This window comes from Rissa tridactyla, chromosome 4, assembly GCF_028500815.1.
Source record: "Rissa tridactyla isolate bRisTri1 chromosome 4, bRisTri1.patW.cur.20221130, whole genome shotgun sequence".
Classification (NCBI taxonomy): domain Eukaryota; kingdom Metazoa; phylum Chordata; class Aves; order Charadriiformes; family Laridae; genus Rissa; species Rissa tridactyla.
In genome coordinates, this window is record NC_071469.1 from 60,377,907 (window position 1) to 60,449,425 (window position 71,519).

The 71,519-nt window shown below is 47.8% G+C and overlaps 1 protein-coding gene across 1 annotated transcript; it reads left to right on the forward strand.

Moving 5' to 3' along the window:
• The first annotated feature begins 23,049 nt into the window (after positions 1-23,049).
• On the forward strand, positions 23,050-47,066 carry LBHD2 (LBH domain containing 2). Its single transcript, XM_054200967.1, has 5 exons — positions 23,050-23,210; positions 32,787-32,889; positions 37,450-37,540; positions 42,358-42,565; positions 43,712-47,066. The coding sequence occupies exons 3-5, from the start codon at positions 37,451-37,453 to the stop codon at positions 43,786-43,788; spliced, it is 375 nt and encodes a 124-aa protein (XP_054056942.1). The 5' UTR covers positions 23,050-23,210; positions 32,787-32,889; position 37,450; the 3' UTR covers positions 43,789-47,066.
• The last annotated feature ends 24,453 nt before the right edge of the window (positions 47,067-71,519 follow it).

Consider the following 71,519-nt stretch of genomic DNA (forward strand, 5'->3'; position numbering starts at 1 on the left):
TCTTTGGATCTGACACCTTAACACAAGAGAATAAGAAATTGTCCTGCGCTCGGCAGTTTAAGTTTGAGAAACAGAGGACAAAATGAAGGAGGGAAAGAAAGGCACGGGAAGGTTCAGTTACCTATGCGAGTTCATGCAGCAAAGCGGCAGACCCTAATTCACAGCCCTGCAGCTGCAGGCACGTCCCGAGCCTCACCCCAGCTCCGCGTCCCAGGTGCAGCTTTCGGTGGCATGACTTGTAACTCTTTGTTTGTGTCTTAGAATGAGTTACGGCTGGAATAAAGGATACAGCTGGGACCGAAACATGAAAACATAAGAGGGGAAAGAATACAAGGAAGGAGTGAAGGAGGGTGAGCACATTTTCAGGTGACTTAGGGTCACAGGGATGAAAGGAAGGGGTCAGGGGCAGAGGCAGACAGCAGTGCTGACAGTGCCCTGGCAGACAACAGCGTAGAAGATGTCGGGAGAGAAGGAAGAGGGGTGAAAGGGCTGGCAAGCAGGCTACTGAAAAAGACTGTGAGAGCAGGGATGAAGTGGGTCGAGAAGGGGCAGAGGAGCTGGCAGACAGGCAGGGAATGAGAAGCAAGGTGACAGCTCTCTGAAAAGGCTACAGGCTGAAGTCTCAGATGAAGATTTAAGCCAGGTTGTGAGCTAGACGGAGGATGCTACAGGGACCGGCAGTCCCAACCCCATGGGACAGAGGGAAGCAGCAGAGGAAGGAAATGCAGCGACACCAGCAGGGACACAGCTACTGCAGATTTTAGCTTGAGGGAGTGCAAGAAAGGGCAGAGGAGTGACAACGGAGGAGTCTTTTTGCTCGGGAGGAAGGACCTCTGTCCCTAAAACCGGTGGTAAGGCATGAAAGCAAGAGCATCAAACGAGCAGCTCCCCGTGGCTGGGGGCAGGAGCGTAGCAGTGAAGCCGAACACACCCTGGAAAACTCAAGTTATTGCGTTTCACCTTGCAACCAGAAGGATGCACCTGGCCGGGTACCGCGGCCCAAACCGCAGTTTCCCTTCCCACCCACCCCCGGAGCCCCCCGGGCCGAACGACGGCCGGGAGACGGGGAGGGCTCCCCGGGGCGGGGGGATCCCCGCCGGCGGCCGCGGGGCAGCCCAAGTTGTGCTTTTTTTGGGGAGGTCCACGAGAGGGAGCCAGGAGTAAAGGAAAGGCGGCTGCTGCCTCCGCCGCGGAGCCCCCGTCCCCCCGCCCGGCGGCTGCGGCTGCGGGCAGGCGTCGGGGGGTCCGCGGGAGGCACCCGGGGCGCCTCGTACCCCGCCGGCCCCACGCACATGGCGACCTGCACGGCCGGAGTTTGGCCCTTAAAGGGTTAATAACATATTTACACATCATTTGGCGCTTTAAGCGCCAGATAAAAGCGCCCGGTGACACCTCTGTGGGTACCCACGGAATAAATTCAGTGGGTAACCTTTGCTGCCAAGGGTAAACCTGATGTAAGTGGCAAAGGTGAAGGCCTTGCTGTGCTCGCCCTTCTTCCTCCTGCTGCGCTACTCCAGGTCTACGGAGAAATGGGACTTTGCCATCGCAAAGCGGTGCAGTCTCAGCTCCACTCCCAGCGCCGGGGCCAACGGGTTGGGGATGTCCCATGAGCAGCTCTTGAGCCAGCATCTTCCGCCCTGCCTGGCATGATGGAGGGAGGATGGGGAGGTGAGTGTGAGAAAACTCAGCATGGCAGGGGGTTTGGAACTAGGTGATCTTTTAAGGTCCCTTCCAACTCTAACCATTCTATGATTCTTTGGTATGGACGGAAGTTGCTTTCTCAGCACCCACTGAAGTCTTCACCTTTTCACTTTGCTGGGAACTAAATAGGGTTTGGACTTGCCCAGGGATGATCCTTTGAGCTCTAAGCTTGTGAGGAAGGTGAGCACATGGTTGTGCTTAAGCAGTTTTCTGAATCTGGGCTACCGAGCTCAGCATCTTGCAGGGGGAGAGCTGGACCCACAGGAGCTACATCCACTTATTTGGGGATCAGTCCTTGTATTGCCGAAGGCTGGGGGAGGTGTGGAGTTGGCTCAGAGAGCAGGGAGGTCATCGATACCTGTGTACATCCCTGTGAGGGCTAGAAAACACCGCCCATGCCACAGCAGGGAGGCAGCAGCTCAGCTGACCAGAGCGAAGGGAACTCTTGAGGCTGCGCTGGTAACCCGAGACATAGAAATTGCTGTTTTAAAACGTGGCTGCAAAGGAAAAATACAGCCCTTATTGAAAGGCAAATTAGTAGCAGGCTCTCTCCAGCAAGTGTTCAGGGAAAGCATACAGGGCCTGTGTCGTTATTACTCTCCTGAAGCTTCCTACCCCACTGTGAGAGGCACAGCCGGGGCTGGATAAATAATACATCATAATTTTCGAGTCCCAGAGAGGTGACTTGGAGGTAGTTCAAAAGTTCAATGAATTATCAGTTCCCCTCGGGTTCTTTATGTCTCTTGCAAAGGATGCCATCAATCTCGATAACTCACTAGCTACCAAAAATAATAATAAGTAAAAGATCATTATGTTGAAATATGTGTTGTAAAGCAGCATAGCAATTTGGAAGATTAATTCAGTCCAGAAGGGGCAATAGCTGCTGGCTAGAGATGGGCTGGACACCAATTACTGCTCTCACTCATTACTTCCATGGACAGGGATTGGGAAAACACCTGCAGTGCATGAATAATTCTCCTTGAGTTAATATGCTTTCATTCAGTGCTGATTAACTCTATTTATACCTCATCTATGGTGAAGAGAGCAATGTGATTCATTCCTTTATTTCCGTAACTCTCTGATAAACTGCATTTATTTGCCACCTCTGACCTCCTCACGTGCACGCTGCCTATTAATCCTTCTCAGCCTGGGCTGCTGCTGCCATCCCGGGCCCTTCAGTAGCCATCAAACAGCTGCTTCTCATTTTTCCCCCCTCGTTTAAAAGCACCTGCTAAAAAAAAAAAATGTGGGTCAAGGGAGAAAATAGGCTGGAAATTTCACTGTGATGATGGAGGAGAGAGGGTATATTTTGTGTACGTAATAATGCTCTGTAGGGTGAGGCCTCAAGGTACCACTGAAGAAATAATGATCAAATGTGATCTGTTTGGGGTATTCAGCCCCAGGTGACTGACAGCTGCAATGTATCCTGGCCATGCCTCAATACGTAAGGCATGACCAGCATGAAATCAAATGTTGCCATTGGTGTCACTAAGGAATGGCCTCTGTCATGGGATATTTCTTCCCCCCACTTTTATTTTTCAGGTTTATTTTAATTTTTATTTCTCTAACTCCTGGTCTGAGCCAGGACTACAGGGTTCATGATTTGGGGTTACTCTTCCAGCAGGCTGATTGAAACACGTTTTGGCCAAACACTGTCTCCTGAGGCTGGCGGGATGAAGTCTGCAAAGAGACCTTGAGTGTATGAAATGTTCCTGCTTCTCCCCCATCAGCACAGCACTACCCAAACCCAGCACTAGGACTTGTCTTAAGGAAAAATATCTGACTGCTTGCAAGAAGTGGAGATGCTCTTTTGCTCCTTCGCAAGTGGAGATGCACTGCACAGGGGAAACGCTGCCTGGTAAAATCCCTCATGTTTACAACAGGAGCACAGACATGTAATCTACCCAGTCTGCAAGCAAACTGGGGAAGTTGGACTTTGGTTGTCAGAGCCATTCTAGGAACGGCTTAGGTTTTGCTGAGCTGGTGGATGGTCTGCATTACCTTGTAAGCTTCATTCCAGCTCTCTGAGTCCAAGTATTGCAGTGCTCATGTTTCCAGTACAGCAGGCAAACATCTTAGAACTTTAAAATATTACCCTGAGATCATTTCAGATCATAGGGTTACAGAATCATGGGGCAATTTAGGTTGGAAGAAGGAACTGACAGAGATCATCTGGTTCAACCCTCCAGGCAAAGCAAGACTAACTTCAAGACTAAACCATGTTACCCAGGGCCTTTCCCAGTCGAGCTTTGAAAATCTCTAAGGATGGAGATTACACAACCTCTGTAGGCGACCTATTCCAGCGTTTGACCTCCCTTACTGTGAATTTTTTTTCCTTTACATGTAATATCTTATTTTTTATACCTCCTCTCATGCCGTCCCAGATCCAACGTTTAGGACCTGCGGCATTTCCCACAACCTAGGCAGGAAGAAGTTTGGCCTTTCTGCCCAGCCCTGCCCATGCTCTCCCTGCAGCATGAGCCTGTGCTTTCCTGGTGTGGGACAGGCTGCATTCCCTGGAGGGGCTGAAATACCTCCTCTAATACCTGATCCCCACCGCTGAGCTATGAATCTTTTTCCTCTGACTTTCTGAGGGCATGTTCCTCTTTTGCATTTTCCTTTGATCATTGTTTCAAAATCTTGAGGGGATTCAGCTGCCTGCTCTGTTTATCTTGCTACCCTTGCTTCTCATTCAAGGTCTTCGAACACCTTCCCTGGGAATGAGATAAAAGCTTACAATGAGACCCTGGCTCTTTTGTCTAATTCCTGGTCCGCCTGGATCTCCTCAATGGCTTTGTCAGGCTTAAATGTCATCATATGGTTCATGTAGATGCTTCAAGATAGCTCACTGTCCTCCCTCTCCCTGCGTTTCAAGCCACACTTTTATTTCCGGCATGTCCAAGGTCTTTCCTATGCTTGGAAGAGAGCTGTGCTCAGCAGCCCGCTCTGCTCTGGTGGCACTTCAGAGCCAGGTCATCCTGGCCAAGCCTTTGGTGAGGTATTTGTTAGTACATGGCCTCCTGTCACTGATGGCTGTGGTTCAGGTGGTGTCTCTGCCAGTGCTTTTTGTCATTGTCTGGTACCCATCAAATAACAACCAGAGGGTGGTGGAGGCTCATTGCACCTGGCACATGGGGGAGTTTGGGGGACATGAGGGTCAGAGATGGCAAGGGTGGATTAAATCCCCCCTTTGCCACCACCATGGCAGTGATGGGTGCTCAGCTGCAGGGCTTCTGTCTCCAGAACTAGCAGCTTTGCTCCCTCCCTGTAGGCTAGAAGAGAAGATCTCCCCGTACCGCTGCCCTCCCCAAATCTGAGAGGACCCCTGAGACGCCAGCTGGCCATTTGGGGAGAATGGGTTCAGGCTTCAGTCCCGCAGATTCGGATTGTTTTGCCACAACATACTGCCTTTACCTGCCTTGGAGGCTGAATATTGGAATCAGTCTCCCTTTGGCTTCTCTTGGCTAGTTTCAGTGTGACTGCTTCAATTTTGGCTCTCTTTCCTGAGACTTTTCTCACTTTCAAGCCATCGCAAAGCTCCCCAGAACCACCTCTGCCATGGCAGCAGGGAGGATTAGCTCCGACACCAACACTCCCTGCCATGGGCTCCCAGTGCTCCTTTCCCCACAGGCTCCCAACGCTTGCCCAGGCTGCCTGCTCTCCACGTGGTCCAGGCAAGGTCAGGACAGGTGAAGATCAAAGACATTTGATTACAACAGTTTGTGGTGGCCGAGACTGGGACCTGCCACTTACTCCAGCCCCAAACATCTCAGTGCCTCCTGCTAGTGTGAGACAGCCCCAAGTCAACCAAGGGCATATTGCATCTGGAGGTGTTTTCTGTCTCCAGAAGATCAGCAGGATGTAAAGGGCTTAAATAAGAAAGAGGAAGGCCCTTAAAATGAGCTATAAAAGCCCCGCTGTTGAGCTTTGGCATGGCAGAGGGGTGTTTCAGGTGTAGGTGAGGTTGGATAATCACCGGCAGCACACTGGGTGGCCGAGGGCACACCGACAGGCTGGCCAGGAAAGGCTTCATCAACCGACACTGAGATTTGCGCTTGGAAGAAATACCACGATTTGGAAAAATTCACATAATTTGCTTTTCCCAGGCACGCTGTTGAAGGAAAGTCATCAGTACTGAGAGACAGTTAGATCTGGGAGGCGGCACAACCATCCACAGAAGGACAGCCATTGGAGCCAGGCCGTAGGGGGATTAATTGCTGAGAGCTCAGAAAATAACCGTAAAGGGATAACACAGCTGCTGCCGTAGAAAGCAGAACTCTCGCCTTTCTGCACCGCCCCGCGCGCGGTGTCCCCCTCCCCTCCATCCCTCCCCGCTCCCCGTGCGTGCTGCCATAAGGCACATCCTGGAGCCGCGGTTAATGGAGAAGTGATTTGTCTCATAACTGCAGCTTTACATAGTGTGCTACTGTGGGCGTTACAAATTGCTAAGCGGATTTAAAGTGTTCTTTGAGTTGCGAACTGCAGTATTTCTCCACATAGTGATTATTATTCATCTTTTCCAAGACACCGTGGGCCTGATCCTGCAATCTGCGCTCCTATTAAAGTCAGTGCTGTGGGAGTACTGCCGGCGTACAGACGGCAGGAGTAAGACCCAATTAATTTAGCCGCAGGGAAGAACAGGGCAGCAAACAAGCTTTCTTCTTCCTTTTTTCTTTTTTCTTCCCCCTCGCCCCCCCCCCATGCAAGTTTGTGAATTTTCTTGTTCCGTGGGCACTTTCAGAGACACGTGTCCAGGTGCAGGCAGCTGGCCAATGCAGTACAGGTGTGCTTGCAAGCTTCCAGGCTCTCTGGGAACACATCCTCCCTTATTCTGCCTTTCTTTTTTCTTTCATTTTGGTCAGATGATCATTTTTTGCTGAGGGTGGTGAAACACTGGCCCAGGTTGCCCAGAGAGGTGGTAGATGCCCCATCCCTGGAAACATTCAAGGTCAGGTTGGAGACTCTGAGCAACCTGGTCTAGTTGAAGGTGTCCCTGCTCATTGTAGGGGAGGTTGGACTGGATGACCTTTAAAGGTCCCTTCCAACCCAAACCTATCCTATCCTATCCTATCCTATCCTATCCTATCCTATATCTTTCTCAATGGAAATGTCATCAAAACTGGTTCACAGCCATCAAAAGTTTTGCTTTGCTCCAGCTGATGTTGTCCAACACTGCCACATTTAGTTTAAAACAGGGACGCCTGTTGTGCGATAGAGCTGATAATTCTGGTTCTTCCTCCTGAGCTGTGAATGTGGTGGGAAGGGGCACAGGCACAGACTTAAAATGCTATGTTTGGAAAAGCAGGAGATTTAAAAATGTGGTGTGGGTGCATGCCTTGAGCCCTGACCCATACCAGCAGCCCTGCAGGGGCTTGTCTGCACCGAGTGCATCCCCTGTGGGATGCTGTAGAGAGAATTTATGGGTCTGATCCCCACCCAGCACCAGGATTTGTCTGTGGGCAATCTGGAAAAAGCCTTTGACCCTCATTCACTCTCTTCTTCTGAGGCAGACAGCTCAGACCTCTTCTGAAGGAGAAGGCAACTCTCCTTCATCAACCACCTCCCTCTGCTCTCCCTGCCTGGAGGTGGTGGCACCACGGTGGTGAGCTACTGCTGCACTTTGAGGACCATAAGACCCAGGATGGCTGCCATGGTGGCCCAGCCCAGGTGGCTGCTGCTGCAGGACACAGCAGCAGAGGGCGAGTCTGTGCCACCCGTTACCTCCATCCAAGGACAGAGACCTTGCACTGGGCTTGGCTGATGAGTGATGAGGCAACAGAGAGCCTCATGGCGTGAGGTGTTCATGGAAACGTGTGTTGCTAAGCAAAGAGGATATTGTGCTTTGTAGCAACTAGAGCATTTTTAGCTTGTGATATCGTATGCCTCCAGGAGAGTTGTAGCAGCTGAGTCTAGAAGTCACAAATACATAGTCTTGAGGCCAAGGATGAGCTGGAGTTATTCTCCAGGAAGAGGGTATTTGTGTGTCTGTGACACTGGGACACTTGGTGTCCTTAGCAAGGACTCCTCAAGTCCTGCTGGGCTTTGGACAAGAGCTTCCACCATGCTGGGAAACCTCTGCTTCCTTGCCCCAGACCCCAGCAGCACAGGGTGATGCCTGAGCAAAAGCCAACATCTCCCCATTACTTGCTTCTGAAACTTCTCTGGGATTTTTCCTGGCCTCACAGAAAGCCATGACAAATCTCCTGTCCCCTCCGAGGGAGGCCGTGACAGCCAGGAACATCCTAGGGAGTGAAAAACACTCTGTCAAAAACATAAGGAAAAGCAAGTGGGAAAAGGTCATGATTAGTTACTTTTCTGCCATGTGCATGTATAATAATGAACCTTGGGAGTGAGGCCATGTTAGTCCTAATTACTGCTCTTTAAATATTTATATAGCTTAATCTGTTCACCTTGCTCTTCGGCATGGTCCAACGTATCTGTAGGGCTGACCTTTCCAACTCAGCCCCATTTGTATACTTTACAGGCCTCTGGGTAGCTATTACTTTGCTTTATCTGAGAGGGAGAAAATGCATCACCCCAGAAGAGTAAACCCCAGGTAATAAAAGTACAATGTTAAATAAAACCAAGAGGATATAAACACAATCTCCTCTCTCAAAATCACATATCCAGCTCCTTAACCAATGCAAAACCAGGTGATTTCAGGAAAATCAGCCACCTGGTATGCCCTAAAGAATCGGCTGAGGCAACCACACTTATTTTCATGTGTAACCTCCAACAAATTGGAAATGGTATCTCCAGCAGTAAGGGACTAGTATGTTAACCCCCTCTTTCACCTCTCAATGCTTCATTACAACAGGTTTATTTAGATGCAATGGGAATTGCTGGAAGATAGAGGAGATGCTCATGGCTATGTGTGAAATCAGCTGTGCAGCCAACGCCTTCTTTATCCCTCTTCTTCAAGTCCTTCCTCAAATACCTTTCAAATGACTTTGGAATCCCAAGCTGATTTCCAAGAACTACTTGTGAACTAGAGTGAAAATCCAAAATAACGTTAGTTAATATCCTCCAACCTTGTATGAGCCCCACTGACCATTCCATACACTGACCATCTAAGGGGTCATGTAGAAACTGTCCTGCAATGAGTCTGTGAGGAATTTGGCGAACTATGGGCAGTCTATAAACACCACCACTGAAAACACAATCGATACGTACAGAAGACTTTGCAGGATTTTGGTCACCTTGGCAATTTGAAGAACCTCTAATGTAGCATACTTCATCCTGAGCACCCTTACGAAGCTATTATGCAAGCAAAACAATACATCTGTACCTCCAGGTGCTTCCATAAAACCTTCATTAAGGCGATGTTACCCCAGAGTAACGAAATTAGTTTGCATAAAAAGTGCCTGATGTCCTCATGCTGCTCACTTCTATACCAAATTTGCTGGCCAGTCTAGGTCTGATATAATAAATAAAATCAGGCCAGGGACCATTCTCTGACCCTGATGCCAACTGGCACAGATTAGCCACTTCCAGTCCATAACGCATGTGATTCTGGGTCTCATCTGGTCCCCACGTGCTGCTCCTGTGGCCCTAATACAGTATTATTCGTATTTTCTTTCTTTTCTTTTTTTTCCAATTCAAAGCATCTGAACTAGTGTTGCTGTTGAGGAGGGTGATATTTTATTACTATGAAAATGTGGATATGGACAAAGTGTGGTGCTGATGGAGGACCGTGTGGGGAGGACGGTGCTGAATCCGGTGCAGCCTGGCCCCCGCTGCCCATCTGGGAACAGTCCTGAGCGCATGCTGCCCTCCAGGCTGTGCCAGGGCACTGGCCGGCAGGGCACTGCCTGGCACCAGCCAGCGCCAGGCCAGAAGGCAAGACAACGATTAAACAGCATGGATGATGGCCGCACCTGGGGCCTTTCATTTGCCCATGCTGATGGACTCATAAGAAACCTCCATGAATAGGTGCTGGTTGACTTCCCAGTGAGGCCGTTTGGTCTCTAAGGCTCATGACGGCTCATTTCAAACTGTGGTTGGCTGGAAACTTTCCAGCAAATTTTCAGCCCAACAGCTGCTTTCTTCAAATCTTGTATGCTTCATGTAAAACATGTTAGGTTCAGCCGACCAAATCTGAGTCCAGGCTCTGGGGTGTCTTCCGCTGGATCCCTAACATCCCTGGGCTGGGGGTACTGCAAACTGTGGGGGCAGAAAGATGTATTTGGAAAGTCTCTTCCTGGGCTAAAAAGCCTTGAAGTTATGGGTCTTTGGCCCCAGTTTGCTGAAACTCTGGGTGGGGTGGGGGGAAGGCAAGAGAAATGTAATTTTTGGTGAATCAGAACTCCTGATCTTCAGCCAGCTCTGGTACCAACATTGCCACATCTGGTAGGTTTCCAAACATTACTCAACTGATACTGCTCCTTAACGGGACTGGCCTCCCTGGGACCCTTGTGTGCCCACCACAGCTCCAGCCATGTCGTGACTAGATGCCAGCTCTCCGGTGCTGTCGTGTCCCAGTGCCTGAGAGGAGGGTGTCCGTTCAGCAGCGCTGCACAGCTCCTCTATGGACCCTGGAGGGGCCTGATGAGGCTGTGTCTCCAGAGCTGCACGTTCGGTCTCCATCTGGAGAAGCTCCGTCAGGACGAGGAGAGGCACAGAGAAGGGTCAACCCTCCTGGAGCCAGCTCGGTGCTGCGGAAAGGCAAGACAACTGTGGCAGAAGTGTTTGCAGGCAGACAGTGATCTCACTCTTTGTTCATCTTGAGGAACTGGACTATATTTCTGCAGATAACATCCCTGATCTTACAGGTGTGCTGTACTGATTACACTGCCAGTGGTGGAATGGTCTGTTTTCCCAGAACCACCCTGTTGCTAGTGAGTAGCAAGACAAAAGTAACCCCTGGCGTCATTTTTGACCGGGGTCTGCCGAGGTGGACATTAACACAGGCAGGCAGTGATGGGCAAAGACCTAGCAGATTTGGGCAATGCACTCAAATGCCTTGAGAAGAGCTTCATTGAACACGCTGCAGAGACAACCTCCAGTACTAGGTATGTGTAAAAACACATAAATTATATAATATATATTTACAGAATATATAAAAACTCTGTTTTCCAGGTACTGTCCCTCTATTTGCTTAGCATTCAACCCTCTATCCCTCTGTGGGTGCACCACACAACCCAAAATGAAGTCATTGGAGACTTACAGGTTTTCTGCCGGCTGTGTGCACCCCGCAGCCGTTAGCCAGACTCGCCACCCTCTCATCCCATTCCTGCGGCACTGGCAGTTTGCTCAGCCCCCTACACAGCAGCTCGCACAATGCAGGGTTCAATGCACCAGCAGCACATTGGTTAAATAATTAAGCAGGCTGAAAACCCATTATGTGTATAATAGTAATACACTCCAGGCAGAAAATCTCTCTAGAAAAGGTTCTCCAGCTCACTATTTCACTCAGCTGATGAAGAAGGTGAGCTATCAGCGGTGAGCTCCTGTGACCGAGCTACCGAGGCTGACCGGCCGACACTGGATGGGGCTTTGAGCAGCCTGGGCTAGTGGGAGGTGTCCCTGGCCATGGCAAGGCATTGAAACTAGATGAGCTTTAAGGTCCCTTCCAACCCAAACTATTCTATAATTCTACAATTTCAGGGTGCTGTGAAGTGCTGGGAAGCTCAGTCAATTTGCAGTGCGGTTGTGCTGATCTGTAGGCCCTGTGGAAGGGAAATCAAAGCCCATATGACACAGCACACCCCTGCAAAACAAAGCTGCTCTCCTGGGAGAGACCTGACTCTCCCCTTCCACTCCTGCAACCGTGAGGAGAGCCAGCCTAGCAGACTCCGGCTCCTGGTGTGGTCCTGGCGTGACTATTGCCTCTTCAGATGAGACCTGTTTGGGGGGTGGGGGGTTTGTACCAGGGTGATGTCCTCCAGCTGCCCAGCGCTGCCCCATTTGCTCTAACGTCTGCCCTGGGTAAACATCTTTGCCGTAGGGGTCTGTCCCTGCAGAAGCAGCCGGGGAAGCAGCATCGCCTTCTCCTGAAGGGAACTGAAAAGTGGGAAGAAAGGAGGTGAATGGCATTCCTGAAATGTGGGAAAAGAAACATTTTATCATGGTTGCCATGGAAACTGGGAATGGACAATAAGCACTTAGGGGTTTTATCATTTCTCTTAGCACTTGTAGCACACAACCTGTGTGAAGAGGAGCATTATCATGCACCGGGAGGCTGACAGATATCTGAATGGGAAAAAATGTGTGAAGAATTTGTGCCAGGGCTGACTGAAGGCATCCCAGCAGAGGGGCTGCGGAGACAGCGGGGAAATGGCACTTCCTGAGGTGCTCCCAAAGAACAGGAACAGGGAACCCTGGAAGGAGGGATTGCATGGGCAATCGCAATCCAGAGACAAACATCTGGGGACACTGGGTTTGGCACAGAGAACCCATGCAATCCAGGAAACATACCATCCTGGGGCTCTCCTTACTGCCAGCCCCACTTTGGCACCTTTCTGTGGTCCTGTACACCCTTAATCCAAGCAGGCATCTCTTTCACAGCTGTTGTGTTTGTGTGTTTCCTCACCGCAGTCATTGGGTTTTTATTCAACACATCGTGTATTACTTTCCTCACTCAAATTCATTTTGATGCATTTGACTGGAAAAGGTCATGTAGATCCAGCTCAACCCTTAAATGACAGATCATGCCCACACACCATCAATACATCAAACAGAAAGACATTTCCTTGGTTACAGTGCATTCTTAGGCCAAAAATCACTCTCTGTCCTCAGCACACCAAACATCCATTATGTTGTGGTCATGACTATTTTGGTCATTTAATAGAGATGCTTTCCCCATCTGCCTAAAATACTAAATTTCTGCCTCCTGCTCCCACTCACATTCCTGCTCCAATATTTCCTTCAGGATGTCTCTCTTCTTACGGACATGCAAAAAAAAAATGCAAGCACTTATCATATGAGGCACACCATGATGAGAAACACCCACCCTTCTCATGAAGTACCGCCTCCCTCCTATCCATCTTCCTGAAGCACATGCCAGCCATCATCTGCAACCACTTCGCACAAAGCTAAACAATTCTTCCTTCATACCGAAACCACCAACAAAGAACTTCCTTGGCCAGGGAAACAGAGCATACACTGAATCCAGATGCCCGGAACAAGAAGAGGAACCATAATGTTCATATCGTCTCTAGAAGCAAATAGTCCCTCTGCATTCCAGCACCCAGACCCAATTTTTGCAATAACACAGCATCACAGAGCTTTCCACTTCACATTGCCATCAGTGAATATTTTATAGTCATCAGTCAGCCTCTGCAAACCCATGGAAAATACCTTTTCCTGCTGGCAAAGACTAGGCACGTGTGTCTATATCGTTTACAACCCTTTATAGGCAGCCCCAACTCTTACACATTTCCAGGCTTATGACATGACAGAGCAGAAACTTCCCCATTTCAACACCCTGAGACAACATTTGCTGTAGCTGATCTCCCAACCCCAGCTGGTGAGCTCCTGATCAGCAGTAAGATGCCACAGGTAAAGGTGGCAGGGTTGCCCAATTAGATGGGCACGCTTACGGCTGTGTTCTTCTCTTGTAGCTCTGGGCTTTGCTTGCGTCTCTAAATGGTCTTTGCCATCTGAAAGCTTTGCTACTGGCAGTGTCCATCCAGTTCTGCACCACAACCTGCGTCCCACCAGTCGTTGCTGCCTATATGAGCCCTGAAACAAAAGTTTCAAGTAAAACTACTTCACATAAGCGCTCCACAAAATTTGATCTCATCTTCTGACAGCATCATTTCCTGCAGCTGTTATCACCTCAGGATCAAACATCTTAGGAAACCCCAGATGCAAATTCTTCTGCTTGCCCAACTACAAATGCCTGTGCATAATCCCATCCATATTAATGAATCTCATAATCATAGCACTTAGCAGCGTGTCCTCCATCTGCTGCCCAATAGTAATTCGAAAATGATGCCAGGAACATTAATGGATGGCAGGAAAGGACGTGAATCACGGGAGTTTGGCAGTTTAGTACACTTTTACCCCTCCAGACCAGTATTCCTGTCGTTTCAGAAAGGCATCCCACAAGGTACTGCCAGTAAATCTGTAGAGCACGGAACAGAGCGAGGGACCGCTGGACCTCAGGACATCTCCCAAGTACTGAGCAAACAGTCTGTGCACAAGGATTGTCAAGAGAAGCATCTTAGACTGTCATAATGAGGAGGGTGGGCAAGAGAGTTTGATACAGTGTAAACAGTGTACATATGTATATATATAAAAAAAAATACTGTCCCTATATAAACATGGCCAAAGCTCTAAAAAAGCCAGTGTCTGTTCTAGTTGGTCCAAAGAAATCCTTTGAAATTTAGGGAAAGATGTGAATACTACAAAGGGAGAGAGCTGCAACCTATCTTCCCAATTGATAGCTGGGATTAAATCCAGAATAGTTGTTTCTCACAATTCAGCTATACGACTATATTGTGACAGGTTTACCATTACTCCTTCACGGTGGGGAGAAACATAGTTAAATTGGCTTCCTGTGAGAGTAAGGCCTCTCTCTCTGGCTATGTTAATATACGTGCTGGCATACAGCAAACGTGATTTGAAGGAAAGGTCTGCAGAGGATTAATGTTCCAGATAAACACTTGGGTTTTGCCTGACGCAGCACTAGGATGAATGGGCTGTTGATAGGTTGAATTTTTTCCTTGTTACCAAGCGGGTCTCCCAGTAGCACTTGCAAAGATAAGGGGATCAGATCTCCAAATTCAGGGCGAAAGCTGATCACTACATCATGATGGAAATTATTCTCTTGCTTTCAAGGTATCAGGTAGTGGCTGTTACTACAGGCTATTGTGTTCGTTTGGAGACATGTAAAATACCCTTTTTTCTTCATCCTTAATACCGAGACTGTTGCCGTCCCATTAATATTCCCTTCTTATCTTTTCTCGCTTTTCTTCATTTTATATGTAACTTTACACTTTGCTTTGCTTGACACTTTGCTGGGTAACCTATATCCCAAGAAGAAGAGAAATGACTGTGAGTCATATTTGTTTGGTAGCAGGTCTGGCAGCTGATCATCTTCCAAGTTGTCCACATAGGATATGGAGCTGGTTGCCACATAGCAATTTCTACCTTGTAAATCTGAGGTCTTCTCTTTTATCATGTTGCTTCACAACAGAGATAAGTGTGTCCTACAAACACGCTTTTGTTCATCTGAATCTTTTTGTGGATTAGCTTTGACTGTGTTCCTTCCTTTTTCGTGTTTGCTTTCCACAGTTATCCTAGGGAACACATTTTCTGGTAGGAATACTCACCAAGTGTGAATTTAGCGTGAAAACACATTTCAAACTCATAATAACAACCACTTACATCACAAAATAATTCCAGAAAGTTACACTCTCCCACTTGGGAACAGAAACATATCACATCATCAGAATATCAACATCTCCCAAGGAACTGGCCACAAATGAGACACAGAGCACAGATTATTCCAATAAATTATTTAGCAAATAAGTCTGAACAATAGGTCCATATGTAAATATTGTGGTCCTTTCTCAGATAATCTATGAAGAGGAATTATTTAGCTATGTGTCAGATGAATTATTCAGCCAAATACTTGGAAAACACGTGAGATGCAAAACATTTGCTCTTAAAGAAGTCCTCCTTTTAATCAATTAATCTTGTTAGCAAGTTGGCTTCTGACATAGGAGAAACAGAAAGAGAATGAAGCAGAACAGTTTCTTCCTGAAGAACATCGATTATCTGTCAGCAACATCCTTGTTTTAAATCTGGAGAAGTAGTCTTGGAATGCTAATAACTTTCTTAAATCTTTCTTTGAGTTTTTGAAGTTATGCCTAGGATCCAGATGCTACATCTCAAAGCTTCTGCAAAGATGTTCAAGGTCATAGTTAACATGTTTTTCAAAGAGACTCAAGAAATAAGCAAAAAAAAGTTCCTCAAGAACCTCTGTTCGTTTCCTCTGTTGGATCACGAACTATATTTCCCTCTTCTTGCACCTCTCCTGAGTTATATCACAGCACCCCACTAAGGAAAAGATTAATACATCTAGTGACTCTCTCTTTCAAAACCACATTGAAATGCTTCTCCAAGAAAAGCAGGCTGCATCCCCCTTGAGCAACGAAGTCTGCCATCTGGTAGGTTTGTTCTTTGTAGTCATTTAGAGGACATTAAATCTTCTTTTGTATGCAGTGAATTAGGTGGTGGAGGGGCTTAGCATTCTATTTAAGAAAAAAAAAAAAAAAAGGAGAAAAAACAGTTCAGAATGTCATTGTGTCCAGTGAAGAATATTAGAGAGGCATTAAGTAGAAAGACAAAAGACAAGCTAGCATCAGCTCCTTTGAAAGCTGTAAATCATTCTGTCTCCTCGGGTGGTTGGTTAACTTCATTGTTGGTTGGGTAATTATTGTCCTTCCTTAGAACCTAAGCTTCTAAACAGATTTTGAAACAAAATCATCCCAAATGAGCAGCCAGGAAGACCTAATGGTGTCAAGGGGGAATCATGGAAAAAGAATCATGGAAAAAATATCTTCAAACACAGCCTTTAAAGAAACCCATAACTTTCCATTTACATAGATAAATTGCTTATCTTTGGAAAATTACATCTTTTTCAAGCTGTCCTCTTTGGTCACTGAGGAGGTGTTGAAGGTAGCTGGTTCCTAAGGGAGAAAAAGCCTCCAGACAAGGTTTTTGTTTTACTTCAGGACTTTAAATGACCCTCTGTCCTGGAGAGTAATGGAGCAGGCTAATGCTTCCAAATCTGTTGTTCCAGCAGGTGCCAGGAGCGCTTGCCCGGGTGGAGTGCCCCTTCTGCGAAGTGGAGGCTGTTCGCAGACTCTTCCAGCTGGAGGGATCAGGTAAATCCAAGAGTGAAGAGTGAAGAGCTAGCAAATCTATGGGTGTGCTAGACATTCAGGAGACTTGTGCAAGGTCTGATGATCTAGAGCAAATGATATACAATGATCGATGGCATGCTATTGATTGAGTGCAAAGACATAGACCAGCAGCTTCCAAAACAGCCTTCACAACCCTAGAAGGTTTAAGCAGGGCCATAAACCTAAGTTAGATTCAGGTTAACTTTATTTTAATGCTGGTAACTGTGGTTGTTTTAAGCGTTCTGTCCGTAAGTGAGGATTCAAGAAAAAGAAAAACTGAGAACACTGAGCTAGGCAGTGTCACCACAAAATGCAGAAGAGTCTTGAAATTGAAACCCAGCGAAGAGTCCAGCACCACACAGAGCAGCTCTGAGCTAAGTTCTCGAGAAATGTGGGGAAAAGTGGTAGCAATCAGGAGTGCCATTTTGTGCCATCCTGTAGCGTCACACTACAAACTCATCCAGACTTGCAGGGACACGGCTGTCCCAGCCGCCTACCTGAGACTACATAGTCACCTCAGGGCTCATAGAATTCAGAAACTCTCTATGGGAATTCAACCGTTCTTGAGTCATGGCAAAGATACAAGAAGCCTTCAGAAAAATACTATACATCCATTTGAAGTGCTGACCCAGCACAGGGCAGCACCTACACCACAAACTAGAGGCATGTAAGTCAGCTGGAAGAACCAGATGCAAATTGGAGGAGCCCTCTGGCTCCCATCGCTACCTGTAGGGAAAAATAACCCTGTAACTAGCAGCAGCAGCAGATCTCCAAACCCTGTTCCTCTGGATTCGCAGACAGTCAGATTCCTACCAGACTCATGTGTCAGCAGGTCGTAAAAAGTTTTAAGTCGCCTTTTCTTTTTCTGGCGTTCTGGAAGAAGTTGTACTAACAATGAGCCACTGCTTGACAGCTCTGAATCCCAAGCTGTTGGGATACAGTGTGACTTCCAACATATTGCTTCCAGCCCCCACCACCCACGGGGAATGGCCTGGCAGGGGGAGCAGCACAGCCTGTTAGGAGGAGCCTCTAACAAAGAGATCCCTTATTCCCCGCTCTCAGCTAAAGGGCAGCACCCACATCAGTCAACGCAAGGAAACCAGTTCAGCTTCTTGCAGGTCAAGAGATCAGAAGAATGGTGATAACGTTATACGTTGGGTTTTTTTGGGTTTGTTTTTTTTTTTGTGTGTGTGCTGCGTGGCCCAAATTAAAGGATGCGCTATGAAAGATAACACATCCAGAAAGGATGGGGTTTTCTTTTACCTTGAACGGCAGCTTCAAACCCATGCAGAAAAGCTAACCCTAGAGGGCTGGAGAAGGAAGAAAAAAATTAAAACGCCACCAACTGCTGTCATTGGACCTGGCTTCGCTCCAAGGTCTGTCAGAGCTGAGATTGATTAGGATATATGGTATCCTGGAAACAGTCGGTACCTTCAGCTGGTTATAAAGCCATTTTAATTGTCTCGCTACCGCCATGGCAACCATACTCCCAACCACAGCCTCCAGGAGGGGAGACAGGCTGTTGGAGGACAGTCCTTTGCCTATAGACCACATCTGATGTGCTGCAGTGATTCAGACGGACAAAACCTTGCTCCAACGCCAGAAGGGACCAAATTTGCAGAAGGAAACGAAGCCAGTACTGTAATACGTAGTAACTCCTTATGATAGCCAACATAAAGCATAATCATTTAAATGAACCTTTGGTATCATACAGGGAGGCTCCCGTTATGGCATTCCCAGCAGGTCTTATCCCACGAACAGCCCCTGCAGAGTTGCACACCCACGTGCGGGGTGTGCAGGGCCACGTTCCCGCACAGCATCACGGGATGAAGATGTGTGGCCTCGAAAGTGTATCAGGGAGTGAAGCCTGAAGGGACGGGGAAAGGGTGTAGGTAGGAGCTCTGCAGCCAAGGAAAGACAAGTGTTTTAATAAAAAGTTACTCTCCTCCTTCCCGTAAATTTTTGGTATTTAATATCAGAAAGGTCTGTGTGATTCTTTATTATTTTCCCAGCCTGAAGCCCTGGCTTCTGAAGCCTCTGTGATTCTCATGCTCAGTGCATGTTAATACACCTTACCTTCTCCGGTTCACGCAGCACCACGGTGTGACCAGATTTTCTGACCCAAAAGCCCTTGTACCAGGCGGGAATTGCTGCTGCCTGATTTGTGTGAGCTGAGCCTGCCGTTGGCCAGCTCACCCATGCCTGCTTGGTCCAAGGAGCTGTGCTGCCCGGGTTTTCCTTCAGGATATGTTGCCATGGGATCGGGATCTTACATATAACCAGATACTTCACAAAAACACCTTTTAAAATAATCAAATATCTGGAAATGAATTGGAAACTCTTCTCTCCTCTGTCTCTGCAAGGACATTACTCAGTCAAATGCAACCAGAAAACTGAAGGACTGAGAATTTTCGATCAAGACTGGGGTGATTAATTGTCTTGGAGCACTCACAAGGTGACCCGCACAGCAAACAACAAGAGATGACATCTCAGGATTCACAACGAGAGGTGTGTCCAGGAGGGACAGCAATGGTCCACAGAGAGGACAGAGATGGGAGTAGAAAGGTCAAAATTACAACATTAAATTCACAAGGTAAATAATGCCTTAGCATCGTGCGTGCTTATCTGATTCCTTCACTTCGGCTGAGCCAGCATGGCTGTCCCTGCTTCTGACGTGCTTCTGAGAAACCCAAGGCACCACATGCAGCTGGTGTCGCCCATGGCCTCAGCACCGTCACGTCTCACTGAGACTCCTGACTATGGGTTTTCATCTTGATGTAGTGTGCAGGACGAGTGCCCTTGCCACACCAGGCTTACTCCAGATCTGCAAATGCAAACCCCCTTCTCTTGGAGCCAATAATTATTTCCACGGTATTTATTTAATAAAGGCACCTATCCAATACTTGGGGTCTCCTGGCATAATTAATCATGAAATTCAATTCAGTCTTTGCAGTGTTCAAATCAATTCCGCAGGAATAACACTGGCTGACCGGCACTTACCCTGTTCATTATCTAGAGAGCCTTTGCCATCCAGACTATTTTAGAAACTGCAGTGGGCTTTAAAACCCACCACTATGGGGCTTCCAGGAGCCCATCCACATCCTCTGCTTTCTCAACTGGTGTCTGATCAACTTGCTCACGGAGGGAAGTGAATTCCCCACTTGGGGCCTTAAAGGTTGCAAACACAACCCCAAAGCCCTCCTGGAGAGCACCAGGCAGATGCTGGTTGCTTCATCTGAATGTTTTCACTAGCTGCCATGGACACATCTTGAGCTGACAGAGGCATGGACCATATCACAAGCGTTCGTGTGAGAAAAGAAGGGTCACATTTCCTCACCAGGTACATGGGAAACACCCAGTGGAGGTATTGCTACAAGAGGACCATCAAACAGCGTTTTGGGATTTCTCATGATTCAAAGGGACCTCAACCATCCCCTCTGGTTGTCTGCATCGTTTCTCATTACCCCTGCTGCTCTATCTGTGTAGTGTCCCAGCCAGCTGCTCTTAAATCAGTCTCAGCTAGCAGTTGCCCATTGCTGAGCGACATCCAAAGAAGGGAAGAGAGCCCTCAACCAGTGTCCAAGGCACATCTGCCACCTGGGACTACACAGATCCTGTGGTGGAGACAGAAACTTGTTCTTTCCTTCCTTGTGGCCACAAACCCAAAACAGTTGTTTCCACAAAACTCAAAATAGCTGTGAAAATTCTTTTTTTCTGTCAGCAGTCGCCCCCTGTCCCTGCTCCCCACCTTGCCTTCCGCAGCTCCTGGTGAAGCAACTCAGGAGAAAGTGCAGGCAGGACCCTGCTCACGGGGAGTGGAGAACAGAAGTGGAAGCAGAGCGGAAAGGTCCCTCAGTGGCACCACACTGTCCCCAAGGACCCTGCAAGATTCTGGTGCCATTAGATATGGAGGGCAGCGGCGGCAGCAGCAGCAGCAGCAGCTGTTTCTCTGTTTCACCCAGGGGACGAGCTTGCCCAGACCATGGCTGGGTCCTGCCACATCCCAGCCATCACCTGCACTGCACAAGTGCCCGAAAGGCTACTCAAGCTCTCTAATCACCCTGGGGTTCTAGTCACGGGGACACCTTCTTCCTAAAGATTTCCAGCAATTCCCAACGTTACTGAGAAGTTGGTTTTAACAGCCACCCTATAAATCTCCCCTTACAGCCGTTCCTTTCTCAGACAAGAATAACTCACTATTACGAGGCTGAGAAGAAAACTACCAGACACAAACTGCCAGCCTGCTGCCACGGCAGAGTTCATTCCCGCAACACCGTGCCTTTATACGCTGAACGTGTACATGGCATATACATAGGAAGGACATGGACCTGTTGGTGAGGGTCCAGAGGAGGGCCACGGAGATGATGAGAAGGCTGGAGCACCTCTGCTATGAGGACAGGCTGAGAGAGCTGTGGTTGTTCAGCCTGGAGAAGAGAAGGCTCCAGGGAGACCTTATAGCAGCTTTCCAGTACTTAAAGGAGGCCTGGAGGAGAGATGGGGAGGGACTCTTTATCAGGGAGTGTAACGATAGGACGAGGGGCAACTGTTTTAAACTGATGGAGGGGAGATTTAGATGAGATATCAGGAAGAAATTCTTTATGTGAGCATGGTGAGGCACTGGAACAGGTTGCCAAGTGAGGTTGTGGCTGCCCCATCCCTGGAGGTGTTCAAGACCAGGCTGGATGGGGCTTTGAGGAACCTGGTCTAGTGGGAGGTGTCCCTGCCCATGGCAGGGGGGTTGGAACTAGATGATCTTTAAGGTCCCTTCCAACCCGAACCATTCAGTGATTCTACATATAGGTTTAAACCGATAGCTACACTTTATACGCACTTGCAAAAGGAGCATGTAAAAAGCAGGCAGCACGTAAAAGCTCACAGCTCAGGAGCAGCTCCTGAAGGAGAGCTCACACAACCAGTTCTTGAGTGGCTGGTGAGCTGGGGTCTGTGCCCGTAACCCTGGCACAAGACAATGTCCTGGTAGATATACTCTCTGTGTAGAAAGTGTACATACCTCTATACATATCCTTTGGAAAGGAGCTGCCTTCACTCCGCAATGGGCTCACTGGGCATGGGCACAGATGCCTCCTGTCCACCGTCCTGGGTGCATGAGGAGCCAAAGGCAGCACTGTCCCACTGCCCTAATTCAGTTACCTGGCAGGAACAGGCGGTGGGTGTCTTCCCCTAAATCAACAGCAGCTGACATTTTTCTCCCCACCAGCCAAACAGGAATCACCCTGAAATGGAGGCCAAGCTCCTTGTTTCCTGACAACTCCACGTTAGCCCGAGCAGAGGAGATCAAAGAGGAGGTTAGACATCGCCTCCTCTTCCCTTGCCCGCTGTGGCAGGGCAGAGGCTCCAGCGCCAGCAGCCACGTCTCCCTGGATGCTCCACACGCCCATGTGCCATCCATGCGTGCTGGCACTGGTTTCACGGGACCTCCCATGAACCAAATGCTGGAAGGGCCTCTCCTGGTTAACACCCATCTTTCCTCCACAGAGCTCCATCATGCTCTTCTGTGCTCATGCTGGAAGTGCCGCTCTCAGGGAAGGCATCAAAGGAAAGGTCTGTTCTGGCAGAACATGTCCCTCCTTGGAGCCCCACTGTCCCATGGGGACCCCCCCAGAGGAGACCCCAGGGGCTGCATCTCTGCAGGCTGAACCCCCAGCTCCAACGGCTGGACCTGCAGAGGGAGGAAGGCAGGTCTCGGCCCCCCTCAGCGCCTGTGGTTGAGCTGCCTCCCAAGGGGATGCGCAGCAGTGGGGAAGGACCACGCTCCTTTTTACAGCCCCCCGGGACCACATCCCTCCCACACCGCTCCCCAGCCTCCTGCCAGGAGACTGCGTCACCCCACTGTGGGTTTTCTGCCTCTCCCCCCGGCATCACGAACACACACAGAGCTGCAAACACTCCCCACAGCCGCTCTCCAGTGGGTTTGAGGTGGGCTCCTGCCAGCCAGCCCCTTACCACAGCCCTGGCATGGTCTGCTCACCAGCCCCAGCTCCCCGGCCCTTTGGACGAGGTGGTGATGGGATGCTGCCCACAGGAGAATGTGTCCCTGCCACGGACAGGGGATGCAGGTGGGAAACTCACCCTGGGGTGAAGCATCCGCCCTCCCCTCCCCCCCCAAAAGAACCCCCCCAAAAAGAACCAAAAAAAGTCTGTGCCTCCTGAAATCAGCGTTTTCTCAGCAGGGGCTGCTCCAGGGAGGGGAGGTCGGGAGCCCCGTGTGAACTCCCCACACCCGTGAGCAGGGCAAGGCGTGGGGGGGGAACGGCCCCTCTGTCCCACGCGTGGGGCGCTGCGGGAGCCGGGGCCCCGCGTTTCCACGCGTGTCCGCAGAACGTGCCGGGACCGCCGAAGCTGTCCCCCCGCTCCTCACACATCCCCCACCCCGGGGGGGGCGGTGGGGGGTCGTGCCGTGCCGGGGAGGGGGGGGGCCGTGTCTGCGCGCCGCCCCGCCGGCGCTGCCGGGGGAGTGGTTTCCCCGCTCCGGCAGCGGCGGGGCCGGTCTGCGGGCGGGGAGGTGCCGCGGCGGCGGTGCCAGCGCCCGGCCCGGGAGGATGCGGACGCGCTGACGGAGCTGCCGGCTCCCCTCTGCCGCCGTGCATGGGCGGCGGGCGGCTGCCGCCTCGCCTCGCCTCGCCTGCCCCGCCGGTGAGACGGGCCGGGGGGCGGGCGGGGGGGGGGTCTCCGCCGGGCTGCGGGGAGGTGCGGGTGGCGGGGCCCGGTGGGGGGGTCGCCTGGCGGGGGTCCGGCGGCAAGAGGCAGCCGCCGCCTGTAAGTCACGGCTGGCAGCCCCGCGGAGCACGGGAAGGCGCTGCCCGCCGCCGCGGGGCCGGGCGGGGGGTCGGGGCGGTGCGGGGCGGTGCGGGGGGGGAGCGGGTCCGTCGAGCGCCGTCCGGGAAAAAGTGCTCCACTTCCACGTCTGGCTGCGGGGAGTTGCCGGGGAAAGGAAAGGCAGAAAGCGCGCCTTTCCCTTGTCTTTTTTATCCAGATGCTGTTTTGTTTTTTGGTTTTTTTTTTTTTTTTTTTTTTTTTTTTTTGAGTAAAGGATGTTCAGGAGAATTCACCGAGGAATGGGTTCCCCTTTAAAAAAACACACAACCAACTTGTTCGGCAGCCGAAACGGCTGTGTGAAGGAATCCTGATGAATGAGCGTAGCACTGAGGGAGTTGTTGGTTTGCGGTCTGCAATCGCCTCAGGTGTTCGTTTATTCCATTTTTTAAATTTTTTTTTTCAAGGCAACTTTTGAGGCGAGGAAGCGGGTAACAAAGTGCAAGTTTAAGACAGTGATGGTTTTGCTTGCAGCCTAGCTGAACTGGGGAAAAGAACACTGAAACCCTGCTTTTCCCATCAGGTAGCAAATACCACACATACGATTACTTGTAGAGAAAGAAAGAACCTACTTTACTCTGTAAATGAGGACTATGTTTCACTCTGAGCAAAGGGTGTGAATATTTTCCTGCAGCCAAATGAACATACCACAAAAATTTTCTTTTTATCTGGGACAGAGCCGTGTTTGTAGATCTCTGAATATGGCTACAGTCGCGGAGGGGAGTTGGGTTAGGCTGGGTGTAGCATTAACCCCTCAAGCCACGGTAACCGATATACAGAGAGAAATTTGTTTCCGTTAGTCTTCTCCTGACTGAGATCTTTACTGCAGTCATGTAGTCGGTGGTAGAGTGAAGGAAGCCCTCCTAGCTATACATTCAAATTTTATTGAAGGACCCAGAAGTTGGTGTTCGCATCTGTCCCCTAGTCTGGCTCTCTGCGCAATGCCTCCTCATGGAGTATCCTGAAAATGAAGGTGAAGCGGGGAAATCTGCCTACACACAAGCGGGCTGAAGCCAGTGTTTTCCATCTCTTAGATTTAATGAACAACAAATTTTGTGCCCAGAAAAGAATCCAGCTCACAGCTCGGGATTTTGATAATTAATATTCCATTTAAAAAAACCAACAAACAACATGTTTTCAGAGTCAACATTATGATTACAGAGGGAAAACAAGCAAACAGGGAATGACTTGACCTGGTTTCCTTGCTTTCCCCATCTAGCCTGACAATTTGTCAATCAATTGGAATTTCCTTTAACATCTCCAGTACTTTAGCAGAAGAAATGAATGTGCAAATGTAGTCACTACTTTCCCTCCCTTCTCACAATGATCTCTTTGTATTAAGCAACAGGCTTTTGCATAGATCAGGTGTCAACTCCACAGTGTCACAGGCTGAAATTGTTCCTTCTCTCTCATTTCTGAAATTACGCCCCTGCATCTGAGCCTATTTAACCACATCTGTCTATTTTGGAGGGGTCAGTCAGAGAAGCCTTGATCCGGAGCGGATCCAGTGTCACATAAGGCAGGAGGAGCCCTGCTGTGACTTCAAGGAGACCAGCATCTGCCTCAGCAACAGCCCTGCCCTTTGCTCCTCAGGCATGTGTACCTTGTCTGGAAAAATCTGTAAATGAATCAATTTCCTGCATTTTCCGCCTTTGAAGGCTTTATTGCAAACCCCAGGAGGAGTGCCAACCAGTAACAACCAGGTAGAATGAAAAAGAGTGATTGATACCAACAGGTCCTTAAAACCTTTTCTTAGCCCCCTGTTGCAGCCTTTGTCCCTCTTTGCTCGCAAGTCCTTAGGGGCTGGGATCACCTCTCCTTCATCGTTCAGGGGGAGTGTGACCAGTGCCATCCTCTGCAGAGCAGATCCAGTGCTGGAAGCAGCTGTGGTCCAGCAGGATGAGCCCCTCCTCACATCAGGGTGCCTTGACTGATCCCGCAGTGTTTCGCCCCATAGTGCCCATGTCCCCATAGGACTAGGAGACAATAGTCCAAGTCCGGCTCCTCTGTTGAGACCACTGCAACTTCTGTGAGATGTAACCTGAATTTTCAGCCGAGTTCCCTCTCTGACACGCACACGCATAAACTGCCTGTGTGCAAATATTTAGGAGACCTCTAGATCCGGAAGGTGCTTGTTAATTGGTTGGCAGGAAGACTCATAGCCCTATTAATGCATATTTGCGTTCAGCGTTAATGACTCATTCCAAAAAAAAACATACTGCATTTTTTTTTTTTTTTAATAATTTCTTTATTTTTAGCTGTGTGTTGTCCTCACTCTCCATCGTGCCCATCCCTACTGCTGCAGCACATGGTGTTCTCATATCCTCCATCTCGGGCTGGGGCAACTTCCCATACTTGGAAATTCAATTAAGGTGACGGAGTTTTAATTCCTAGAGAAAACCAGCTGCATCTCTGGTGTTAGGTTGTGATGTCATGACACCTGCGGTTGTGCTGTTAATTACCAACAGGGAACATTAAAAGTCTCTTCATTGTCTTTGTTCTCTTAGGAGTGTCTGGTGGAGTTTTGTTTGTTTGCTTGTTGAATCTAAGAGTTTTGCTGCATTTGCTTTACTAAATTCCCTAGTAAATGTTCAATATTGCCTCATATTACAGCACTGACTACACTGTATTCTAATTTCCCCAAAGTTACAAGGAAAGAACTGGTTTATTTTTTAGGTAAATACCGTTCTACCTGACCGTACCTAACCTCTTATCCTATTCTGCTACCTAGAAATGAGCCCAGTGACAGACTGTCCAAAGTATTCTTTCACAGTGACAGAAAGACATCAGACATTTTGCAATCTATTTCCCATGACATTTCCATCTAAGAATCACCTACTCTGTGTTGATGCTCTACGATACCTTTTTCCTCACTCACCATCCAGAAATACCTAGGGAATAGTAGAAAGAAGCGCAGGAAGCCAATTTTCATCTGTTACCAGTTCCCACGGGTGCTGTAAGGTGAGGGACAATCATGGCATGAAATATGAGGGATGAGAGAACAGTCATCTTCCAGGGAAGGTCCTAGAAACAAAACCATTTCTTTCTGAGACGCTTTACTAACCGCTGCTCTGAATTAGGAGGAATGAAATGCTTATTTGTAAGGTACTAGCTTCAAAAGGTTGTTTTGAGAAACCGAAGCCAATGCAAGGTTCACAGTGTGAGCAGAGCTCAGAAACACTCTGCTCCACACAGGCATTTCCAATCCCAAAAGCAGGTTCTCAGATGAGAGAGTATTTGCACAGCGAGTACCAGAAGAGATACCTCTAAAAACATTTAACAGCTTGTTGAGGCTTATCTCTAGTTTTGATGGGGCTGTTTTCTTAATGAGGTCCTTTCACATCAATTAGCTGCTGAATCCGACGCTTAAAAAAATAAATCCAAACTTTCTCTTGGCACACGGTTCCATGAGGGCTCTGTGGAGATTTCCATGATACAGAGGTCTACCGGCATTCGGAGGAGCTGGCTTAGTCATTCTTCCCATCTGCTCTGCTTCTTCCTCCCTCCGCTGCTCTGCACATGCTTCCTGGCTGTCTGCTCCTCATCCCTATCTCCCAGCATCCTGGCTGGCTGCCCCGCTCTCCTCCCTTGCCATACCTATCCCTTGTGGCATCTCCCGCGAGGAAGCTCAGGTAGTTTAGTGCTGAGATCAAAGAGCTGAAATAAATGAGCTTCTGTAGAGCAGCCAGGAAAAAGAAAAAGGAAAAAAATAAAAAGAAAAACCCACCAAGGAAGCGCCCATAGCAAGCAGGATTGCAAACATCAGTTGTGAAAAACTTTGAGTTAAATCACCCCAGATCATGAGATTGCTTTAAAAATTGTGATAGATGGGCAAATTTGAGTTCTTTTTGCTTCTTCTTCGACTGTGTGTGAGTCAAGTTTCTAGCTCCTTTTTGCAAACAAGGCCAGTAGGAACTTGGACAACTACAACAAACTGGAAGCTGAGGTTTGTGTGTAGTCACGGTGCGCCGGGAGCTAGGGATGAAGGGAGAACAGCAGCTCCCCGATGCCTCGCTGTGCAACACCACGAGCCGAGGAAGCTGAGCTAGAGTCATCTGCCAGTGGCGTGCCCTTTGGAAGCCTGTGTTTTCTAGTGTTGGTAGTCCACAGCTGAGTGTTTGAGAAATTCCCCTGGGTGATATTTACCCCAGTAGCTTCTTTGGAGCAGGAACAGTAAAAACTGCAGCTTGCTGCGAAGTTAACGGCGAGAGGCAGCACGGTCCGGAAATAGCAGCCTCCTACCCCTTTTCGCTCTCCCAAACTACGTGCTGTGTCTCATGGTGAAATGCCTGCTCCTCCACATCGAGAGTCATTTCATCTCGCTGCTTCCTGAGAGAGATCGACATCTTCTGCAGAGCGCATGCCGCCGAGGAGAGGAAGGCAGCTTTGGCCTGCGGAGAGCAGAACTCAAGTACTGCGTGGGTGGCCGAAGACAAGAGCTTCTGAAATGAGGGAACAGAACAGATCTCTAATCTCCAGACTCTGACACATATCGCACTTTTCTCAGTTGCTTAGGAAAGAGATTTGCATCCAAAAAGAAGTGGGAGGTTTAAATAGGAGTTCGTACACACATGCATTTATCTTCTGTGGTCCATGCGGTAATTTACATTTCACTAGTCCCATGGAACCCACAACACTTCATAAAATGCATCCATTACAAATGTGCAACCAGGGGAAACAAAGAAGCTGTCCAAGTTCCTATCCACAGTGTCCAAAAGCTGAGCTCAGTAGGCACTCGTGGAAACTGGAGGCTGCAGAGTGTCACTGAGGAAAGCGCAATTTTGGGTAGTGCCAAGATGCTGAAGCTAGTGCCCCACCCCCAGCAGAGGTACCAGGCATGGTCCTACCTCTGGATGGCCCAGGCCACCCATGTAGACTGAGTCACAGCAGGGCCTAAGCTGTAGCTCCATCCTCCTAGGACACTAATAAGAGCAAGGCATAGAAGAGTTGGGTCCACAGAAGCGCCTGGCCATAGAAGATGCCAACTGACGTGTTTTCTTGCAGGGACGTGCACCTTTTGGTACCATGTGAGCAGCCCCTTCATGGCTTCCTCCACCACAACAACTGTAGCTCTGTCCTGGATCACCCACGCACCCACCCTGGCTGAACTGACAGCCCCATCTGCTGCAGCAAAGTAGCCCAAATAAGGCACCCTTTCATCTTCTGGGTGGAAAAACCTCCTCGTACCTGTCTGTTTATTGGGAATTGCTGAGCAGGTTTCACCGTGGCTCATCGAAATTTTCCGCTTTGCAAAAACCAAGCAGTAGACCATTGCTTCTCCTGCCTAACGCCATTCTTATGCATGCCCTGTCCCAATTTTCCTTGTAATCAATAGCAGGGTTTTTTCTTTTTGTAGCGCACACAAAGGCTAGACTCCTTGAATGAAGAAAAGTTTGCATTTATCCAGAGGCTTTGGCGGGGTGAGGCAGGGAGGGGGACCGGACGCCCAAGGCTGAGCTCCTGGTTTGTTTGAGGTGCTATCTGCAATCAGCGGGAACCGCATGTGCGCTGCGATTGCATGGATTGCATGGACGAGCTCCCAGAGCTCGGTGTTTACAGTCCTCCCGTGTGCGAGGCTGAGCCCGCAGCGCTGCGCGGGGAGACATTCTCAGGCACAATTTAAATAGGGGGCTGGTAAAGCCCTTGGGATTGTCCCATTGAAATAAGAAGGGGAGGGCTCTCGTTTTCTGCGGTGCCAGCAAAATGATAAATTTGCGCGCGGAGCAGCGGTTCAAGGCTGATTTCTGCCGCCTGTCTGCACTTATTTGTTACAAGGTGCACCTTCAATGTGGTATTGTTAGGCTGTTATCATAATATTTCCATGAGTGCTCCGCGGGGGAATGATTAACTGGGGAAGGCTGGGAGGGGAGGAGGGAGGGGGCTGTCCCGCAGCCCCTGCTAATCTGGCAGCAGCCCCGGCACCCCAAAGTCAGGTCTCCCTCTGCCACCCACTTGTCTCCAACAGTGGGACAGCAGGAAGAGGAGGGGTGATGCCTTCAGAGCAGGATGCATCTGGAAATAAAAGTGACCTGATGTTGGAGGTGCTGCTGCCCGCCGTGGAAGCGTTTGGGGCTCAGTGCCTCTGAAACGCAGGGCTCCTCTATCAAGCGGCCAATCTGCAGGCTGCTAGGATTGCAACCTGCGGCCGGTTCCTATTTCTGTTTCACTGATGAAGCGTGCTTGCCTTAAAAACATCTACTTTGCAATTCACAGTGGATTTATCGCAAGGAAAGGCCTCTGCTGCTGTGTGTGGTGGAGTCCTCTCCCCACATGGCATGGGCAGGCACAACCCAGGAGAAGCCAGGCTGGGCTTCCCGCACACCCAGCTGGCCAGAATTGCTGTACAACATCCTACTTGTGCTCCCTGGCGCTGGTTGTCCTCCCGTGGGAGGTGAGACCACTCCACCGGGACAGACCCTGTCCTTGTGGTGTAGAAACTCCAAATATACAATGTGCCCCAGATGCTTCCCAAAGTGGGAGAGAAGCCTGGAGAACAACTTTCGGTGCCTGGGCTTTTGGCCTGTGCCAAGCAGCACAGGTGGAAATCCATCCCTTTGTGTGGGGTGGGAGATAGAGGGTCCTTGATATGAGCAAAGGGGCCACCACTGGAGTGTTGCTTGGTATCACTGGTGGAACCAGCTCTCTTATCATCCCCTTGGTTGTATCTCACACTTTCCATGGTGGTGCAGCTACTAAAGAGGCAAGGGCGTGACCAGCTCATTGGAGTAGTCCCTAAATCAACTGTTCTTTACTGGGAAGTGTAGCAGGACTCTCCAAGCCCAGAGGAAGGGTGGCCAGGCAGTGTCACCAGTCTCTGAGACTTGAGACTTCTTGGTCACTGTTAACAGCAGCATGTGCGCACACCATTGTATGGCTCTGCTTGGCAATGCCTCATGGGCTATGTGAAAATGGTTATTATTTCAGTCGTGGTCAGGCACAAACACTCCCAGATCCCAGCTCAGCCCCAAGGTGCAACACATAACACATCACAGTGTGCTTTCCTCGAAGAGGTCCCACACCGGCCCAGGATGAGGGCATGTGACAAATGAGGAGGGGAGGAGCATACGGTGACAGCATGGTGCCCAGCTGATGCAAAGTTGACCAATTTCAGGTCATTCAAAGGGTTTGGGGTTTCTCTCAGAGAAATTAAGCAAGAGGGGCTGCACAGCCGTGTTGGTACTCCTGGAGCCAGAGGAGCAGCTGGTTATCAAGCTCAGGCAAAGGAGGGCAAGTTAATTTGAGGGGTGGAAGAGGGTTGTAGGTCAGGAGAGAGTCCATGAAGCACGTGGGCTCCGGGCTAGACTAATCAGCAAAGCAGCAAAGGTGGGTAAAAGTAAGAAGGGACAAGAAGAAATAAGCAGAAAGAGGCTTTACTCAAGTCATTTCCAGACCATTTCCACTGCAGTAAAGGTTTGTTGCATGATCTCAGTAGCCATGCCTTGTTTTTAAAAGATTAAGCAGTATTGTAGGAGGAAGGGCATTAGTTTATGTTTCCTCTAGTGTCAGCCGAAGAAGATAATCACATCTATTAGGTAGATAAAGCGAGTATTTCCTCTTCAGAGAATAAATGCATTCTGGGAGTTACGCACTGGAAACACTGAACTCTTCAACCATCTTGACTGGGAAGAAGTTTTTCTGTTTTTAACTATAGCTGCGTGGGGCTGGGAGAAGGGACTTCATCCACGCTGCAGTCCTCGAGAGATTTTCTTTTATTGCAGTGCTCAAGTAGCCGAGCCCCAGGGGCTGATGTCCTCTCTCAAACATGGCAGGCGCTGTAGTACAGAGTTCCCTAAAACTTTGGTCAGTTCAATCCAGAAGTCCTTTGCCAAGGCTGGAAGAGCAATGGATGTGGGTTTAATTAATTCAGTACTGCGTGGATCCTTATATAGAGCTAACCAGGCATCTGCAGATACCTCTAAATACCAAGTGGCCTGGCTTGGATTCCAACCAGTGGCCATGTGGTGCCCAGTTCGTTATCTCTTACACCATTTTCTCTCTCATTGAGAGATGACTCAGTGTAATAACTGTTCTTATTACATTCAGTATTTTCTAAAGGAGAGATTGAAGGCAGACAAGTTAGTGCTGAATTTTCATGGGTTTAATAGCAGGGGTTTTGTAATGGGTAGTGGGATAAAAATGTTCTTCCCAGAGTATTGGATAACACAGTATTGGATGCTCTCTGGTTTCCGTACAAGAGACAAGCAGTGAGTGTAGTCATGAATTTTTCAGGGACAAAACGTTAGCCTCTCTGAAGTTGAAGTTGGTTTGCTCGTTGGTTAGGAAAGAAAATTGCCAGACAAGAATTAAACCCTCTGGATTGAATCCTGGGGATGGAGATGTGATTTCCTGCTTCCCTAATTTGCAATAAGCGTGGCTTGTGGCATAAGAAGAAACTCCAGAATGTGATGCACAATTTTTCCTCTGTCACTGTTTTTGAATAAAATCAGTGTGCAGTTAATCCAGTGTTATAAATCTTGGTAGGAAGGCCTCCAGAGCAGGTAGATTTGTTTAATCACTTGGGCTGGAATCCAAACCACTGGAGGGTATAAAATATATACACTAGTGCCATTCACTTCACTGAAAACACTTTTTTCCCATCCAAGGAAATATCTGTGGCTGGCATGAATATATATTTGGCAAGCTGTAGGGCTAAACAAATTTCTCAGAAAATCATCTTTGGCCAAGTTACTGACTATATTTCAGCAGTGTAACGTCTCAAGCTCTTCAGCTAAGACTTTCTGACAGAGAAGTCATTGGAAATCAGTGATTCACACTTTGAAATGGTGGGATCACCTCTGCACATCAAACTATTACCTTCAGTTTGGAGTAGACCTTTGCAAAAATCACTTCTCCTGTGACATCTGAAAGAAACGTACAGTAACATAATCCTAAGGTATCCTTCTTTCAGCCTATTTTGTCCTCTTTGTGTCCTGACCAGTAGCTTCTTGAGCAGGAACCTTGTTCTTTGATGTTTTGAACTGTGTCTCACTAAGCACACTGATCCTCCCAAAGAAGGGTGTACGATTTTATTTTCTGATTTTTCCAACTATCGTCAAAATTCCCTTATGGGAGAATTTCTGTGTGTCCCAGTTTCAGCAGTTTTTATGTAGTTTACACTAAGGAATAAGGTTTAGCATCACAAAAAGAGTCAGATGGCAAGGTATTTCAGCTAAGTGCTTTGGGTGTTTTTGGAACATTAATTGCCTCGGTAATTCACTAGGTATACTATGAGCTTCATCCTTAGTGAGATCAATTCCCATCTGGTGTAGAAAATGATACAGACCTTCACAGTAGGAGTTTCTGCAGCAAGTTTTCAGTAGTACTCTTTCACCCGGGTTACTGCCAGCGTTGTCGCTTTGGTTGCACCCTTTGACTATGTTGCGTTGTCTCTTTCAGGCACTTCTAGGATTTGACAGAGTTTGCACGACACTTCGTCAACAACGTGAGCATCTGCAGCAAGGACAGTTTTCAGAAGCAACATCCGTGGACGTGACTGAAGGTAACGCGCTCTCTTCTGTCACTGCCCTGTACTTGCCATTTGTCCCCCACAGAGATTCATCCTCTGGCCGGGTGTCCCCTTTGCTGCCCATCCTGGTTGGTGAGGAGAGAGCAGGATCAGGCCCCAGTTTCACAGAATCACAGAATGATAGGGATTGGAAAGGACCTCTGGAGATCATCTGGTCCAACCCCCCTGCCAGAGCAGGGTCACCCAGAGCAGGTTGCACAGGAACGCATCCAGGCAGGTTTTGAATGTCTCTGGAGACGGAGACTCCACCACCTCTCTGGGCAGCCTGTGCCAGGGCTCTGCCACCCTCAAAGGAAAGAAGTTCTTCCTCACGTTTAGATGGAACTTCCTGTGTTCAAGTTTGTGCCTGTTAACCTCTTGTCCTGTCGCTGGGCACCACTGAAAAGAGCCCGGCCCCATCCTCCTGACACCAGTTCGGTGCATGTCTGAGCATCCTCCAGGCTGATCCTTGCTTTAGGCAACAGCCGTTCCCAACCTTGGCTCAGCCTGTCCCATAAAATGTGGGTTTGCCCCTCTTCTTAAGGAAATCTTTGCTTGCATCATGCAACCTGCCTCTTTTCTATAGCCTCATAAGCGCTTCCCGTTTGAGGATCCTGAAGCTGGTCCTCAAGTCAAATACCGTTTTGCCACCAGGAATTTCACAGGTCAGTTTTGCCCTCTGTTCAAAAGCTAAAATAAAAGTGCGTGCATTGTTTCTGAGCGCTTTCTCATGGTAAGTGGTTTAGCACTTGTCAACCTATATATGGCTCTGCCCTTGTTAGCGCCATCGCGAACAGCAGAAAGTGGGCTGCACATTTGCTCCGTGCCCCTGGAAAAAGATCAGCATAGCGTGGTCCTGCAACTGTAGTAGTTGCATTTAAGATGATAATCTTCTCTAAATGTAGTTTTCTCACAGAAAAGCAAGAACAGATTTTGCTTTTTATTTTTCTCCCCTAATTGATACATTTGAGCTTAATTAAACCTAGGGGAAGTAAATGCATCTCTTAATTCACTGCCACAAGAATTTCAAGGTTCGGAGTAGGTGACTCATCCACCAGAACAGAATTTATTCTTTGTTTGTAAATGCTATTTATTGCCTTGTTTTGCATCACTATGGCTACTATATGTCATTGGTGATATCAGCCCCTACCGTACATAAAATGAATGCAAGATCGAATTTAAAAGTTATAGTTCTTAAAATAATTTTCTTGTATCAGCCACTTTGCTGTTGTATGTAAGTACTTCTCACATAAAAGCAGAAGTAAAAAGTGGCTCAATATTTTTCCATGAAAATTGGCTAAAAAGTAAAATATTCTCCTGACCACAAATCATATCATAGTTTAAAAAGCAGCACACAGAGCCCTTTTTCAGATTCTGTGGCTTTTACAGACAATTCAGTGGTGTCCTGCAGGTGATTTCAAAGTTTCAGATGAACTGATTGCAGCGGCATTCTCAATTATTTTACTTCTAGTAATTTTCAGCACTAAATACCTAGTTAAGCTCGTTAGAAGCATCCCTGCTTTCACAGCCTGCATAGATTCTTCTGCTTTCCTTTACTGTTTCTAAGTGGAGACTGAGAACAATTAATCTATTCCAGTTAAAGCCTAATTCTTTTGCCAATTGCATGGCCCCATGTTCTTTTCTGAGACACATCAAGTACAATCACTTCTGCCATACTATTCAATCAAACCCGTAAGTTGCACAGATTTTGTGAAATGGCCTGGGCTTCAACAGCTTGGGAGCTGATTCACTGAGGCATCTGCTGTAACACTGGCAGGACTGTCACCATTTTCCTAGCCAGAATCATTTGTCTTTGTCATTTAGAAATAATCTGCAGGGTGTAATGTGGTCTTAGGGAAGCACGGAGCCCATTATTGCTCAATAATAGAATTTCATGAGGTCTTAACAACATCGTTGAGCTCACATGACACGTTTGACAGTGCATGTGTGGATGTATATCTCTAACGTCCTGTGGAACAAGGACAGAGAAGAGTTTTAAACACTCGGTATGTATTGAAAGGCTGCTAAAATAAACCAGACAGCTGTGGGCAACTGCAGGATTCTGCCACTGGCTAGCAGGGACCAACCCCCAGGACACGCAGCAGTGGGACATGTCTTCTCCGTGGTAGCCAAGCCCAAGACTTTATAAATACCAGCCCCCCACAAAGCCTCCAAGATTATTTCCATCCAGACACACACTTTCTCATTGCCCTTTCCTTGCAATGCGGGACAGCTGGGGATGGGGCACTGAAAAGAAAGACGTTCATCCTGGATGTGGTCAGAGCGGTGGGCCCTGTGCTCCTCCAGGCTCATGGCTGGGTCTGTCTAACAGGCGGTCTGAAAGCCCCCAGACCAACTCTTCCCAAAGAGCTGGGGTGGGAGAGTGGTGTCCTGCTATGGCCCAGTGTGGGCATCTGCAGAGGCAGCACTGGAGGGAAGCAGGAGGGAAGCAAAAGGGTCCCTCTGGGACCAAGGCAGAGACCAGGACAGGGAAAGAACGCCATAACTGCATGAGTCCCAGGGGTGATCAGAGGGAGGAGGTAACGGAGGGAGCACTGCTTTCCTTTTGGGCGGGGAAGGGTCCAAGGGCACAGCTCTATCCTTTAAAGCGCTGTCTGGGGTGGCAGGAACAGCTGGCACAGCTGGGCCCACGGTCACCGCTCCAGGAAAGGGTCTTCCATTTCCAGATCAGACAGCCCTCAGTGCTGTCGTCCAGGGGTGCCCAGAGGTATGGCCCGCTGGATGCTGCAGGAATAAAAGCATGTGTCCAGAAAATGAATGTATTTTACTGATTGGGTGGTTTGTGGTGTCCTGATGTGGTGTCCTTGGGGAGGGCTAAGGGTCCAAGCAAGGGCAGGGAGCTCAAAACTCTTCCTAGCAGGCAAAATCTGTCCATCTCCTACCGTGCCATGGCTCTGGGCGGATTCAGGCTGCGTGAGCTGGGGGATGCCCGGATCAGGGGTTTGGTTCAGCCTCGTGCTGCGTTTCAGAGCCTGGTTCTGCTCTCCTGTTGTGTGTGTGTGTGTGTACCACGAAGTGTGCTGTTTAATTCGGCGTTGGTTGGGTCCACGGCTGGCGCTTCAGGGCTTTTCCGTGAGCCGATGGATGCCTATGGGGTCGGGTCCTGGCCCACAGCTGAGCTCCAGAGTCTCCTGGGTCTGCCGTGCTCTTTTTAAAATATGATGCAGTGGGAGTGAAAGTCTCCGCGATATCACGCTGCTCTGTGCTACAGCTAATTAAAGTCATTGTGAAGGGTTTTGTAGTAATTGCAGATATTGTAAAATTTAGTTTTGTGGGGTAATTGGTAATGTAAGCCTGAAAAAAGTTATCCTTAAGATGTTTTAGTTTGCATTTCTCAGTAGGAGCAGCCTTTACAAAGAAGGCTTTTGTGTGCGGAGCAGGACCAGAATTAATGGCAGCATTTAGTCGTGCCTAAAGGGGTGCTTGCTGTGGCAGGTGGCAGGGCGGTGTAATTGATGATGCCTACGTTCTGTGTGCTGCAGGAGGCTCTGGCAGCCGATAGCTGCTGTACCTGACGAATGCCAGCTGGAGAGAGTGAAATGCCCGGGATCAAACCCATCCGGGGCTGATGTATTCCCATCCAAAATGAACGTGGCCCCTTCAGTCTGTAGGTCAAACAGAGTGGGTCGGGCTCTGTTTGCTTCTGTGCACTTAATAGGCGTTATGAAGTTTTCAGGCATCCTCAAATTTTTCAAGAGAATGTTGTATCTATAAATTGCAAATGTGAGGAAGATCTCAACACCGTAGAGACGCGTGGCTACCCAGCCCTGGGCTGGGCTGGGCTCCCTGCAGCGAGGACCGCAGCCGGCTCCCATCCCTCTGCTCCGGGGTGCCAAAGGGCCCCGGGGAACAAGGAGAGTGCGAGGGCCAGCGCTGTAGTGCCTTGGGTGGCAAACAGCACAGGGGGATGCTTAATGGGCATGTAAGTCCCTGATTTAAATGAGATTTAGGTGCCAACCGTTCCCTGGTGCATTTGAAAATCCCACTCGACACCTCTCTGAACGCTCAGGCAAGCAAAGACTACTGAAAATCTGGCCCTTAGACGCCGATACAGCTGGTGTGTCTGGAATTAACAGCTTAAAAAGTGCTGTCTCACTAATAGAAGAGACATCTGGAAAGAGCAACTATTGAAGACTTTACAAAGAATCAGAATGAGAATTTAATTCAAGGTTGATATTTCCATGACTAACTTTTCTTGGTCAACAGATGCAATTTCTGAGCTCATATATCAGTAATAAACTGGTTTCTGATAATGTTGGAGAACTCCCATTTTCCTGCTGACGACTCTGGGACTCTCTGGGGGTCCTCTCTGCGATCCCCGCGGGGAGCTGAAGTCCCTGCCCTGTTCCGCATCCCGGCACACAGTGGTAGCAATCGGCTTGGAGAGCCAGCCACTTCTCGGTGGGTTGTTTAGAAATGACAGCCTGTAACACGATTATTTTAACAAATATGAAAAGCCAATGTCTTTTCTTAAACTAACTGTGGGGCCAAAGCTCAGAGCTGACTTTTCCTATTCTGCTTGAATATTTGCAGCATGACAGAGGTGATGAACACACGGGAACCGGTGATGGAGGAATTCGCGCTCAGCCAGACTCCTGAGGAAGAAGGAGGCCCTTCAAGCCAGGTAACTTTAGAAAAACTGGAAAGTATCCCCAGTTGCTTTTCAAAAGCAATTTAATGCAACCAATAACTGTCATACACGTAGATGTTGAATTGCAGAGCACAGCTGCCAGAAGAAAAAGTCTGGAAATGACATGTTTAATCCTATTTAGGTTTTATTTTTAAAAGATAAGAGTTCTGGCAGGTGGGTTTTGCCAGGTGCCAGGTCTCTGGGGCACAGTGACAGTGATGCCTGGCCCCATGTGGGGATGCAGGCAAAGAGGCTGTTTGTCACCAAGAGTTCAGAGCTGAGCAACCATCGTGTGATGAAGACATCCAGCCAATACTGCACCGCAGCTTTTATACACCACCTTTGTAAAGCGCTAAGTTTCCTCAGGCTCAGAGGGAGCTCCCTTTTTAGAAAAGAGACCATTTAAAATGATTGTGTAATTCACATAAATGGCTGTGGCATCACAGCAGCAGCACTGAGCAGGGCCATTTGCTGGCAGGTGCAAGAGCATTTTCTGTCCCCAGGCGGTCCCAGACACCCACTTGCGTACCCGCCTGCCGTGCCAATTCCAGCAGGAGGGATCACGATGTCTCGAGCCCCCCTTGTGACAACCACCGTGCCCCGGGTTGTGCTCGTGACTGTCAGTGTCGCTGCCAGGGACGAACCACCTAAACACGTCCTGGTGGACCTGAGTTGCTTCTCAACAGGCGATGTATTATTGTGAGCAGACTCAGAAAGCTGCTCTAGGAGAAGCATGTTGCAGGTTAAAATCAAGCATTTGGAAGCCAGGGAAGCCAGAACTGAAATTTTGCAGATTCCTTTCAGATCACTTGTGCATGTGATGAAAGGCTGTATGCAATTGAAGAGCGTACAGTGGGCTTTCCCATGCCTCTTTGACCGCACAGGATAGATGCTGCTCACTGAAAGAGCACATTTTCAATATTCTCTTTCCTCTTTTTCACTGAGTCCCAGGTTTTCATTATTGTGTTAGTGTACACTGTCCAAACTCTGGGCCAGCTCCAGCTCCACCTCTGCATTTTGGATGGTTCTGTGGTGTCCCTGGTCATATGCTCCAGAGCTTTTCCCCCAGCTCCTTTACCCTTCCCCTCTGGGAGAAGGTGGTACCATTCACATTTTAGTGATGGCCACCTGAGGCTAAAAAGCAAAAAGAAATGAGAGGTAGGGAGGAAGTACGAAGGAAGGTAGGTAGGAAGAGGAGGTAGCGGAGGGCTATGAAGATGATGAAGGGACTGGAGCATCTCTCTTATGAGAGATGCTGGGTCTGTTTAGCCTGGAGAAGAGAAGACTGAGAGGGGATCTCATCAATGCTTATAAATAACTAAAGGGCGGGTGTCAAGAGGATGGAGCCAGACTCTTTTCAGTGGTGCCCAGTGACAGGACAAGGGGCAATGGGCACAAACTGGAACACAGGAAATTCTGTCTAAACATAAGGAAAAAATTCTTCAATTTGAGAGTGAAGAGCACTGGAACAGGCTGCCCAGAGAGGTGGTGGAGTCTCCTCTGGAGACATTCAAAACCCACCTGGATGTATTCCCGTGCAACCTGCTCTGGGTGACCCTGCTTTGACAGGGGGGTTGGACTAGATGATCTCCAAAGGTCCCTTCCAACCCCTGCCATACTTTGTGATTCTGTAGCGCAAAGTCAGTGACTCAGCGGGAAAACTAGGTTTCTTCCAGCAACTTCCAAGCACTCTGGCCAGGAGACCGGGCCTTCTCTTCCTGCAGTCTCCTGCCCACTCGTCACACACTCCAGCTTCCGCAGAAAAACACAGTGAGGCCCAACAGGCAGCTCTGCTTCCTGCCAGTCCTGACTCACTCCTGGAGGGACGTGGTAAATACTGGGCTCTGGTGGAAAAAACCATTATGTGATTGGTGTGAGAAAAGACCAGATGAGAATGACATGAACAAAAATAGCCGAGCTGACGCCGCGCAGGTGCCTCTGCTAAATTTTGTTGCAGCCGTAATAATCTGCTCTTAGCACATTTTTAGATCAGTGTGTGTCATTTCCTACGGCTTCAGAAAGCAGATGAAAAAGCAGAAATTTTTCTATTGGATCCCCCATCCAGGGGTTGCTCCATTCACGTTCTTGTTGGTGTGTCTTCACGTTAAACCTTTTTGGGTAAAATTGCAATGGAAATGGCTCTCTCTAGTAATAAGGAATCATTATGCCAACGGGAGGAAGAGCATGCTAAGCTGTGATTGTTCCTTGGGAGTCCTCTTTTTCCAAAATTTGCCCCTTTCAGCACAGGGATCTTCACCATTTTCATAGATGATTATTGTTCCATGTGTTGCACACAACCAAGCATTTTAAGTTGATCTACATGGAAGAGGTGAAAGGACTAATTGTTTGTCGTGGACCCTCTAAATACCTCAGCAAATATGCTAATTCTGGTTAGCTTGAGGGTCTGAAAATGTCTTGCGCTTGTTCTGCTGCCTGGTTAGGATTCAGAAATCTGTCTTTTGAAAGACTTGCATTAATAAAAACCAGAACACCTCAACACACTGTAATAACCTGAATCACAAGAAAGCATACAGCCCTGGTTGTATCAACTTCTGAAATGAAAACAAGTGCCTCATGTGCTTACCTAGAATGTCAAAAGAAATTTTCGAGAGAGGGGTTTTGTTTTCATGTTTTCATAATTTGATTTCTGTGAAACTTAAATGGCTTGGGGACGGGATGGCTGTCACGCACCCCTCTGCCACCCGAGCAGGCTGAGCAGCAGCTGGGGGAAGAGGTCACTGTCACCTGCGTGGCCAGCCCCGGGAGGATGTAAAGTAATTTGCCCACAAATTTATGGCTGTCTTCTGCCAGCTAGGCCATGAAGCACAGGGAGCTGGACTCCACCGTGGGTCTGAAGAAGAGTGCACTGCTCCTCAGGGGTGTCTTTGGACCTGTTCTGGCCAAGGAGATGTTACCTTGTCTCATATTTCGAAAGAGCAGCATCATATTAGTGTCTTCGTAAAAATTCCTCCCAATTTCGACAGCTGCCATGGAAATGTCTTTCCAATTTATTCCAGAACAGCTCAGGAGGAGGCTGTGTAATGGGAAGTTGGGGGGAACTTTTGTGATAGGCAGCATGAGCAGCATTGCTTGATCAGGACGACTTACACCCATGTGGGTGCAGCTCAGGGAAGCATTAGAAGGGTTTACCTTCAGCGATTCACTTGGTCTAGTTGCACTGAAGGGACTTTCTCACAAAAGAAATTTCTTCTTAATTGTCTCTCATTTTGCAACGCTAGCAATAATAGACAACATTTTTCACCTTCGCGTAGATTGGCAAAGAGTAACGAATCCCCGCAATGCTACCGTGGGGAGCGAGGGCATAAGGATGAGAATTATTGTCCTTCCCCATCTCCAGAAGTCAGATACAGGCCTCTCAGCAAGGATAAAAATGTGCTTGCTCTTTCCCAGATACATAGGAAGAGAATTGCCCTTCCCAAGGGCTTGCCTCCCCATGCCAGTTCTGCTGCCAAGCGGGACAACTGAAGCCTAAGCTCTTAGGCAGCAGCTACTGGGATGAAGGAAGGTTGGAAAAGCCACAGAGCAAACACCTCCAGGGGGTTATGAAACCCCCAGGTCCCTGGCAATATCCTGGAAGTTGTGCCCACTTTTATGGTGATTAGGGAATATCCGTGTGTTTCTGCCCGTCCTCGTCACAGGAGCTGCGGTGAGACCGGCTCACACAACCAGATACCCTGATTCAGTGGTGCGCGCGGTGCAGATGCGTGGGGAGGTTCCCACCAGCACACAGCAAACCCATGTCAGGGCCTGGAGTTAAACTGGGATGGTTCTTGCTCTCAACCCTTAGTCTGCACCTTGATTTTATTGTTACAAATAAAATAAAATAAAACTCAGCTAGCACGGAGAAATTTACACCCCATTAGTGCAGGTATACAGAAGTTTGAGAAGCCAGGAGATAAGGCTTCAGTGAAGCAACAACAGAGTTTGTCTTACATTAACATCCTGGAGGAGCTGGAATGATTTTTCCTTGAAAAAACTCCAATCCAAACCAAAGTTCCCTGAGAGATTTAAATGAACCAGCGATGTTGAAAACAAGAAAGCACTTTTATGTGTTACAATATCCTTCACTAAATAGACCTAGTTCAGCTTCAAGCACTAATCACTGCATAGTGTTTGACCTGCAGCTTCAACGTGACAAATGAAAATAATAGCTGCCACCATCCTCTGTGCAACGATGATCTCTGGGGCTACCTGTTTTGCATGAATGCATCATAAAATACAGCGTTTCGCATTACAGCAAACAGCTCTGCAGAATGGTGGCTTCTTAATAAAGTGTCACTGCAAGAAAACATGAATATCATATCAGAATAAAAGGGCAGCAGCCAGAAGGGCTGCAGCAGCCGTTTAGCTGAGCGTTACAGCAATGACCTTTGTGTCCTAACACCCCACCAAACATGAGTGTTTGGCAACATAATGAATTTTGTCGCCTAAGTCTCCATTTTTACTACGCATGTCAGATCACACAAGTCAAGGCAATTGCCTGCCCGACACACTGGAGAGCAAAGTCGGTTCTTTGCCCAGGGAGGGACAGCATGTGGAAGGGGAGAGTGTGCTGAGACCTGTAGCCCCTCTGCTTCCATGCTTGGCTGTCAAGGAGCTGGATTCAGCTGCTTTTGAAATCCTCCCTGTGCAGGACCGATGCCCTGCACCAGTTTGAAGGGCTTTTTGGTGGACATAGGAATGCATGTCAAATGTAGAAAGGATGCTGAGATGGAGTGCGTACTCTGCTTGCTCTGAATATGCAGCCCTGGGCAAGGCTTTGATGGACATGTCCCCCAATGTCTCACCAGGCCTTCCCCGACTCACGTGAGAAGTACCCCAAGCTGTCCAAAAGACTGCCGTCGATCGTGGTGGAGCCGACCGAGTCTGGGGAGGTGGAGAGCGGGGAGCTGCGCTGGCCTCCTGATGACCTGAAATCGGCAGAAGACAAGGGTCTTCATGGTGACCAAAGAGTCTGTGTCCAGCAGCAGCAGCAGCAGCAGCAGATGGATCTGGAAGGTCTGAATGAGTAATTTCCATTCTCGTTCCCATTAGGAAAGCAGCAGTTTGAGGCCAAGCCATGCACTGAAGTTAATAGCGTACCAAAGAGCAGTAGGTGCTTGAAGGTGTCCAGAGATACTTGCACTGGAGAGGGAGTCGTGTGGACTGAAAATTTCCGTGTAGCTTTTGAGCACATGGCATTTTCATCCACATGAGGCTCAGTGCTGGCCATTGCATGGCCAGTGGGCAGTTTACTGCACATTAGCAGTTCACTATAGGAAGCAGTAATCCTGTTCAATAGCAGATATCTACCTCCCTGTCTCCTAGCCTAGAAGTGCAGCATTTGGTAGCTTCACATTTTCAAAGCATCGTGGTGTTCCAGGAGTGCATTAGCATAGCAGGGACTCACAAATATGTAGATATGACTAGTAGTGTCAGTGTGGGGTAAATATGCCCAAAGATAAGAGTTTGTTGGCACATGGAGGGAATGCTCCAGTGTGGAACTGGTCTATTTATTTCTGGTTTTTTTTGCCTCAGAGCTCTCCTTTTCTCTTAAAGAGTGACACGGTTTCCATTTCAGTGCACCAACATTTGCCACCCAAATGCCCAGAGACAGCAGCCAGGATGGGGTGCAAGATGCACCTTCCCTTCAAAGGGGCAATGACAAATGGTCTGATCTTGAAGTGTCAAATCACTTGGTATTCCAGTTCGCGTTTCAGGGTGGTGGTAACCACAGTGTTTGATCATTCAAGAAGAATTATGAGCCAAATCTATGGCCTGACCCCCAGGTCGCACATTATGGCCTCTGTGGTATTTTTGTGCGTTGGTGTTAGGGCTTGTTATGTCTTCAGGACTGAGAGTTTGAGCAGATTTCACTAAGGCAGCAGGTAGCCCTCCCTCTACGGTGACTGTCCTGCTTTTGAGGAGAAGGATCATCACCTCATCTCACTACCTGTCCTGAGGTCTCATATCCCCTCTAAAGTCAGGCTGTGATGCACTTGGAGAACCCTACTCCAGGTTTAACTACTGGTTTGCAAGTAGAGCAGATTGCTTATGTCAAATCTGAGCACCTTGATGGATCATCTGCCTGGTGGAGCCAGGAATCAGATGAAGGCTGTTGTACCTCTATGGGGAAATAAATGCAGATGAACTATTTCTTTGCAGATACTTCAGCGCACTCAGCTCAAGAAGTGGAAGACAGTACAGACACTCTGGAAAGCAGAACTGAAGAGGACGAGTAGGGACTCCATGGCCTCGGAAGTGAAACTTCATTGTGAATGTTGTTGGAAAGCTAACACACTCTGAAGACATGTCAAAGTAATCTGTATTTAAATCTGCAAGGGTTTTATTTAGTTAGTACCTGGTAAGAAGCGTCTGGGCTTTAGAACTGTTCTTTTCAACATTTTGATTTTCAGGCTGGGATTCATATTATTTGTTTAATTTTTCCTTGGGGAACAGTGGGACGTGTTAGGAAATATGAGATTATCAAGGAAAAATGTTCCTAATTTCAATTAGCACACTTCATTGGATTTACCTTTTTCAAGCAAGGCTGCTTTCAGGTATCAACAGCAGGACAAAGGGGTTACATTTCTACAGGAGGGATGTCTTAAATCTAAAACCTTTATTGTTTTTAGCCATTTAAAACTAGCACTGTGATATTATGGACAATAGATGTAATATAATGTCACCATTTGATTTTGTAACTTTTGTATAGAGACGCAAGTGTAAGATTTGCCTCCAGGCTGCCGCCCCGGGGTGGCCCAGAGCAGTTCTCTCCCTTTGGCTAACCTGTGCAAATTTGGATGAACCAGCCTTTTCTTAGGCACCTTTTCAACAAGGCCGACGCCTCTCAGAAACGCTTTCTCGCTGTACATTGACGAAGCAGATGATTAGCTAGTCGCTGGTGTTTGTGGAGTGAGGCTGTCCGTTGTAGGCTTGTTCGGGTGGATCGTGCTGTTCGTGCACTCTTCAGGCCCAGGTCCAGCCGTGGTGTGGCGTGCTCTTCTCTCCCTTGAAGCCAACAGGATGGCTCCCGCTTCCGCCAGGGCTGGATTTGTCCCACCTTGCTAATAGAAATTGTTGTGACAATTCTTCTTTCGGTATGTTTTGTGTATAACGTAGGTGCAGAGGCCCAGCTGTTCCTCCCTCAACCCGAGCCGAGGGGTGGTTGGAGGTGGGTGATGGGAGCTCCATGACACGGCCCAAACCTGCCCTCCATTTTGCTTGGTGCCAGGTCCTCCCCAAGCCACCCACAGTAGTGGGGGGTGGAGGAGAGGCGAGGTGGTGGGACACACACCCACCTCTCTCCTGCCGGAGTGGCACTGCTGGTGGGAGCACGGGCGCCAGGGGTGCCCTCACCTGCGGCAGGCCACCTTGGCTTTGGTTGCATGGCCCCCTCAGCTTTGGTTACATGGCCATCTTGGCTTTGGTTGCATGGCCACCTCCTGGAGACCAGAGCTCAAGGTGGGACAAGCTGACTCTGGACACCTTGGGCCCCCAGTGGGTTTTCCTTGGGGATTTGGGGGCCATTTTAACAAGGATGAACCCGTTCCTGCACAGGGACGTCCCACAGATTCCCTCCCACCGTCCCAGGAGAAGCACCGATCTTGGGCCAAAATGCTTCCCTTTGGACAGTGTTGGTGGAGATAGACAATGCATGTACTCAAAAGGGATTGGCTGTGTCAGTGGTGAGTGTCCCATAAGCTACAAAGTTGGCATTCTCCATCTCTGCAGGGCTGGATGGGGTCTGTACTTCCAATTAATGTTGCAGCCGGAAGAAGCCGCTCGCTGTAGGTGGAACGAAATAACAGGATTTCTTCCAGCATTAACTCCTAAGTTGACTTCCAAGTGCTTTCTTTTCTCCAGTAATAATTTTCTCTAACAGCAGCTTTTAATTGTGTGATGGTGGATAAAATTTACTGGCCAGATGTATTAATAAGATAAGTTTATACCTTCTTAGCACCCAAATTTAATATATTTACTTACAAAGAATTCTGTGCAATGAACGTTTAATACAAAGGAAAGAGACTATTTTACTTCAAAGCAACATTAATTTATGTACAAAACTATTGCTCATTATTTGGGGTGTTTGGGATCTAGAACCCTTTTTATAAGCAGTGTAGTATAGTATAATGTGATACTTAAGTTAAACTTTGCTCTCTCAACCTATATAACAATCTGTTTTGCCTTCTCAGTGTAGACTCTCTTACCTACGCTGTCACAGAATTATTTTGTTGGATGAGTGGGGTCCTGGTCAGAGCACCGGATTTCACCAGAGTAACTGAAGGTTTCAGAGCACCTCCTAAATCTGGCTGCCGTCCCCGTCACCCCCTTCGCTGGTGACAGTTTTCTGGTAAAGCCAACGGAGCGAGAACAAGCTCAGGCTACATGTTTGGGTAGCACACGAGCAACGAGAGGAGGTCCCCAGCTCGGACCCGTCTGCAGCTGGTCGTGGTGGGAGGAAAGCTGTGCTGGCCAGGCGGCCGAGCGGATGCAAAGTGCTCTTTAAACGCTGCTTTTGCATGGACCATCAAGAAGTTTTACAAAGCTCTGGGGGAAAAACAACGACGGTGACGACATATTTTTAGCTGTGTGATTTCCTTTCAATCTGCGTCTGCCCAGCTCCGCAAGGAACGACGTTAGACATATCACTTAATTTTCTTCTCGCTTTATAAAAGGAAAAACAGTTGTTTGAAACACTTCCCCCAATTTTATGTGCTCTCTATCTGCTTTCAGACGCTCCCTCCCTTCCTGCTCTGGATGGCCCTTATCCTATTTCCACCTGAGGTCAATGGCACTTCCCTAAATAAGTTTCCCAAAGAAACAACAAAATTCTACATACACCCTGAAAAAACGCCAGGCAGCAGTACTTTTTTCATCTGAGTACCTAAAGCTACAGCCCATATAGAAATGCCAGATTTCCTCCTTCCAGCCTAATTATTCCTCTTTTTCCTTTTCCCTCTCTCGCGCTTCTCCCTCGAAGTATTTTACTTGAAGCAAATGGATGCTTCAGACTAAAGCTTTCTCCTAAAGCCGTGTGGCCTCAGTTTAAGAACCACACAAAGCCAAACTCCTCCTCCCATTTTTATTTTTCTGAACATGGGCCAGAGGCCCTAAAATAGGAGAGCAAGATAGAGAGAAAATTGTTTTATACAAACAAGTCCTATTTATTCAACTTGCAGGTCTATGATTGTCCACTTAATTTGTCTGTGTGCAAGTGTCATCTCTCTAATAAACTCAATAGTTGTTTTGTATTTTTTTCTGGATTAAAAGCTTTCTAGAAACTAAAAAGGAAAAAAAAAAGACATTCAGTCATATTTTTCTAGTCTAGCTTGTAGAATATTTCATGTAGTGCAGAAAGGAAGTTTTATGGAGTAAGACATTGTTGGATTTTGCTCTATTTCCATTCTTTCTAATTTTGTAAAATGCCACCTGTACATAATACTCGACTAATGTATGTCCTGTAGATGTATTACACCATTTAGCCTATTAAATGCCTATACTGGACCGGTTGGAAGAAGTGGTGTACCCATGGTGTCTTGGTTTAAAAATGCAAAGGGTTATTTGTGGTGGCGTGCAGCTCCTGTCCTACCACGAATACAGCTAATACAGGGGAACCAAGCCCCTTTAAGCCTGCCTTTGCCCTGTGGCATGCAAATACTCACACTGATCCTCCAGCCCACATTCTCCTACAAAGATAAATTCAGATTTACCTCAATGGCAGTTGCCATCTCTGTCTCTTTCCTTCCTAGACCAGGCAGCTCAGTGCTCATTGTTTCTGTCGTGGGATTTTCTTGCTGCCCTGCTTGATGGGGGCCCGTCGCCCTGGGTGGTACCCTGCCTTGCGTGCAGTGCGAGCAGCGAGCCAGTTGGCTCATCTTCGTTCACCTTTTAACGCAATGCACACTTTTAACATTGGCTAGAAAGGCTATTGTGGAGCCCAGCGGGAACTCGCATTACTAGAAACCTATACCCTGCGCAAGGAGAGCGGGGTCGTGCGGCAGAGAAGATGAGAGGCAGAGATAGTCGCCCACTGAACAACCAATTTTTTTCCCAAAAGGGCAAGTTACCAAAAAGCCAAGGATCGGGTAACTGGAGGGTGAGACTCCCTCTTGCTCTCCCAGTTCAAAAGCAGTGGCTGCTCGCTGAGATGGATCTATCAGCGCGGCAAAAAGCATTGCTTGGGGTCAAAGCCAGTCTCTCCCCAGCAGGGCTGGGGACCTGCCGCTGTGCCTGGTGGGCAGTGGGGGCAGGGTTAGGGAAATTTTCTGAATCCCAGGCTAGAGGCAATGAGCCCGGCTTTGGCACTGCAGTGCTTGCAAACCTGATGGTTAGTGTCACTCAGTACTGGAGTTTCCATGCACCGTGCACGGAAAATGTCACGTCCAGGCATATATTACCCTGGGGGTGGGGTGGTAGAGGGGCTGACACTGTCTCCTTCTCACTTCCCTAGGAGCCGTCCTTTCCTTCTGGGGTTTTCCTGCGTGGTGTATGGTGTCCAGCCACATAAGGATGCAACAAGTGCTACCTGATGGCTCCAGGGGATGCACTTTCAGCTGGTGCCAATTTTATGTTCCAGTGAGATCTGGGATGAGTCCTGGCTGTTCTCTTCCCTTGAGTTTGAAGGCAGAGGGGATTTATCTGTAATTAATTATATAGGATGAGCATGGAAACAGTGTTGTCTTGCTCCAAACATTTATATTTTACATGCAAACCCACTGGATGGTCAGATTCATTTAACATTATCTTATTCGCATATTCTGAGGCATTTTCCTTTATCTTTAATCAGACAACTGCTTAGTAGTCCTTTCATTAAGATGTATTCTGTTTGACACTCCTGTCTAAAGGAGCAAATAACATTTTCAGTGGAATTAGCCTTTATTTAAATGACTAGGAAGAGATGGAAACTGACTTTTATGATGTTAAAATGAAACGCATCATGTCTAAATCAAATCAATCCTAATTTGTGTTTTTGCCGTCTTTTTTTCTCTTTTTTTTTTTTTTTTACCCAAATCCAGTATTTGTGTGAATTCTTTCGTGGAGAAAGGTGATCTCTGGCAGCTACAGGGAGTGATGACTCCCGTAACAAAGAGCACATCCCTCACATTCACGTCATAAAAGCTGTTACTCATATGCACTGCTTTCACTACAAATTAGAGCAGGGCACCCTGCTTTTGGTCTTGGTCTTTGAAAACACATTGTGGCTTTCATTTCAGAGACAGTAACTCTCCAAAGTTTAAATTCACTCAGTTCTGGAAAACCAGGATTTTAACAAAGTTTCTGGTTTTCTCTCTTTTAAAAAAAAAAAAATCATTGAAAAAAATAAACTCGAAACATTAAAAAGTTGCAGTTTTCCTCTAAGAACGCTGATAAAACATTTTCCTCCATTTTCTTCAATGTTTCTGCCATGAAGACTCCAAAAACTTCACATCTTACCTTAGCAGATTTCCCTTCTGGAGACCCTCCCTGAGGCCAGGGGGGAGGGTGGGCAGGAGCGGAGGAGCAGGGGCCTCCAGGGAGGCGGGGACACAGAGTAGGAGCTACTCTCTTCATACTGAGCTTTCAGACCCCAGACCTTACAGTACAAAGGACAAGGAACTCTTCATCCTGCCTGACAACTCGTGCCCACACACCGAAGGAAAGCTGTTTAAAATGCCTGTGATTGCAGTGAGTCCAGCCATTAAATGGATGTTTGCAATCAAGCCAGCATTCAGCTTCGGCAGGGCTCCTGGAGTGTGACAAATTCTCTTTATGAATTAGTCATTTAATTTTTGAAACATAGGTTGGATATTGTCACAAACCCACGTGTCCTCCACACCCCTGACAACTGTACCCCCACGCATTACTGTTCAGTAGGAGATGAAGCCATGAAAACCCCTGGGACTGGGATGCCGTTGGGACGTACAGCCAGACTCAGGAGCTGGGGAAAGCTCCAGATACCACAGCACTGGAAATCTAAGAATAATTTATTGTTGCTCTTAACTATTCACTGATGATGATTGGAGCAGGAGGAAATAGCACAGGCACCTATCTCATCAACCCAGCCTTCCCTTGGCAGCCCTGTACATCATCCTGGATTAGCTCTTCAGGCTGGTGAGGTCTTGCAAGTACAAAACTGCAACTGAAAACACAAGGGCAGAACAAAATAAACTGAATGTGGGATGAAAACCATCAGCTCAGGTGCTATTTTGCAGGTACTGGTCTTTAACTCCCAGCTTGGTTGTGCGGGGGGAAGCAAACAGCTTTTTACCCCCAAATTTACAACTGAGGCAGAACAAAGTGAATTTGACACAAAACTGGTCTTCACATAGCTATGGAGTGCACTGGCTCTGGAAGAAGCATGGTTGTTTTTTTAATTCTTAATGGCCATGTCCAGTCACTGGCCCTCCTGTTCCCTAGCAGGACACGCATGAAGCTGGGGCGGCTCATCGTCCCCCTCCTCGTAAGACCAAGGGCTGGCACCTGCTGCAGAAGAGGTTTCTCTAAATCTCAGGCGTTCCTGTCCATCATGATTTTGGTTAATTTGTCCCAGCGGCACGGCCCGGAGGTGCTGAGACAGCATCCCTTGGCCAGGAGCTAACCCCACTGCTGCGCAGGGTCTCTGCAGAGAGTGAAGAGAAGCTCCTAGTGCCTTTTCCACCATGAAGCCCTCGAGGTACCACAAGGATGAACAGTTACTCTCACCATGCTGAAACCGATTTTGCTCCAGTAGGAACAAGAAAAAAAATTAAGATGGGGTTTGGGATGCTAAACACCAGGAGGACTTAATGCTTAAAGCATAACCAGAAAACACGAGCAAAGGCAAAGAAGCCGCTTGACTCCTGCTGGCCCCAGCGCCCTCCTTCTAGCTTAGGGTGTCTCTCTGGACCAAACCCAGTGCCCTCAGTTACCTTTAATGACCCTTTAGCGTGGGGACACACCTCAGACTGAAGCTGTGCCTCTCAAGTGTGATCATAACTGAGGAGACACGTCTGAATTCCCTAGTTCACAAAGAGGCTAAGGTGCCGCTTCCTATTTATAGCCAGGCTGGGTTAAATAAAGTGCCTTATTCATCCCTGAGGTTTTAAACAAATTCCAGAGAGGACAAAGGGCCTTGTGTCTTTTTCCCCACCCTTGGTTTTTTTTTTTTTTGGCCTAGTTTGTACATGCAGAGCTAAGACTTGTTCCAAGAGTGATTCAAAATAAGACTAGAAAATTATTTGCCGGCTCAGCACGAACCACTGTCCAGCGAGAAATCATCTGTATGAGCTTCATATGCATTCTGAGAAAAAGAAGCTATAAAAATAATACAAAGTTTTGACATGTGGGTACAAACTGCATTTGCAGATTCACTGACAGAAATCCTCTAAATTTGCTGGCGTTTCTTTGGGTCCACTGGAGCTGAGGGATGAGTCTGGGTACTGAGGGGAAAAAAAAGGAATAAAACAAGGGTATTTTATACACCTGCTTATAGAAATGCTCAATAATATATTGAAATAAGCAGAGCAAGAGATGGTGCTTATCATATTAAGCCTCTGTCCCAAGCAAGGCCAGTTCTCTGACTCAGTACAGATTTTACTGCATTCTTCGAAGTTTTTCTGATTTCTCACAGTGACACGCACCCTTGTCACCACGCAGAGCCACAGCGCGTTTGGGTAGCCGTGATGCTGGAGGTGCTTCACTGTTTGAACAACGCAGCCAACTACATTGCTTAGGTGCTTGCGTTTCATTTCGGCAAATAGGAAAGAACTGATTCAACTCACAAATAACCCAGACGTGTAATTACCTTGTTTTTGCAATAGGTGATTTTGTCACAACCTAGCGCCTGGCTCTGGTCGTGATAACCACTAATGTAACCTAGCCAAAGCTTTCTTTCCAAGTGATTCAATTTTAAACCCTTTAGGGCAGCAACTGCCTTTTGGTTGCTTTGTATTGGAAATACCTGCACAGCGCCTACAGCAGCGGGCTCCGGTCTGCAAGCAGGAGAGTCCCCTGCAGTGGGAGAAAGCTGCAGGAGATGCCTGCGGTGCCTGTACCCATGCAGAGGTTCCTGGTTCATCCCCTGCCCAAAGCTCAAGCTGTGTCTGCCCCACTTTGGGGCAGCTTTTGGCATCCAGAGGGACCTGGACAGGCTTGAGAGGTGGGCCTGTGCAGACCCCATGAAGTTTAATAAAGCCAAGTGCAAGGTCCTACACCTGGGTCATGGCAATCCCAAGCACAAATACCGTCTGGGCAGAGAACCACCCTGAAAAGAAGGACTTGGGGGTGTTGGCTAATGAGAAACTCAACACGAGCTGGCCCATGTGTGCTTGCAGCCCAGAAAGCCAACCATATCCTGGGCTGCGTCAAAAGAAGTATGGCCAGTAGGCTGCAGGAGGTGATTCTCCCCCTCTATTCCACTCTGGTGAGACCCCACCTGGAGTACTGTGTCCAGCTCTGGAGTCCCCAGCACAAAGTACATGGACCTGTTGGAGAAGGTCCAGAGGAGGGCCACGAAGATGATCAAAGGGCTGGAGCACTTCTCCTATGAAGGCAGGCTGAGAGAGTTGGGGTTGTTCAGCCTGGAGAAGAGAAGGCTCCAGGGAGACATCCATAGCAACCTTCCAGTATCTGAAGGGTGTCTACAAGAAAACTGGAGAGGGAGTCTTTACAAGGGCATGCAGTGCTAGAATGAGGGGTAAGGGCTTCAAACTGCAAGAGAGTAGATTTAGATTAGATATCAGGAAGAGATTTTGCACTGCGAGCATGGTGAGGCAGTGGAACAGGTTGCCCAGTGAGGTTGTGGCTGCCCCATCCCTGGAAGTGTTCAAGGCCAGGCTGGATGGAGCTTTGAGCAGCCTGGTCTAGTGGGAGGTGTCCCTGCCCATGCTGTTGCCCCCAGCCATGGGGTTGTCTTTAAGGTCCCTTCCAACCCAAACCATCCTATGATTCTACGATATCGCCCCTCTCCCTGCTGCCACCAGCCCTGCTCCCCCCTGCAGCCCACCCGGGCAGAGCTCAGCCAGGTGGGTGAGCTGTCTCTGGCAAGGACAAAACCAGCAGGTTGTGTTGCGTTCCCCACTGCAGGTGCCTGGGGCCAAACTGAGAGTGGGCTGAGATCAAAGGAGACCAGTGAAATGGTCCAAAAGCTGCCCACCATGTTTGCTTAAAAGTAGAGCAAAAGCAACAGCTCTGAGTCTCTCCAGTCATCTTTCCTGGTCACTCTTAAACTGCCAGGAAAACCATAGACAAATTAACTAATTTGTTCTTTTTTCTTTCCCCCCCCTCCATAAAAGCTCACATGCATTTATATGAAGATACAAAGCGTTTCTGTTTCATGCAGAACTCTGCCAAGAGCTGTGCTTGTTATTCCAGATTTACAATAAAAATTGTTGTGCAAATGACCTAGATACATAGAGTACAGCACTTAAGTGGGGATTTGGCTAAATCCAGCACACATATTGAATCAGAAAACACATACAGACTTGGGAAAACACTGTGATGTGATCTTACAGAGTCTTAATATACGAGTGTACATAGGTTACAGGAGAAGAGACTGCAGGCAGTACTGCATTAATGCTGGAAACTATCTTTTGTGTTGGTTTGTAACATCTGCCGGGCAAAGGAGAGAAATGAGAGCATCTTGAGGTGTAAATCAACCTGATCCACCAACTCGGTGCCTGAGCTGAAGTCATTTGACCTCTTGTGTCTCAGTCTTAGAAAACTGGACAAATGACTGATTCCCAAAATGAGGACCAGATGCTGCTACATTTTAGCAAAATCTTCCTGCTCCTGGAACTATTCTTAATTAGGAGGAAAATTCCACAGGCAACACTATTTTGTGCCTTGAACACAAGTGGATGAGAGCTCTTAGCAGAAGCATGACTGCAGATGGCAGGATAAGGCCCATGCCTTACACCAGAGCAGAATACAGCTATCACTATAATGCGATCACGCCTGGAATGTTCATAAACAACACAGCTTCTGTAGCAACATATGCTACAGGCGATAAATCGCAGTAGGTAGGTTTGTAAGTACTGTACCGCTGCAGAGCAGTTAATTTACACAAGTTAAACACTCACAAACTGAATGAGACATACTGGCACAGAGCGTATGATGCCAAACATCAAATATTAAACATTCCTAGAGTGACCATCAGCTCTGCTCCAGAGAAATATTTCAGAAGAAACTGGAAGAGCTGATTTCCACTCCAAATTTCCTGTGATTAGCCGTGCACTCAAGATACTCGTGTTGATATTTCAGGCTTTGCAAGGCACCACTATTTATTCTGTTTTGCAATGTCACCTTCACCTTTCTTTTCAGTGCATTTTAATAAACTTCAAGATCTTGACTAGAATTCACAAGTTGATTTTTATCAGGACTGTATATGCCAGCACTAACTCAGAACACTTGCATACACCAGTCTTACTGCAGGCTACCAGGAACACAACACTCTGTACACTGGGTTATCCCATAGTTAAGATAGATCTTCTCGTTGTGGATTTAGTTTGTTATCTAGAATGATACCATTACCCTCTAAGTAATAGTTTGCTACCAACTCAAGGCAAAACACTCTGGAAATAATACACATGAAAGAGCAGGAATCTCCAACGTCTAATGTGAAAACAGCTAACGCTGTTTTTACTCAACTTTTATCACAAAGGCATAAACCAACCCCAGCTGTGTCCATGCTGCTAGGCTAGGTCTGGTGATGTCCTGCTCATGAATCTCCAACCCAATATTCCTGTGAGGTTGGGTATGTATGGAGGTAATTCCTTTGACTTTGAGGACCTCCTTGTAAAAGGGTAATATGCTGAATTCGAGCATTTGGACTGTTATTGGAGCTTACTTTTGAAGTGGTTGTGGCCCTGTTCATCTGATGTGCATTTCTTGGCAGCTTCGCTGGGCCTCCACTGAGAACTTTCCTCATGTGTCTTCTTGGAGAGATCAGGTAGCTCAAACAAAGGAAGGATTAAAAAACACAGGATGGGATCCCTTGCGGTGCTGACGTGTTTCCCTCTCCTTTTTGGAAAAATTTTGCAAAAGGGCACGTTAGCCCAGGCTTCTCTCTTCTGCACCAGAGGCTGGTGGATTTGGCCCACAGCCTGGACTAGAAGTCAACTAATATGCCCCATCTTTTCTAAGCAGCTTATTTTCTGTCTTTGAATTCCTACATGACAAGCACACAAAGAGCATATTAAAGATTAATGCAAAAGGCCCTGAAGATTGGAGCTTCCTGAAAGGCATCACGCAGCAGGTCTTCGTTAGCGTATGAGAGCAGATGGACACACCGCCGGGGGGCTGACAGCACATGCAACGCCTCTCCGCACTTTCTTCTCCAGCCCTAGTGCCTCTGAACTTCGTAAGCAGTCTCAAAACATCCATAAATGATTCAGAAGAAGACGGATTAATCAGGGGAGAGAAGTGTCGCTTGATGGATTGTGGGAGTCCTTAGACCTCTGTTCTGGTTCTTGTTTCACCACAAACTTAGGCTTCATCTGTCTGAGCTGAAGTCACAAAACAAAATTTATATGTTCAGTCCCTGAATTTTCAGCCCCTCCATCTTTATTCTCCTGGGAGTTTCTACCTTTCCTCAGCAAAGTGCTCTGCATTTTCACATCTGGCACCCACAGTTGCCTACACCTGTGGGATTCATAACCTTTCTCATCGGTGGGGTCTGGTCCAGGAGACAGTGTCCCCACAGGAGAGATTTTGGCTGCCTTTTCTCAGGGCAGGAGGAAGGCTGCTGAGCAGTTGTTAAGTTTTCCTGGCTAAGAGCACAGCATCGAGATGATATGCCGGTTAAAAGCAGTGACTGTCTTCTAATTTTTTTTTTCCCTTTTCACCCCAAACTTGAAAGCAGCAATTTACATGCCTAGCATTTCAGAAATGTTTAAAATTAAAAAAACACTACCAAATAATGCTTCTAATGCCCACACAATGTGACTCTGAACACCGCTGCTTAGCAAATTGGACAAGAATCATTATATGTGATGTAAGAGCATGAGTATAACAACAGTGTTTTTACTTGCAGCTCCTGGAAACAGTAATGGCTTGCATAAAACATACTGGTGAGGCTGGCATGATTTAGGGATTACATCTTCAAACTAATGGGTGGAAACATGCATGCAGTTACCAGAAGCTGTTACTCTTCAGCTCTTGACTCTTTTCCTTTTTGACATTTGCTTTCGTGTTGCATTTCTGGTGCTGACGCTGAGCTTTATACACAAAAAGCGAAATAGCTCAAATTCCTATCAGCAGTTGCCTGATGTTGCTACACACCCATCTCTCTTCTCCAGGACGCAGCTGCCTCTGTTGGACACGAACAGCCAAGAGAGAGCTGGGGAGCCAAACCTACAGCTGTAGCGGTGGTCGGCCAAGCCCTGCCGCTGGCAGTAACCTTGCTGCCTGCCCCAAGCAGGTGCCTGTGCTCAACCCACTCCAGGTGCCGCTAAACCAACACCTACCAACCGAATCGTTGCCCTTTTGCAGCCCGCATGTGCCTAACACCTTTCTGCTCTGCCTTCTCTTCATCCCTGTCTGCCAAAGGGGCTGACACGACGGCAGTCGCCCACCACCAGAGTCATCAGCAGATGCTTGTGACACCCCTGGGACCTCTCTGGGGCTGGCTTGAGCCGTTGCTCCACGTTACACAGTGGAGGGACAGACAGCGAACCTTTTGTCAGAGCTGTCAGTGGGACCTGCCTCTCAGCTCCGTGTCCTGTGCCTCCGTGCTGGGATCCGCTTCATGCGGCGTTCTGCCCCTGCACTGCCCAGCACCCTGCCTGATGCCATGAGGTCTCCATCCCTCTGCTCTGTGGCGATTCTCTGGAGCTGCAAACCTGGGCAATGCCTGGTTGTTTTCTGAACTTGCATTGAGTTTTGTGGCAACTCCATATCATCCAGCCATACAACTTAGCCCACAGCCTGTTGCACCACGCAAATTAATTTGTACTATCAAACATTCAAAGGGGAGCTTTTTTGCTGAAGAACAAGTTTCAAAACATCTAACAATCTCCACTTTCTTCAACGCAATGTTTTCCAAGTGGAGTTAAAAAAAAATATTTATCCCAGCTTCCAGAAACACACTACTCACCATAGAAACTATAAACTAAACCAACCCTACTAGTGAATGCAGCTCAGTGGAGCATTTTAGTTAAAGGTTATTTGAGTAAGAGGGATATTTGCAAAACATCACTGCTAATCCAGCCGTTTGCTGTGTGTGGAAGGGCTCCAGCCGATTTCAGTGAAACTCCACCCATGCAGAGTAGGCAGCAGAATGAGGGACATGCTAAACTCTTGCCTTTTTTACCAAAATAACCCGTCAGCAGCCATGTTTCAATGTAAACTAATCAGGAATAAACATGGGATTGTTTCTCCATAGCAGTTTAACTATTTTTTGCTCTTTGTCCCAGCAGAGCAGTTCAGGATTTGCTTCCATATCAGCTACGCTGGGTGACCGTTGCTGGCTGTGGGGTAGCCAAGGCTGGGTGTGAGTCATGGGGTAACCAGCCTCTTGTGCTGCCCCAAACCAACTTATCCTGCCCTTTCCCCTGGTCAGTACTGTGAAAACTTCTCTGTCTTTCTTGGCACAGGTGGAAAATTGTAGGAGTGTTCCAAGTACAGTTTTTTAGCCTCCATCCTCTCTGCAAGCTGACTCTACTCCTACTCACACCAGCTTACCTGGCTGGAAGCGCCACCAAACTCATGCCAGAGGGTCTTGGATGCACAGATGAGTGAAATGATAACACCGGGTTCAAGCTCACCTTAACTCCACAACAAAGAGCATGTCCTTTGGACAAGATTTCTCTTTCTGAAGTCTTAGCCATTCCATTTAGCGCAGGTTGATTTATACCTACCCATCCTCTGTTTCCCATGAGAAGTCACAAGCTGAGTTTTAAAGGCAAACCTCTAAGTAAATTTATAGCCTGCATCAGGTTTTTCATCTTGGAAGAAGCAAAGCCATAAATTTTCCATACAAGTGTTTCAAAAATCATCCCCTTTTTGATTCATTGTGCTTGAAAGTCTTTCTGAGCCAGAAATGCAGACCTCTCTGGGATATTCATTTTGAAAGTTGAACAAAGGACTGAAGCATCATTTAGGAAGTCTGTTCAATGTTCCAGAAGATGAGCAACCCAAATATGCAACCGCATATATTATCTTCCTTCTGACTGAGTGACAGCGGCCTCTCCATCACACAGATGAAAAGCACATGAATACACCAAAAGAGACCAGGGCTTAGGAATGTGAATGTTCAAGGTATCAAGTGCTTCTTTCAAGAAATGGAAACGGCTTTTGCAGAATTCATTACAAATTGAAGACACATGTATCTGTGCAGATATTTGCAAAGGCTGGGTGGTCTAGGCACAAGGACCTCTGTGCTGTAGGATTGTCAACTCCAGGTGTTCAAAAGTTCTACAATTGGCTTAAAATGACAAGATTTAAAAGGAGCGGATCTGGGCTCCCTAATTGCTTTTTGCAGCAGGGGAAGGGAAGAGCTACTGCATTTTCAATCGTTCCTCTGCACCACAAAGGGCCGAGAACATCCTTTAGAAAATCCCCAAATGGAGATTCTCTGGTAGTCTCATGACTCCAGCTGCTGGATTTCCAGAGAGAGAATGAAAGAACATGATATAATGAAGAATAAACCCTAAGTCAGTAATACTGCCTTGGAAGCCCACCTTCCCCTACCATTTCAAGTCTACTGTATGATGCTGGGCCCGTCTGTCTGAGCTAAACCCTCACAAGGACATCAGTCCCAGGACCAGACTTCTGTGCATCCTGCAAACCAAGAGACTCACCAAAGGAGATGCGGAGGGTCCCCAGGAGGCACATGGGAAGATGTAGTCCCTGGGAAACTTATTACAGACAGCCTGATACACATGGGGAAGCCCAAGTCATGCTACAGGAAACCCTGAGGAAGGAGGTGGTACAAGTTCCACCTCTCCCAGCGACTTACACAACAATGTCGAGTGATGTTTGCCTCTGCTCAGCGCTTGCAGACAGGAGCCTTCTTGGGGCCACCCCAGCCTTCCCCTTGTCCCAGCACGACAGAGGGGTAGCACTCGCCCGTCGGGAAAGGCATTTCAGGTCAGCTGGAAAGAGCACAGCTCAGAGGCTGGGATTTGGGGAGATTTGGGGACAAGGGAAAATGAGACTCCAGGATTCCAACCCTTGCTGTAGTGAATTCTCACTCCAAAATATTTTTTTAATCCACTCTTATGTTCCAGCAGCAACCTACAGGGTCTTTCTCTTCCCCGGGAGTTTGATGTTGCATGCAAAGTGCAGTAGATTTTTGCTTTTTAAGGTGTTGAAAATAAACTGCAGCCTCACAACTCCCTAGTGCTTTACAGAGCAATCACCTGTGAGGCAGGAAACGTGGCCAAATCCCCCAGGCAGATGTGAAAACTCATGAGGTTTCCTCGCATCCCACTGTGTGCACCAGACAGCTGAGCACCCGGGTCTGCAAGTGATGGCTTCATCCTTGTTGCCTCCTGGGGAAAACACCGAGCCGCTCAGACAGGACGGGGAGTGCGCCAGTCACCTTGTTCAACTCAGAAAAATTGCAGAATCATTTAGACTGGGCAGGATCTATAGACTTTAGTTGGTCCAACCCCTGCTCAAAGCACCTTTGGTGGTAGAGCGGGCTGCTCATGGCTACATACCACTGAATCTTGAACACCTTCAAGGATGGAATTGCCACATCCCCTCTGGGCTCCTGCTCTCCTGCTTGGCTACCCTCTTGGAAAAGTTTTTTTTTCCTTATGTCCTATCCCTTGCGACAATATGCGATTGTCACCTTCTGCCCTTTCACTGTGCACACCAGAGAAGAGTCTGCCGCCTTCTCAATAACCACCCACTGGTGATTAGACAAGGCAGAGAGGAGATCTCCCTTTAGCCTTCTGAGGACTGGAAAGGTGGGCTTAATAAAAAGATGAACGATTGACCCAGGCCTGGTGCTCAGGGCATCTTGGCTTAGTGACTTTGATGTACTTTAAGAAGGTCGAATGTACTTTTTAAAGGTAAAATATATCTTAGAAGGTAGAATCTCTCATTAAATAAGAATAAAGAGCTGTAAAAAGGTCACAAGGCCCTGTGAAACCAGACACTTGGTATAAACAATAAATGCCTTACTAATGACTATACACTTGAAGAAGAAGAGAAGGCTGATAATAAGGAACACCCCACCACAGGAGGCGCCGAAACCGGCTGAAAAACAGACAGCTGCTGGATAAAGCATAAAGTCAATAAAAATTTTCAGTAACTGGGGTAAAGGTAAAGACTGCAGTAGGAGATCACGACCACCAACTCAATTGGAGACTGAATTCGACTATTCCCCTCGCCCGGTGCTGGAGCATGCGCGCGTCAATTAAAGGACCTTGTAACTTTAAATGAAAGTATGAGACTGTACTAACCAATAGAAATCATTAAGATAAGGTACTAACCAATAATTATAATTAGGGGGGTGTATTTCTGTGTTTTGAACTGTATAAACATTCCTAAGGGTTTTTAGGCCAGTGCGCTAGCTTTGTGGATTACCACCTAGCACCCATTTCTGCAGAAATGAAATAAATAGATAATACCTCTGCTCTGTGTGTATATTGGCGCCTGCACACCGGGTAAATGACCCCGCTTTGGGACAACAACTCCAACACCAGCCTCGCTGACACCATTGTGGAGGAACGCGGCCCCAGAGTGCCCAGCTCTCACAGGAACAGTTCCTCTGTGTTCCTAGACGAGGTCAGTTTCTCACTGCTACTATCTGGACGCTTTGGAGGAGATTTTTTCCACGTGATGATCACCTGCCATGAGGATCATGCGTGAAAATACAGGTGTTTCTTTGACACCTAAATAGCAGTTTTTAAAAAATACACTGGATGCGATAGGTGCGGAGCAGATGGTCTGCGAGGTCTCCGTGCTTAACCTCTCCAGCTATTAACTTGACATTATAAGACTCCCTTTCTCTTACCTTTATCTGTCTTTTCCAGGGACATTTTCAAAGTCCTTGGGCAAGGGCTGTCTTTCCTGAGCCCATACAGCATTTAGCAAAGGAAACTCTGGTCCTATTTGGGTGTTGTGTGACATAAACCACAGAAAGTCAGAAGTTGGGACTTTCTCTCCGTGGTTGCTGCTGTAGCAGTGCTACCAGTGACTCACAAATCAATACGCTCCACTTCCACCAGGCTTTTCATGGGCAAAGGAGGTGTTTCCACAACACAGATGTGGAGGAAGCCGTGGTGACAGTGCGTGTAGGAGTGGGGCTCTGCAGACACCTCAGCTGCTCCTTGTCACACCAACCACATTGTGCACTGGCATTGCTAAAAAGCGGTAGAGGACAATAGCTATTGCGATTTTCTCCTGTTGGGACAAGTACCCCCTTGTTTAAAAATCCACACCTCTATGCACACCTACACAATACTCCAAATCATTGCAATATGTGGACTCAGATGATATGAATAATATAAATACTCCTTTGTACTCGTTAAGAGATTTAAGGTCTCCCCTCCACACACCCACCCCTGTGTGCCTCTATATATCTGATAATATGGGATTGTAAAACAGTGCTGTTATTCCTGTGGGGTTTGATTATTTAACATTGTACTGAGCAAAGTTATCAGAGCAATCCCGGTGGACCAAAATAACTCTTTGTTTCTGAGGTGGTGTTTGCAAAATGGGAGCCAAAAATAGCTATTGGCCTGGTTGACTTGAAATATTGCTGACCTTTCAGCACACCCAGCAGAGTCCACCAGTGTAGAAATCCCTTTGCTCTGGGTGTGCAGGGGGAACCACCCTCCACTCATCTCTTCCATTTGACCCCTACTAAACTGGGATCCAGACCGGTTTGCTTTCAGTCCCCTTGGGTCATCTGCTGAAGGGAAGAGATTTGTCAGCCCCACCCGGGAAGACTGTCTGGTCTTCCAGAAGAAGAGAGGTCTGTAAGAACACGCCACCCCCTGCCCCGTTTCTGTGACTGTTTTAGGTGACGCAGAGCCAGTCACAACTGTAAATGTCTTTTGAACTGTTTCCTCGCATGGAGGCAGACCTGGACCTGGGTGCCGGATGGGAGCCAGGAGATTATTCCTGGTTCTGCTCTGGCAGGGTGTCCAGCTTTCTGACCTGCGTGCCCCCTTTTCCTCCCTGGTTTGCACTTCTCCATCCTGCTCAGGGCTTTTCTGGCCAATGCATTGATAAACACGTTACACCCCCGAAGAGGCAAGGTGTGTTAGGTGTTTGTCAAAGCTTAGGCCCATGAAGCCCCGATTTCTACAACTAATTTCTTCCTCTGTAACCAGCCCTCCAACTTTTCTGGTTCCCGTATGGCTTAAGAGCCTCCCTTGATCAGGGACCATTTTATCCACACTGAACCTACAGTCCCACACCAAAGGAAAAGGACTTAAGAAATTCCTGCATGGGTCTCATGCCCCCTTCTCCTCAGCCACGTAGATGACTGTGAGAGAGGTGCCTCCTGCTCATCTCTACTCCATCTCACAGTGTTTCCTGTCCACCATTACTCCTTCCCAACCTCTCACCCCTTACCTGAGAGAAAAAACCCAGGGCGCACAGGAATGAAGGCACCACATAAATCAGGGAGCCAACTGAACGTACAGATGCATCAGGAGCAAGTTCAGACAACAGCCAGAGAAAAGGGGACATGTGCTTTTTGTCCAGGGGTCTGTTCCTGCCTTGACCCATGGCACCACCAGTCCAAGAGGCAGGGAAGACCCTGACGGTCTGACTGAGTCACTGTCAGAAGAGAAGCCTCGTGAGAAGCAGCTCCAACTTTTCCCTAACCACCCTTCCTTGACTTGCCACAAGGCATGCCGCTTGGTTTGCAGGATACAAAGTGATATAAGACAGGACATCAAGCAAAAATCTCTTTGCTGGCCACGTTTGAAGAAAACATCTGCTCGTGTTGGATCTTGAAGGGAAGCTCCAGCCGACATAGACTAGACCCAGAGCTCTCGTGATGTGCAGAAGTGGCTGCAGGGAACTGAGAGTGCAACGCTGCTTTGACAGTCACAAGGCAACCTCCCCTGCAGTGCACAGAGCTCATGGAAAGGAGACACTCTCAAGGAATTCAGCTGTGAAATTCCTGCAAGCCTTTCCTGTGCAAACTGCGACTTTTTTGAAGGTACACACGTTTAGCTCCATTTAGGGGATTTTTCACAGAGAAATGCGGCCTTGATACGACACAACCACCAAATTTCAAATTGCTCCTGCAATCGTTTCATAAAATGGGCAAAACAATACACTTTTTTATGCTTATGCTCAGAAACTGCTACTTTAGGTTAACATTTTTATATATGTGGTAAATATGAAATTACCTGACTGAGTCAGAATGCTCTTAATGTTACATTTCAGCCCAAACAGGAAAATGCTGCAAACTAACAGGAAAAAATGGTCTTGTAATTGGAAGCACCAGGCAAGCAGCTTGAACAACAGGCAGCGTTAGCAGGACAGCCCATAGCAGAATGCTGATGGGCCTTTCCAAAGACAATGCTGTCAGCAAACATATTGCTAAATGTGGTGTAGGAGTACAAGAGAAACGGGAAAGGGAGAAACCTGAAAATATTAATAAATTCTACTGATTTGGATAATATTTACTCCTCCTGTAATACTGCAAGGAGTGCACAGTTACTGGTCAGACACTGTGAAAAATACCTTGCCGTAAACCTGCTGGGAAGGGACTGGTCCTACTTTTTAAATTAGTTTCTAATGGCATTGGGATCAGACTGATTGTTCCTTGCCAGCAACAACCCCACTAGCCTACCGCAAATTCATTTTTATGTAAAAGAGACAAAACCTGGGGGAGGAGAGGGTGAAAGCAGAAAGGGCTCAGCGTCTGACCTTTGAAACTCAGCCAGTTGTCAACCTGGTTTGATTCACATTGGTGCAGTGCATCACCATGGCAAAGTTGTTACTCCCCGCCTGACACCCCTGCTGACACCAGTAGGTATTTTGCTTGCAGAATATGAGCAGGAATGTGCAGCAGATGAAAGATACTTCACCACAGACTGGATCTTGCATTAACCCTTTCGGTGGTTATGACAAATTCTTGCTTTGCTGCTTTGATCACAAGTTATTCTCAGGAATTATCCGCAGAAGAATCCGGCTCAGGCAGCATCGATCTCAGATCTGACGTGCTTGTCTTTTGTTTCTTCACATCCTTATTTTATCATTCTTCAAAGACAAGTGTATTTTCTCTCTAACAAGACTATCTCGTAGAGGGTTAGCGTACAAAGGGCAGATTACTATAGAATCGAGAGCAAAGCGCTTTGGGACACTTGTGCAAATTGCAGCTGAAGCAGATGATATTTAAACAGAAAGTCTGGGCACAATTAGGAGGGGAAGAGGGAAGCCACAGAGGACCTGGAAGGCAGACTGACAAGATCTTGTAGCCTTGGCAACACCTTCTCCTGATTGCCCACATCAAATGCGGAGGATAGGGCATGAAGGAGGTTGCTAATCAAGTGCCATCTTTGACGATCTTTTTCCTTTCTGCCATTCTGCTCTGAAGGGCTCCTGCCTTTCTCCCAGCCCATGGAGAAGGCAGTGCAGATTTGCCTGGAGGAGCGGTGAGCAGCTTAACTACCAGAATAAATAACTCAAGACCTCCAAGGAGCTGCATGAAATCGTGCCGATGGCAGGACAGGAATATAAAGGACACACAAACCAATGTTTTCAGACGCAAATGTGGTCAGGTAGGGCTTTCTCTCTGCAGACCTTGTTTGCTCACTCCCTGACCCATGGTGACATGCCATGGCAGCACACTGGTACTTGGCCACCAGCTGAGCTGTAACCAGCAGCCCTCACAAGAAGACACACAGTACACCAGCAGCTGGGAAGAGAGGCTGCCGCCAGACCTGCTGCTCAGGCATCGGTGGGCTGGAAAGCTGGAAATAACAAACTGAGGTGAGCTTTGCCTTCAGCAACTGCCTAGGGAGGGACAGAAATAGGCTACTGAAGGTCTCAGGCCTTAGTATCTCCAAGCACATTCAAACACTGCGATTTCCTAAGAGAGCTGGCCCCAAAACACACACGCAGCAAAGCAGAGTCAACCTCCTTTTAGGACCTTTGGTAAAATTGATGGTTGAGATATGGAGCAAGCTCTTGGAAAGCAGGTAAAGAGGAGTCCTGAGAGGGCAGGTGTCCGGGCAGGCAGGTCCCTGCATTAACTTCAATGATTTACACACACCAAGCTATGCCCTTTGTAGGCAATGGAAAAACACAGCGTTTCTAGAGGAAGATCCATCTCATCTTCAAGATGTTTAACATGAAGGGAAACGAAGAGGCTCACTACATAAGATGCAGAGAAAACTACATGCAAAACTTGTGACATCGGGGGTCTTAAGGGATTTCCGAGAAAACTGAGAGGAACACAGAAATATTTTCTCTCTACCCTCTCTGGCATAATCACCTTGGGCATTAAATGGAAAAAACATTCATTTAGATGACAGAAAGATGCAATTTTTAATTTGACATCTCTAAATTTCAGAATAAAACCTTCTGCATCGCCTGCCAACTTAGCTAAAATGTGCAGCTTCAGTATTTTACCTACAAAAGTGTTTCTAAGGCTTTGTCTGCTAAAGAAAGCAGTGGATAAACAACCTGAACTCTAACGTAAGCAATTCTCATTACCCTGGGATTGTAGGAGGAGTAAATAAACAAGGAAGATCTACTGCAAGGGCTCAGGGGAAAAAATGGGTAAATAAGTTGCTGAATAAAAGCTGAAAAATTGAAAGAAAAATGGGAAGATTTTATTCTTTTCAAAATGCTCCTCAACTTACACAATTCTGTTGAAGGGGATGTGGATTTGGGTCCCTTTTGCAGGCCGCAGTCCCTGCAGGACTGAGCAGCCACCGCTCCTCACCTCTGCTCTGGTGCATATGGTCCAGAACCTTCTGGTCAGCACAAGGATAAACCTCCTGCATGACATTTCCCCATACATTTGTCTTTCCTCCTTCAGTGACATCTGCCCTGATCTGCTCCTCTTGCCCCATAAGCAGCACTTTATCACCAGCATAGATGACCACATTGTGCATTCCACAACAAGTCCTAAACGGGGAATCTTAGTTGGCATCTGAGCTCTGATCTTCACTTGCACTTTGGTCTCACTGTTTAGGACTCTCCTGCTGCTCAGTTTTACATGGGCCTTACAGTGGCTGGGGGATGCTCTGAGCGCACCTGCAACACCCCCTCCCCAATGCTTTCATGCTGGAGCCACACACAGCTTCAGACAAAGCCTTTAAACCTTTTCTAAGAGCCAATATGGTTGTAAACAACTCTTTTTCCCTCCCATTATGGACCACTGATGCAGCTGTTCTCTTCCATCGCTCAGCCTATGGAGCAAAAGTATAATTTCAACATGAAAAGAACATTAATAAATTTTTCTCCGCTCCTCACTAAACTGCTCTCCCATGTTAACGGTCTGCAGAGTTAGATTTGAACAAGTGTCAGCGCTCGCAGTGTCTGGAGCTTGGAAGATGCAGGGATCCCTCTGCAGACAGCGAGGAAGGTGATGGGCAGGACAGCGTGGGAGCAGGGGCAGAGGAGGGAAGGCTGGGAATACCTCCGGCAGCTCAGGGCCTGGCTGTGCATGGCTTTGTGTGGCTTAAAATCCAGGGGGGAACTGGGGAGTCGTGCGAGCAGGCTCTCACGGTCCCTGTGTCCAGCTTGACCTGGGAAGTCAGCTTCCTCCCCTCGCAACAGCGGCCTGGGTCTGTCTACGTGGGAATAGGATAAGAACATGAGGAATATCAAAAAAAGGTGCTTCATTAAGAAGAGGAGTTGCACACAGACCTACACCGAAGCAGCGAGCCAGGCAGCTCTCAGCTGATGGTTGCTTCTGTGAGGCCAAGCTGCAGCTCTGTTTCTGCAGGTCCAAGAGGCCCTGTGCATCCCGCTCTGCCTTCTCTCTCCCAGCACCTCGCTGGCAGAGAGCATCCCGTCATTCCCTGGGCATCTGCACGGCCATACCCAGCGCAACATCCATGTCCCTGTCCCCAAAGCAGGGTGACACCCTGGATGCCCCAGGACCCGGAGCAGGGCTGAGCCGTCACCATTTTCTGGATATCTTATCAGACTTTTTATTTTTAAAACAGGAGAATAATATTTCTCTTTGCCTGTGTCAGGAGCGTTCTGGGTGGGTTTGCAGCGCTGCTTCTGGGAGAGCATCCAACGTCCTCCGCCGTGTTTGGAAAGGGTGGCTCCTGCCCCACCGCCAGGCCAGCCGTTGATGACATTGGCAGCTGCGGCAGATTTGGCCCATGGACCCTGCTCTCCTGGTTGGTTTTCATCCCATCTCTCGTGTTTTTTTCCACCCAGCCTCCTCCCTCCGGGACGAAGATAAATGTCTCTCTGGCTGCTCCTTGCAGTTGCCCTCGCTGTCCCCCGCGGCAGCTGGTGCCACGCATGCGTCCCCGGGTGCAAGCGGAGCTGCTGGAGCCACCACGGCCCCTGTTTTCCAGCACAGCAGCCAGCTGTGGGACGCAACCTGAAACCCCGCAGGAAGCTCATGCCTGTTCCCAACCCTCGTTAGCCAGGAGTCGCCTGGTTTTAGCAGCTTTCTGCACCGCGGTGCTATGAAGGTAAAGAACAGCCTCTCCCCAGCTCCAGGACTGGTCCAGGAGCCCACATCTCCCCAGTTGTAATAGTGTGAAAACACTGATTAACCAGAGGTTCTCAGCAGCAAGAACAGCCCCATCCAGGCAGGGGGAGAGCATCCCTAGGACTCTGAGAGAAGGCAGAGAGCAAACGTCTCTAAGGTGACCTGCAGCCTGCCCCGGAGAAGGAACAGTGGGGAAGGGCGGAGATGCTCTCTCTGCAGGCACACTGAAGTGAGGACAACCAGAAAAAGTGGGTTAGGTCCTACATGGATGGCTCTGCAAGCCCCCCTCTCCATGAGAGCATGAACATCCTCCCACTACCTATGGACTGATGCTGTGCCAAAGCACAGGGTGTCCAAGTGAGCCCTGAGCACGTCCGTGCTGGTGGCAGAAGAGGCCTTGCAGTCTGGCTGCCCACAGGGCTCCTGGCCACCTTGAAAAGACCAGTCCCCACTGGTGCCGGTGTCTTTCGTGGCAGCCCAGCCTCGAGTCAGGCAAATCTTCAAGGGACCCTCCTGGCCCTTTTCCCCACCCTGAGCTCTGCAAATAAACCAAAATTCAAGACCCAGGTGTTGTGAGCAGAAGAGAACAAAGAACCCTTCGGCGCAGAGAAGAATCAAAATGAATGAAGATAAAAGTAAATGGTGTCTGCAATCCAGACAGCTGCTGCCAAGATGGTTTTCCTCCCCAGGCTTCCCCAGCCCAGCAGCTGTGCCTCCCTGCACGGGGACCAGCCCTTTCTGGGGACCAGCTCTCTCTCTCTCCATCACCTCCAAGGCCAGGCTGTGTGCCACCCTGGCCCATACCAAGCAAACAGAGAGCTTTCTGCGGTGTCATCCCTCATAGGCTTTATAGGAATACAATGTAGGAACAGACAGCTCCCTGGGAAAAGACCATAAATCATCTGTCATATCTTTGCTGCACCTCAGCACAGATTTACCCTGATACCTGCCGGTGGCTGAGCCCCCTCACCAGCGTTAGCAGTTACCTCTCTTACCTGCTGCTTTGAAACCACTGAATTTGCACTTTCATTTTTCAACCAGCTTCCCTCTGTCCCTGGTTTGGCATTCAAACCTGCACTGATATTTAGTTCAAAGAGGTGAAATCAGCATTGCTGTCCCCCCTCTTGGGCAGCCACTTCTCGGCATCTTTCAGATGATGCGCTGTTGGTGTGAACATGACTGCTCAGAGCAGCTCGCTGCCTCCAGGCTCGTTCCTGTCTGTGCAACACCAAAAGTCCCAAATCTGTCCTTCAGAATCATAGAGGTGGCTGAAAAAAACTCAAGGTATGGTACACTGGGTGTGATTCAAAAATACATTTAGGTTCTTTTTAATTTGATGTTTTGGTTTCTGTGTGGTTAGGAGCAGTGCTTTATATTTTATACAACTCTGACAGTTGGAAACTTCTTTTTCATTTAAACAGAAGTGAAGCTTCTGCATCTAGGAATTGGGCTTTTAAGAATACAATGAATATGAAAATCATAAGACTTAGTAATATTCTCATTGGAAACAGCCTTTTTTCTGAGAATACCAAATGTTTGGGTAGCCAAAGGCCAGGTTATGAGATCTGTGTAACGAAAGCATCACCTTACTCACAAAAACATGTGTCTTTCATTATTCCCTTTTGTGTGCCAGTTGGAAGGATGCTCTTGCAAGGAAGATACTCACCTGGATTGCCCAACAGCTCAGGATTTGATTCCCAGCTCCACTGCAGATTTTCTCCCTGAGCTCAGGAAACTGATGTTCAAACTCTCTCTGCTTCAGTTTCCCCATTTGAAAACTAAGGCAACTAGTAATCTCTCAAAATGACTAAGACCCTAAAACTACGCCTTATTTTATTCAAGTTTCCAAAGAACTTAGAAAATGTCACACAGACAAAGCATAAATTACAAAGCATTTTTTTTCATATGAACTTTGTCTTGAATGAAACTCTTCTTTGACTCACTGTCCTTAATTGACACTGGCATGTTCCTTCCTTCGTGCCTTTAATTGCTTCAATATTTCGTAACTACAAGACTTAGAAAAATTAATTAAAATGTAAATTAAATGATAGCTTGCGGGAAGATTGCAATTACCATGATTTCATCTTTCACTGTTACATCCCGTGGTACCAACAGGTCTGTGCAACAGGTGTGCCAATTAATAGCAGGCGATAGAGATGTCTGCAGTCACTTACCTCCCCGTGCTTCAGTAAATGTTGTCTAGCACAATTACTATACAAGTACCAATCTCGAGTCTCCAGCTCCATCAGACTGCGAGGCGAGAGACTGAGATCTTCATTCAGCAAGAAAAGAAAGAGAAACACACCCAAAACAGTGGACAAGCCTTTAAGAAACCTTACAAATTATTTTCCACATGGTAAACAGATGGGTGCTGAGATAGTTAAATGAAGCAGCATATTTAAAGGTTTTTTTTGTCACCATACCTTCACCTCAGTCTAGCTGAGCATGGATCATCCTTTCCATTATATCTGTGTATTTAGAGCTGTTGAGTTCAACATGTCTTTAGGCCGAAATTACCGAGTATCAAAAAGAATGTCAGTAATTAACTTGATTATACCAAATCTGAAAACAGAGTTGGGGGAGCTATGTTTTTTCTTGCTTACCTAGAAATGGAAAATAAAATACTTCTAACAAGGACGTGAAAAAAAAACCACCAGGGCATTTCTGGTGATATCTCTGAAATAAGTGCAGTTTATCGACACTCATCATAAAACCCATCAGTCTTTTTCAAAAAAGGTGGTGGAAACTCAAGTTGTTTAGCATCAGAAAATCCCAGAGCTTGCGATCTTCACTGTCTGACAAGCCAGAGGAACCACCACAGTGCTGGCAGCGTGTCTTCATCAGGGCAATAGCCGCAGCAAAGGGGAACGTTGTCACACAGAGATGGCTGGAGACTGAGCATAGGGGTTTCCGGACCCACTGTTTCTCTGGGTGAGGCTGGCAGGGACCTCTGGAGACCATCTCTCCAACACCCTGTGCAGGGCAGGGTCACTAAATGCAGGTGTCTCAGGGCTGTGCCCAGTCAGGTTTTGCATATCTCCAAGGATGGAGACACCACAGCCTCCCTGAGGAACCTCTTCTGGTGTTCAGTCACAGCCAAGGCTGAGCTTCGGAGAGAGTGGGGTGAAACAGATGCCTTGTGTGCAAGATGTCTTTTGATAAAAATGTATGAATACAGAGTTAAAATTTCCTGTTTGTGGGGTGTGGAGAAATTGAGGTTCTGACTGCAACACAGGCACTGAAGGAAACACACTGTCCTGGAGGCACAATAGTGAATCTACAGGAGGTGGAGGTACAGCTTCTGGTCATGCTGTGAAAGACAGCAGAGAAATAAGGAGGCAGAATATCCAACAGATTAAAAACTAGTTGAGTCACATATTTTAGGGAATGATGGTCTACCAGGACTGTGTTGGGCCTCTACTGCAAATTCGTCTGATCATGGACAAATGTTGGTGTAGTGATACCAGGCAGAGACACGCTGAAAGAGTCGTATCACTATGGGAGGCTCTACTGCCCCAGCAGCAGACTAGAAAGTAAGTGTAATTGGTGATGATATTTCTGGCTGTCATGGCTCAGAAACCAATGAGGACTGCCAAGAATCAGGCTGAGTTAAACTTTGCACAGGAAATGGTAATACAGAGGTCATCCAGGTACATAAACAAAAGGACAATGAGGACAGAGCTGTTCTGTTATGCGGTGAGAGCGTGGTAGATTGAAGGTAACTGAGGTATCTCCCCAAACCCAAGCAAATGCTTTGCTTCAGCGAGAACATTGATGCTGAAAATAACGGAGAAGGTGGGCTAGGTGATGGGAATAAAGACAACAAAATGAAAATCATACCTAAAGTAAAAGCATAAATCTAAGATATTGTTGTGTTAGAGTTCGCAAATGTAGTGGGAGGAATGGACAGAGAATAAGAACAAATAATCTCCACTGGAGCCTTCTGGCATGTGAAATCATTGTCCTAGTAGCAAGGCTCCTCAGGGAAGTCGGGGCAGTCACACCTGACTAGGCAAGAGCAAATGTAGCATACGCGTGCCAGGATAGTATGAAAGGCTTTAGAACACTTTCTGAAAGGAACAATTAAACACATGGATAAAAAGGGATAAAAATGAAATAAAATTATTTTACTTAACACTGGGACAAACTAACCTGACCTCTTCCATTTGTGCAAGATTTTCCAGCTATACTTTTCATGAGGCTGGAGAGCAGCCTTATAGAATCACACATAAAATACAGAAAATGTTTAGGGCAGATAGAAATCAACAGAAGAAAAAAAGGCCATTTTTCTTGAAAGACAGTTCCTTCCAAACTGTGCCAATCCACCACAGAAACAATCCCCACTTCTAAAACTGCCTGAAAACAGACTTGTCTTCATTTATATTTCCTGTACTTTTGCAGTGCGAC

Excerpts from the sequence above, each read along its gene's own strand:
- LBHD2 (XM_054200967.1), top strand. The coding sequence starts at position 37,451 with ATGACAGAGGTGATGAACACACGGGAACCGGTGATGGAGGAATTCGCG. Across the intron at positions 37,541-42,357 it reads AAGGAGGCCCTTCAAGCCAG|GCCTTCCCCGACTCACGTGA; the intron begins GTAACTTTAGAA and ends ATGTCTCACCAG. Across the intron at positions 42,566-43,711 it reads GCAGCAGATGGATCTGGAAG|ATACTTCAGCGCACTCAGCT; the intron begins GTCTGAATGAGT and ends ATTTCTTTGCAG.